Raw genomic sequence first — 72089 nt, 5'->3', positions numbered from 1 at the left:
TAAGAAAAATGGGCTTTGGGATGTGGAACTATGTTTAGAGTTATTATAAGCAAACTCTGCCGTAGGAAGGTAGTCCACCCAGTCATCCTGAAGATAACTCACGAAGCATCGAAGGTATTGCTCCAGAGTTTGATTGGTCCTCTCGGTCTGACCATTAGACTGCGGATGAAAAGCCGAGGACAGATTAACTGTTACACCCAAAGCTGAGCAAAAACTTCTCCAAAATTTTGAGGTAAACTGTACCCCTCTGTCAGACACCACATCATCAGGAATTCCATGAAGTTTAAAAACTTCTCTAACCATTACCTCAGCAGTATGTTCGGCGGAGGGTACCCCTTTAACTGGAATAAAATGAGCCATCTTAGTGAGACGGTCAACGACTACCAGAATGGTGGTCATCCCTTTTGAAAGAGGAAGGTCAACCACAAAGTCCATAGAAATTGACCCCCATGGTCTTGATGGAACAGGTAGTGGTAGAAGTAACCCCAGAGGAGAAGATCGAGGTGTCTTATTGCGAGCACAGGTTAGACATGAAGCCACATAACTCTTAACATCTTTCTTGTACCCAGGCCACCAAAAGGAACGTGATAAGAGTTCTTCTGTTTTAGAAACCCCAAAATGACCAGCAAGCTTAGAGTCATGTACCAACCTGAGGGCTTCTACCCGAACTGATTCAGGTACATAGAGGCAATGCGCTTGAGTCCAAAAACCATTGTTGTACTTGAGGTTAATGTCCTTAGGAGGATTATTAAGAAGTGGGTCATTCTCATACCCCTCCTTGAGAAGATTAAGAAATGTCTTTGAACTCATGGCCCCTAGAAAGTTCTTTTGAGGCAGGATTGTACATTCAGAGGTGCTTTCCTGGAGAGGCCCAGACAACATCCGTGATAGGGCATCAGCCTTACCATTCCTTGACCCAGGGCGGTATGAAATAACAAAATTAAACCTGGAAAAGAAAAGGGTCCAACGTGCTTGTCTAGATGACAACCTTTTAGCAGACCTAATAAATTCTAAATTTTTATGATCGGTGAGAACGGTTACAGGGTGCTTAGCTCCTTCCAACAGATGCCTCCACTCAGCAAAATTAGAAGCATCAACTTCTACGATGAAAGGTAGTTCTGGATCTGGATGTACCAGTATTGGTGCAGAAGTGAAGAGAGTTTTCAGTTTACTAAAGGCAGCCTGTGCCTCAGGTGACCACAAAAAGGGCACCCCTTTCTTTGTCAACTGTGTGATTGGAGCAATTACCCTAGAGAAATTCCTTATAAATCTTCTGTAAAAGTTGGCAAATCCAACAAATCGCTGTATCTCTTTAACATTCTTAGGAGCGGGCCAATCCACCACAGCTTTGATCTTATCGGGATCCATGCTTACCCCTTCAGAAGAGATTATGTATCCCAAGAACTGGATCTGAGTTTGTTCAAACTCGCATTTCTCTAATTTTATGTAAAGTTGATTTCGCCTTAATCTCTCGAAAACAATACAGACATGCTTGCGGTGTTCTTCCAAAGTATCAGAGAAAATGAGAATGTCATCCAAATATGCTATTACAAACTGATCAAGCAAATCTCGAAAAGCATCATTAATAAAATGTTGAAAGGTTGCAGGAGCATTGCAAAGCCCAAAGGGCATGACCAAAGACTCAAAATGTCCATATCTGGTTCTGAAAGCAGTTTTCCATTCATCACCAGAACGAATGCGGACAAGGTTGTATGCCCCCCGTAAATCTAATTTGGTAAAGAGCTTGGCAGAGCGGAGTCTCTCAAGCATTTCTGGAATCAGTGGGAGTGGATAGCGATTCTTAATTGTGATCTTATTTAAATCTCTGTAGTCAATACACGGACGCAGGGTGGAGTACTTTTTCGTCACGAAGAATAAGGCTGCGCTAGCAGGAGAGGTTGAGTGTCTGATAAAAGCCTTCTCAAGATTCTCATTAATCCACTCCCTGAGCACTTTCAGTTCAGGTTCTGATAAAGAATAAAGGCGACCAAATGGTATTTCTGCCCCTGGAAGCAATTCAATGGGACAATCATAAGAGCGATGAGGAGGCAGCTGATCTGCGTTCTTTTTATCACAAACGTCCCGAAACTCAAGATATTGTGGAGGTAGCTTGTCATATGACTGGATAGTTGCCAAAACTGCTTGTAAATCTTGGGTTGGTGGAGGGCTTATTTGATAAGATTCTTTGCAATGTTTCTTGCAATGGTCAGATGTAAAGCTTAAAGAACGTGTCTCCCAGTTGATGGAGGGATTATGGATAGAGAACCAAGGAATGCCCAGGATAATAGGGAACTTGGGTGATGTAATCAGCTCAAAGCTGATAGTCTCCTGATGGTCAGTTTCAATTAGGAGTTTAAGTGGGATTGTCTCGTGGGTAACAGGGCCTGAAGTCAAAGGTGAGCCATCCACAGTTTCCATATCAATTGGGGCAAGTTTATTTCTTATTTGAATGTTATTACTTTGGGCAAATTCGATGTCGATGAAGTTTCCCCCAGCCCCTGAGTCCAGCATAGCAGAGCAAGGTATTTCATTGCTTTCAACAATAAGCTTTATAGGGATGACAAAATGAGTTGATAAAGAATTAACTTTATTTGCTTCCTGAATCAAAGGAGAGATGGACTGAGAAATTGAGTTTATTTGTTCAGATACTGTAACATCCATTGCTGCAATTGTTCTTTTAAATTTATTGGGACAATTAACTGCGTAATGTCCAGAGTCTCCACAATAAAGACATAAGTTTTCTGAACGTCGTCTTTCTTTCTCCTGAGTAGTAATAGATCTTTTAATAGCATCCACCTGCATAGGTTCAGGAGTGTCAGAATCAGGAAAAACTCTTGGAACCTTAGGAGGATACTGAGTAGTAGAAAAACGCATGCCACCATTACTGCCTAGGATTCCCAGTCTCTCCTTTCTCCTTTCAGTAAGTCTCTGATCAATTCGAATACATAATTTAATAAAAGCTTCAAGGTCATCAGGACTTTCTACTCTGGCAAGCTCATCTTTTACTTGTTCCGAGAGTCCTTGACGGAACTGACTCTTCTGTGCTGCTGGATTCCAATTGGTATCTGAGATCCAACGTCGGAATTCAGTTGTGTACTCTGCAACAGAGCGTCTTCCCTGACGTAAATTGTGCAATTTTGCCTCAGCAGTAGCACAGCGGTTAGGATCATCGAAAACTTGGTTCATCGCAGTCACAAAAGAATCAAAATTATCCAGGATGACATCATCTTTCTCCACATAAGGGGAGGCCCAGGCTAAGGCTTCCTCAGTCAGGAGGTTGATAATAAACAGCACCTTTTTCCTGTCAAAAGTGAATGCAGCAGGTTGCATCTGAAAGTATATACGACATTGATTAAGGAATCCTCTATAATGGCGGCGGTCTCCGCTAAACTTGAGTGGTAGGGGCATTCGTGCATTAGTTTCTATGGCAGCAGTATCTCGGGCATGAAAATCCCGCAATTGTTTGTGTAGATCAAGGATTTCCTCTTGTAGACCTTTCATTTCAATTTGTAACTCAGAAAATTTTTCCTGGTAGTCAACACCAAATGCCTGTAACTCAGCGATTTGAACCCTGAGAGGAGCCACGGCAGCTGCTACAACGGCCTCCATGTTTTTGGCCAGAATATTCTGTCACGATCTGGAGTCAGGCTCAGAGACCAATAGCTATAGCAGCAGAGCAGATATTCACACAGGTCACCCTGGCTGATGGCACGGGTTCACCTGAGGTGCGGGGTCTAAGCACTAACCGGTATTCACCAGAGCTCCCAAAGGTGGAGATGGGCTTGGCTGCGTGTTAGTGCCAGGTCGCGGTCCTCAGGATAGCCCCACCAGGAGGTGAGCAAGCCGGGGGTCTGGTAGCAGATATAGCAGGTAGAGATCAAGCAGAAGCGTAGTTGAGAAACAAGCCAAAAGTCGGTAACCAATAGTTGCAGGTTGGGATTCAGCAGAAGCGTAGTCCAGGAGCAAGCCGGTACAAGCCGGTACAAGTCGGTAACGAAAGGTAGCAAGGATACGGTCGGCAGCAGGAGAGATAGAAGCAAGATATTGGCTGGTAAAGGCACAATATTCTGGCAAGGAGGAAGTGCAGAGACATGGCTTATATAGGAAGTTCATGGGAGGAGCAAAGGGTTCAAGGTTCAAGGCAAACAAGATTCAAGACATGATCACTAAAGGAATTGTCCAAGGAGCTGTCCAAGGAGCTGTCCAGCATTCCAGGTGGCTCAGCAAGCAGAGTCACTGCCAGACACACCAGAGGTCCCAGGTTCAAGCCCAGGTCCTAACAGCATGCTTGGCCAATCATGAGCCAGCAATGCCCTGCGATGACGCAGTGTGGGCCCATAACGTTCGGAATTCGCCGAACGGGCGAACAGCCGATGTTCGAGTCGAACGTATGTTCAACTCGAACACGAAGCTCATCCCTAATCATGATGTTTGCTTTATATTTTGATATTTTTGGTTTGGCAAAAATATGTTTTATTACAAAATGACAGTGTCAAAGCTACAAATTGATTTTTTACTCTTTTTTTTGCAATATTGAATTTTGTTGTGTGGTTCTTATGTAGATATTAGCCTACCTACTGAGCTAACCCTATTGTGTTTCTATAACTTCTTTGTGTATTTCTTGCATTCTTTAGGATTTAGTTTATTCCTTGGGTTTCCTTCTCTATTTTTTTGGATTCTGCTCAAGGGAGAAAGTGTCCAAGGGGGACAAAGCAGCAATAACTAACTATTTGTGAAACCACATTTAGCCATTCCATATGCAATACTCAGTTTGTTAAATAATTATGAAGTTGAAAACATTTTTAACTTCAATGTTAAAATTAAAGCCAGTGAAGAAGCCATTCCTGCAATGTTACTGTTCTGCATAAAAGTGAAAATGAGATATTGCAAAACATTTTTATGAATTTAAATAAGCTACTTAACAAATACAATTCTCACATATCATTTTAAATTTTCTTTTGCACCTCTAAGAAAAAGGAGCTAAAAATGTAGTCAGAAGTGCTATGTTTTCTTTCCAATTAAATTGTGATTTTAGTGTTTTAGTTTGAACTGAATGAAAATTTACTTCAATTTCTTCCTCTTCACAATTTACCATATTTTAAACAGGGTATTTTTTTAACTGTATAATGTGCAGCACTATTATCAAAGATGCAACCAAAAACGTGATATATAAATTAAACGCTTAAAAAACAAAATAAAGTAAGTCCAGTAATAAACAGTGCTAATGTGCACAACAAAGTCCACAAAAGTGTAGGAGGTGCTCCAAATACCCAAAAGACAAAAGTGAGGATGGATGCCCAATGACTCTCATGCTACTGAGAAGCCAATGACGCTTTAGGGAAAAATCCCAAACATATCCATGATGGGTGTTACAATCCAACTAATTCCTCAGGCTTTACTCTAGCACAACAGACAAACATAGGGAACATGTAAAATAGAAAAGCTCATATGTGCAATATGTCCTTAAAATACTGTTTATTAGATAAAAGTAGTGCACTCACATAACATTAGATGTAAACTGGCATTGATATACAATAAGGTGGAGCGCTTGTACCACCCACTGTGTGTTCCTTCCAGGCAGCGGCCGCTGTGCATAATGATATACACCACGTAAAGAATATAAATACAGGATAGGTGGAAGACGGATTCCCTCTACATCAGTGGCTGACAGGAAGTGGTTAGAAAAACGCTGGTAGTGACACCAAAAAATGTGCCATCTTGTGGGGAAAAATTATTTAGCACTTAATACTTTAGGTATTTTTTTAAATAGATGCTGTTCTATCAGTCTTGTTGGTCAACCCAAGTATCATCTAGCTGTCAGATATATTACACATGAGAATATGCTAGTGTACAATTATTTAAAAAATGACTTTAAAAATACTGTAACGTAAAATGTAAAACCCCCACTTGCTCAGGGGCTAGTCAGGGAAACTACAGATGAAAAAGAAAGACTGTTGGCTCACCTTTTCACTTTTTAGATTTGATGAAAACACTGAATCTATGCTTTTTGATGCAAAAAAGGCAGCAATTGTTATGGGGCAGAAAAGTCACAAAATATCATCACTGAAGCTCATAAAGGATAAACTAAGTGAACAAGTAACTTAACTATTCAAAACTATAATATTAGATAAAGGTAGACTGGATGTTTAATTAAACTTAGAATATACCATACACACTAAACAAATGTATATATGTGTGCTTCATGTGCACTAATGTATATGCACTCTCAAGTTTCAATTAAAAAATAAATAAAATAGAGCACACTTGACCCCACTGGCAGTGAGTATTGTATCATTTCTTTATAGATTTTTTTCTACAAAGAATCACTGTCAGTACATCCGAAATACAGAATGAGATGTCAAACTGAAGACTTGGTTCTATCAATTTCAATGGCTGTCAAGTTGGTGGAAAATCATGAGTTATCCTAAATGGAGATCTAAAATTAAAATGCTTGAATTAAAAAAAAACTAAAAACAAGACATTGGATAAAAAACAATTGAACTCAATATCAACATTAAGCCCCCCAGGCACTAAAGACCCCAATTGATATATCCATTTTGTCTCATTCTGCGATACCCTTATCTTTTTGCTATCAGCCCTCCAATGATCCTTAATTAAATCTATCCTGTAAAAATTCAAACCCGTGGGGTCACTTTGATGTATCTCCTTCAAATTCCTTGACAAATTATGTTTCAGGAAACACTTCTTTATATTATTAATGTGTTCTCTGATCCTTACACTAAGCGGTTTTGTGGTCCTGCCTATATACTGTAAGTGGCAGGGTCACTTAATGACATAAGTCACGTGAGTGCTACTGCATGTGATGAGTTCCCTAATTTGATATTCTTTGTTGTTGGTCCTATATTTAAATGATTCTTTCTTTTTTGGTTGTTTCTTGCTTACTCTGCAAGGTAGGCATTTTTGGCATTTAAAAAAACACTTTTAGAGAATACGTTTAAGGTTTTTGGAGGGTCAATGACATCATGGCCATCTTTATGGTTGGAAACATCTGCTATCCATGACGAATTGCAACTTTTGATATGCCAGTTTTTATTTTTCAAAATGTGAGTACCCTGGCTTTTTATATGAAACAAATTTACCTTGGTTTTAAATACTACACCATGAGGAGTTGCTTTCTTGTATTCTGTGCATGTACCTATGAATTACCATTGAGTGGGACTACAAGATCCAGCCTTCTATGATCCAATTGAAGTGGTTCTGTAGCGCTGTGGATATATCATGCTTGTTTGACCACCTGTAATTCAGTGGTTCATTTTCTTTGGTAAGAGGCCCGGTGTGTTGATGTTCAGTGGAGGATAATCTCTTTTTCACCTTATTGTATCTCTGTCTGCACTGTGGGTGGTTCCAGCATTTCCCCGGAACAAAGACTCTGTTTTAACGCTATGGACTCTTATTTTATAATGTGATGCTTCCATCGCTGCATATACTTCACCTTTATATTTATTGTTACTGTATTCCAAAGTAATTTTTTGGGGGGTCTTTTTGAACATGTGACCAGATAGCAGAGGACTAGAAGCTCCTCCTGCCTATGTTTCTCTGCACAGACAGACTGGAAAAGGTCTGGGTCATGTGATAGGTGTATATCGATTTGGAAAAAGGTATTAATTTTTTTTTATAATTACAGTGCCATCATCCACACACAGAAATAGAAGGGATACTGCAAATTAACCACTTCAGCCCCGGAAGGATTTGCCCCCTTCATGACCAGGCCATTTTTTGTGATACTGCATCGCTTTAACTGACAATTGCGCGGTCGTGCAATGCTGTACCCAAATAAAATCAACGTCCTTTTTTTCCCACAAATAGAGATTTCTTTTGGTGGTATTTGATCACCTCTGCATTTTTTTTTTTTTGCGCTATAAACAAAGAGCGACAATTTTGAAAATTTTTTTTTTTTTTTACTTTTTGCTATAATACATATCCAAAAAATAAAGTATTCATTAGTGTAGGCCAATATATATTCTTCTACATATTTTTGGTAAAAAAAACAAAAAAAAATGCAATAGGTGTATGTTGATTGGTTTGTGCAAAAGTTATTGTGTCTACAAACTATGGGATACATTTAGGGACTTTTTTATAATTTTTTACTAGCAATGACAGAGATCTGCTATTTTTAGCGGGATTGCGGTGGACATATCTAAACCAAAATGACACTTTTTGGGAACCAATGACATTATTACATTGATCACTGCTATAAAAGTGCGCTGATCAATGTAAAAATTACACTGGCAGGAAAGGGGTTAACACTAGGGGGCGATAAAGGGGTTAGGTGTGTTCCCTCAGAGTGTTCTAACTGTAGAGAGGATGGGCTCACTGGAACAAATAACAGAGATCACTGTTACTGATCACTGGGAACAGTAGATCTCTGACATGTCCCCTGTCAGAACCGGGGATCCGCATTGTTTACACTGGCAGATCCCCGTTCTGCCTCTCTACTAGAAAATCATGGGCATGCTCAACTGCACCTGCACAAGCTGCTGTACCGTTATGGCGATTTGGTCAGGAGGACAGACCTGCCTCAGTGTATCTGTGCTGGCTGATTGGCTAGTGGTTAAACAGTGTGTGTTTGGTATCACTTTAAAACTACCTCTTTAAATCCACCTCCGCTCTTATCCTCCATCAATGCAAATTTTATTTTAATTATACTTATCTTGCTCTCCTGCAAACAATGTTTGGCTCCATGTAAAGCAAGGAAGTAAAGAAGGGGGATCACATCATAGTGTTGCATTACATTTTATTAAAAATGCACTCGCTTACTGCATGAAAACAGTCAGCATAGGAAACATTTGGTACACAAGACTTGAAAGTGCCTCTTCACAGGCCAGATGTGATATCACTGGAACTGGAAGTATGGGCTCCATCCAACACGTTATGCTGTACCTGTGGGCATCTTCAGGAACAACCATTTCCGGTTATGTTTATTTCAGCTCCACCACCCCCTACATCCACTCCTACTTTCCCCACCACCCTACATTCTACCCCATTCCTGTAAACAAGCCCAGAATACTGGGTACATGTAGCTTCATGACATAATACTAGTGAATTGAGTGGCCATCCTACTACATCCACAGCCATATCAAATAGAATACAGATGACTATAATCAATCATTCTAAACAACTGTAATACAAATTATACCCAGTACCCAGTGATGATTGTGGGCTCTATAAGGACAAGATACTATATATATATATATATATATATATATATATATATATATATATATATATATATATATATCTGCTCCTTTCCTGACAATATGCCCTAGGGCACTAATCAAAGCATAAATACTAATTTTTATTAAAAAATGACTGTTAAAAAAAAATTCCATTATAAAAAAATCATAAAAACAATATTAAATAAATATGGTGTTAACCTATAAAACTGTCCTAATCATAGCTCCCCCTATAGATATACATATATATTAAGAAACAGTGAATGCCTAATCTGATGCCAGAAACAGAATTCTCTATATAATCCGCTGAATGTCCTCCCTATGTATTGGAGCCTGCATGGGCATTCTAAAAGGTAGGTAACAAACCTATTGCCACACGTAATACATTTTTTAATATTGTATATTTTGTTACGGGTGTTGGATTGGAAATGTGTGATTATTATTTTTTTCATCGTTCATAATTTTGCATGCTCTTCATGTGCTGCATCTGCTACATTAAAAAAAAACAACCAGATTGTGCCATAATAAGGGGTTTATGGAGTATATGGGAGTGATAGCATTGTATATATTATCTTTTGTGCAAAATGATCAACACTTTCAGAAGCAGCCTAATCCAACTATTCCAATAATTGTTATTATTATTGATATTATACAGGATTTATACAGCACCAACAGTTTGTACAGCACTTTATAAAATACAGTTATACATTACAGTTACAATACAATTTGGTACAAGAGGAATCAGAAGGCCCTGCTTGTTCGAGCTTACAATCTAAAAGGGAGGTTCAATTAATACAAAAGGTAATAACTGTGGGGGGTGAGCTGATGGTGAAAGTAAAAAACAGTGTATTAGAAGAAGGATAGGCTTCTTTAAAGAGAAGGATTTTCTAAAGATAGATGGATTAGGAGATCAGGAGTCAGATAAATTGGGATAGGGAGTTCCAACAGATGGGAGAAGCTCGGGAGAAATCCTAAAGGCGAGCATGGGAACAGGTGACAAGGGAGCTAGAGAGCCGGAGGTCTTGGGAGGACAGGTGCAGCCATCTTGGGAGGACAAAAGAGATAATTATACCAGATATAGCAAGATATTACTCAGAGTTTGGACTTGGCAAAGAGGAAAGTGAGAAATGCTGCAAGGAGGATCCTGTTTATATCAAAGGGGATAGAAAAGAAACATGACTTCCATAAGCCTTTTAGGAAAATGAAACTCAAAAAATGCAATTAATACAATGAGCACAAAATTGAGATTCAGCTCAGTACATCCAAATTCATTAAATTTGGTCTTTGTGCCCAGTATGTAAGATTATAAAATGGAACGCCTAGCTAGAAAACAGGTGCAGCCATATCTAAAATTGGAACATGGCAGGGAAAACACAGTTGTACTATTTGATGTATTTTTATTCATCCAGGTCCTGGGCAATTACTCAGAATTGCTTTTGACATTGCTTTTCTAAATTAAGATTTTTTTTTAGCTATTGATCTACTTCACACATGTATCCTGGAACTCCAGCTAATATCCAATTAAATACAGAGGTAATGAAGACAGACATATGGTATGACTTGGATAAGCCTTTCACTCTGGAATTCTGATTCATTAAACACTAATGTCTTGAATTTATCACCGTACACCTCCTACTGAAAGACGCCTACTTACTGGAAATCTTTCACTATTTTTGTTCTAAGTCCCTATAAAAAGTAGGCTACTTTTGTAGAAAATAGACTTGAGGGAGCACGCTGTGTTTATTATGTGTTAATTGGCCTTTAGCATGCTCGACAGGAATATCACACAAATGGGAAGCAATCCATCCATCTGTATCTATGGATCGTAAACATTATGATTTAAATTGTTTTGCTCAAAAAAAAAAGAAAAAAAAAAAGGAAAATTGTAGTCTCAGTTCTGACTTCCCATTCAGATGGTCTGGTGTTTTACATATCATCATTTCCGACAAGAGTAGACTGCAATTCTAAACACATATTTAAAACAAAAAAAAATAGAGGTTATTTATGTAGTATATATACTTACACACTGAGAAATATATAAAACGACATGTTCTTTAAATCATTTAATAAATTAATGATCTTTCTTACCTCACCTTCCAGGACGGCAACACATGAGAGATGAGAGGCCCCTTCTTACAGGAAACACAATCAGTTCACAGCTGTTTAAAAGGCCACACCTTACCCCTTGCCCCTCGTTTACCTACTATGGGGGGGGTGACACTAGATTAAGAAGTAATCCACCATGATCTCACCTCTGGGGATGAAGGCCTGCAGCCATGATACAGGGGGGCAGGAAGAGTGACTGTTGGTTGTTCCCTCTTCTCTTGCAGATTCCCCAAGCTGAATGCAGGAGCTCTCTGACAAACCACCTTCCTCATCCGCTAGCACTCGTATCAGTAAAAAGTGCGGTAACTGCGGGGAAAGGTTGTCTAAATCCCATACCAAGCCATATTGTAATAGGTGTATTAACAAACTGGCTAGAAAAGAGGCCTCAGGGTTAATGAAAGATTTTCTTAAATCTGTTCAAGAGGAAATATTGGCCACTATTCAATCTTTTCACACCCCTGTACCCACACCTCAGGCAGTAGACTCACAGCAACTCAGAAAAAAGTTTGGAGCCCAGAAGAGGTGTGTAGGCATGCTACTGGTGCAGTGCACACAGCCTAACTTGGCAGCTCCCGAGTGAAGACAGTAACTTGGAGGGGGTGGCCACTATCCTCTTCTCATGCGACCATAAGGAGATAAAAGCAAGCCCAGTGGTTGGGGCAAAGGGAAAGACAACAGTGGTGAGTACATCCCTTTTTTGCTTTGGGAGATTAGCAGCAGAATCCCTAATGGCAGCCTAGTGGTTTCTGGGTATTGAGATAGGACTCCCTCCCTCAATACCAGGGGTGCTACTATCCTGGCCTTGGGTCTGGGAAGAAATAGCACAGGAGCTTTAGCTAGACCAAAGTCCACAGCTCCCTTTTACCTTAGGAAATGTGGCTATTGCAACATTGAGTTTCAAGTCTCTCACTATAAATCCATCAATAAGGATAAATATAGTGAGGAGTTGAGACGTGTTAGACACAAATGGTCTCTTATAGGCCATTTCTGCCACTAAACAAGTTACACATTCCTAAAGGGTTAATTTAAGGGATGTCAAGTGGTCTACAACTTGTGATTCCAGGAGTAATAGCACAGATTTCTCCTGGTCAGCAATGCACACCACATAATCTGAATATATTAGGCCAGCTGCTATGAATCTGACATGTAGCTGCAAGAGGGTTCATTTAGAGGTTGTTGGCTTTTAAAAGTCTGCCGCCTAGTTTTCCCTCTCCTAACACTACAGTTATATCTGTAGGTGTGTAAGAGTTAATAGGACCTCTTGTGGTTCGGACTACAGTCCACCCCTTAGATGAATTAGAAGCATAAATTATTATCCTGCAACCCTTAATTGATGGGTTCTGGTGCAAACATCTATGCAAGAGCTACAAATACTAAGTTGTATCTAATGATTGCTTGTTAAGCCCTACAGGTGGCTGATTGCCTCCAGGCTAAGATTGTGACCACCTCTTCTTGAGGCTGGCTTAATTGATCTCTAGGTTTGTGCTTGTTAATTCCCCATACACACGATCAGAAAATTGTATGGAAAATACTGCTTTTGAAGCAATTGTATGATAATTGGATCGTTAGTATGGAGCTTTTGAGAGCCAATCATGACAGTTCATCCTATATTATTCTATCGGACATGTACAAAATATTTTTTCGGACGATGCCAGATCGTACAATTTTCACTTAATCAGTACAGCTACCATTTGAAAATGCGGTACAAATGCATTACAACACATGACATCACTTCTGAATTTTTTCTGTCATACGGGAATTTTTGTGAAGTTAGTAAACATGCAAAAAAATGGACGATCATTCATGTGTACTGGGCATAAGACCTTAGATGCTTGGGAGGCTTGGACTCTTTCACCTGTGTAATAAAAATGTGTGTGTGGCTATGGCTAACTACACCTACTCATACATTGACAGTGGTAGACCAACAGCTATTACTACTGTGGGATATTCACACACCTTATGCCGCGTACACACGATCGGAATTCCGTCCAGAAAAAGACCGATGAGAGCTTTTCATCGGAAAATGCGACCATGTGTATGCTCTATTGGAATTTAGCTGTCCAAATTTCCGCCAGCCAAAAATTTATAGCATGTTCTCAATTTTCCTGAAGGAAAAACTTTCTATCGGTAATTCCGATCGTGTGTATGCAATTCCGACACGCCAAAAATCACGCATGCTCAGATTCAACTACAAGACAGAAGCTATTGGCTACTGGCTATTGAACTTCCTTTTTCTAGTCACATCGTACGTGTTGTACGTCACAGCGTTACAAATGATCGGAATTTGATGTGACCGTGTGTAGGCAAGACAGCTTGAGCCAAATTCCGTCGGAATTCCGTCGGGAAAACCATCAGAGCTTTTTCCGACAAGAATTCCGATCGTGTGTACGCGGCATTAGACTTCCATTATTTGGAGCTACCCTGCTTCCCCTCTGGTGGTTGAAGGTTTAGTATATAGAGTCCATGCTATGGCTGTTGTAGATTTTGAACTTTGCTGGGCAGTTGAATATACCATGACTCTGACTTCATGCTTTGTCTGGTTGTGCATCAGAAACACACAATGTGGAAATTATTACTTTTTTTTTGTTGTCTTGCTGCTCATCAGAAATACAAAACAGTAAGTGATACTGTACTTTGTTGCTAATCAGAAAATGCATAGCATTAATTTTACTTTCATTGAAATTAATGGGAAGCGGAGCCGAAGTGCTGGCAAAGCGCCACTGCAGCAGCACTTTGTGGGAGCTTTGCTGGTGCTTTTAACCCTTTTTTGACTGCTAGTGGCCTAAAAGTTCCGCAAAAACTATGGTAAATTGCCGCTAAAAATAGCGGCACTTTACTGCCGATGGCTCCAATGCCCCAGTGTGAAAGTAGCCTAAGGTTAGCAACATTTATGTTGATCATAAAACTGAACCCTGTTGCTAACCAGATATGCACAGCATTGCAGGAGCTTGCAACATCTCTGTTGTTTATGGCTATACGCTGTTGCTAAGCACAAATGCACAGCATTTAAAGTTTGTTAGCGGCATTTCTGTCGATCATAAGACAACCTGTTGCTAATGAGAAATGCACAGCATTATAAGTTGCTAGTAACTTTTCTGTTATAGGACTGTACGTTGTTGCTAACAAAAAATGCACAGCATTTAAAGTCTTTAGCGACATTTCTATCGGTCTTAGGACTAGACCCTGTTGCTAATCAGCTGCCATAACCCTAGTATCCCAGTGCTCGGCCGGCAGTCGGCTACAAGATAAAAGTGGTCTCTGTGGTCTATTTGCTGCAAGATCACTTTTATCAGTGGTAGGAGAGGTCCCCCTTCTCCCGCCACGATCCGGTGTCCTCCACACCTGCCGACGGCTCCAGTAAGCGTCGGAGGGCACCGGATCATGGAGGTCATGTCCCCTCACTTGCTGTGCATGGAGACGAGTGAGGGTAAGATGGCCCCCACCCATCTCCATGACACAGCAGGGCGGAAGCGATTTCAAAATGTCACTTCCGCCCATACGTCTTAAAGGCACATTTTTTCAATGTCATTTTTATAAATTACATTTTTTTTTAATTCTTGTATCCAAGTCCAAATATGAGATCTAAGGACTTTTTGACCCCAGATCTCATATTTAAGAGGACCTGTCATGCTTTTTTCTATTACAAGAGATGTTTACATTCCCTGTAATAGGAATAAAAGTGACCCCAATTTTTTTTTTAAAAACTGTGTAAAAATAAATAAATAAGAAAAAAAACCTTTTTAAAACGCCCTGTCCCGCTGAGCTGGTGCGCAGAAGCGAACACATACATGAGTAGTGCCTACATATGAAAACCTTGATCAAACCACACATGTGAGGTATCGCCGCAGTCGTTATAGCAAGAGCAATAATTTTAGCCCTAGACCTCCTCTGTAACTCAAAACATGCAACCTGCAGAATTTTTTAAACGTCGCCTATGGAGATTTTTGAGGGTAAATGTTTGACGCCATTCCATGAGCGGGCGCAATTTTGAAGCGTGACATGTTGGGTATCAGTTTACTTGGCGTAAACATTATCTTTCACAATATAATAAAAATTGGGCTAACTTTACTGTTGTCTTATTTGTTTTTTCAAAAAAGTGAATTTATATATTCAAAAAGCGCAAATAAGGTGTGAAAAAAGTATTGCAATGACTGCCATTTTATTCTCTAGGGTGTTAGAAAAAAAAAACAAATATATATTGTTTTCTAGGAAAAAAAAATGTTTTAAACATGTCAACACCAAAATCTCAAAACAAGGCTGGTCCTTAAGTGCTTAAAGTTGTTATTGTCATTTCTTTTGGTCATATGACTATACTCGGTTGCTAATCAAAAAATGTATAGCATTTAAAGTCTGTTAGCAACATTTCTGGTGATCATCAGACTTTACCCTGTTGCTAATCAGAAACGCACAGCATTAAAGTTTGTCGTTGTCTTTTCTGTTATGACTGCACTGTGTTACTAATCAGAAAGGCACAACATTGAGAAGGTACTGTTTCTGTTTTATTTTTTTCTGTTATATTAGTTATACGACTGTACCTTGGCGAGCATCAGCAATACGCAGCACTGAAGTTTGTGTCCTTCTGTCCTTATATTGCTTTTCTTGCCACAATTCAGAAATACACAACACTAGAAGTGTCTGTGTCTTTTCTGTTTTTTACATTTGGCTGCACATCAGAATACGCAACAGTGAAGACTGTTTGTGTCTTTCCTATTTATATTTATTATTTAGTTATGCCTTGTTGCACGACTCTGAAGTTCATGTCGAGTCATTTCTTTGATGGTCCATCTAGCTAAACTTCAGAAATACACAACATTGTTGTCTATGGTTTTTATATTTGTGATATTAATTATACATGTATCGCTTTTATTTCAAACCTTATTTTCCTGTGAACACGGAAGGGGCCAGGAATTCTGGCTGCAGAAACTTCAGATGTCAGAAAATGCAGTCCCTTACATTCATGCATGCCTGAGGCATTCCCTGTGCTTGTAACCCGGTAGGGTTGTATGACACTGGAAGAAGGTTATAAAATCACCTTTTTTAGTAATAACTTTGGTTTGTAGGAATATTACCTGAAGAAGCAGTATCAAAAATGATCTGATCCATATACCTAACTCAATAGGTGTACAGTTCTATATGTATTCCTACATAGCAGAACTGGTCATAGCAGACCAACATGTGTGTTCTGCTCCTGCTAAAGACTTAACCTCTGTAGTTGCGTTCTGCTTAATGTATCCCTCAATAATACCAAAAGGCACCTAATGGTGTTGGAGTGGATTAATGGTTTCAGACATCAGATAGGGCACCTGATATTTACGAAATAGGTATAATCTGGTGTTTACTAAGATCCCTTCCACTTCATTTTAATTCATTTGCATGCAGGGGTATAGGGAGTCTGTGTATATAGAGCACTTTCACAGCTGACATGTCAGTATTCAGATGTGAATGAAGTCATAAGGTTGGTGTGCTTGGGCACATACCTGTCCAGCTTTCTAAGCCCATGGAATAACTTTTTCTTATTCTACTACCATTAACCTCCCTTGCGGTATGATTAGTTCTGATTTTAGGTGCTGAAAGCGGTACAATTATTCTGCATGGAAATTTGGCATTTTATATTGTAGGCCTGCAATTCTTAGGAATAACTCTTTTAAATCTGTCCAAACCAGAGTCTAGCAGACATCTCGGGTATGATAAAATTTATAATATAATAAATAATGATATAAATAATAATAAAAATGATTCAATAATGTAATCAAATCCAAAAACACTGAAATTTGCTCATTTGCAGAATTGTCACTGTCATTAGATTTAGTGTTTGATGACGAATTTCCCCACAAATCGCTATCGCTCAATTCTGCAAGTGATTATAATTTATTATCGCTGTTTTCTAGTTGGTCTAAAATCACTTTTGACATAAAGGGACAGTTTTTGGTTGCTATGGGCAATCTCCAAATTCCAGGCAGAAAAAAAACAGTATTTATAATATAAAAGTGCATGCAGGGCACTGCACAGACCACTAGGGACAAAGGGGATGTGTATTTTTTTATACAGTACTGTAATCTGTTAGATTACAGTATACTGTATGTTTTCTGTGTTTTAACTTTTTTGAATTTGGTGCCGATCTCCGCTCCCGTGCATCGTAACGTCGCAGGGAAACGGAGCTCAGCGGCACTCGGGCACTGTGTGAATCGAGAGGAGGACAGCTCGCTCACACAGCACGGAGGACATCGCTGGATCCAGGGGACAAGGTAAGTAACATCTCCCTATGTCCTCCCTGTATCCAACGATGCGATCCCGAGTCTGGCTCGGGGTTACCGCTCATGGTACTGAAATCCCAGCCCGAGCCAGACTCGGGATCACCGCTAGGGAGGTTAAGTGAGCTTTTCTTTACCCATCACTATGAAAAAGATATAACTGATCCATTTAAGGGGACCTGCAAGGTCAGTCTGTCAAGGAGTCCTTTTTAATTCATTCTACCGAACAGAGTTATGTTTAAGCCAGATCCTCTTTGTTGATCAAAGTTGTATCCTCGTTCCACAGAGGAAATCTTTGGTCCTTTTAGTGGTTCTGAGAAGTATTACAGACATGTTAGGCCACAATTACTAGATGTTTGAGACAGTTAAACTGTGTTAATCTACTAATTTTGCAGGTTTTCTGATTCCATCTTTAAAGAGCACTCCATATAGATCCTGCATCCGAAAAGGAGAAGACAGGGACATCGGTGGAGCAAACCTGCTGACCAGCCTCCGGATCCAGCTAAGATACCTTCATCAGTCATAATGAAGTGAAGGTAAAATGTGCTGCAGAACCTGGCATTTGGCAGGAAGATCTTGCAGCCAGTGGTCCCACCCTAGGGTAGGCCTGCAGATTACTTGATTATCCTCTCATGTTTTGTCGTCCTGGAAGGTGAGATGAGAAAACCAATTACCAATAACAGTGTTTCTACTAAATCTTCCAGGAAGGCAGGTCTACTTCCAGCCCTGTTAAGAGTGGAGGAGAATGTATACAATAGGTGGTAAGTGCCTAAGTGTCTAAAGACCCCTTATGAATCTGTTGGGAGAATTACTTTACGACAACTGTGGGACAATATGTAAGGTGGGGCTGTGAACTGAATGTGTCTCCTGTAGGGAGGAATCTCTCACGTGTTGCCGTCCTGGAAGGTTTCTTTGAAACACCGATATCGGTAAGTAACTGTCGGTTTTAAATGACATCTGTGCCTTGTTCATGCAGGAATGAAGAGGTTGGGGAACAAATGGGAGATATATAGTGAATGGAAGGGTATGTATGCTGAAGGGGTGGCACATTCAAGCAAACCTCTTTCTTTGCCCTGTATTGTAAAGCACAGGCTCACTTTGGTTGCTCAATTTGGGCTCCATTTATAAAACACTCTGCCCTAGCCAAAATGTAATGATCACGCCATTTAACCACTTAACCACTTCAATACTGGACACTTAAACACCTTCCTGCCCAGACCAATTTTGAGCTTTCAGCGCTGTCGCACTTTGAATGACAATTGCGCGGTCATGCTACACTGTACCCAAATAAATTTTTATCATTTTTTTTCCCACAAATAGAGCTTTCTTTTGGTGGTATTTGATCACCTCTGCGGTTTTTATTTTTTGCTAAACAAATAAAAAAATACCGAAAATTTTGAAAAAAAAATGTTTTTTTTGTTTCAGTTTCAAAACTTTGTAAATAAGTACGTTTTCTCCTTAAATGATGGGCACTGATGGGTTTACACTGATGGGCAATGATAAGGCGGCACTGATGGGCACTGATGAGGTGGCACAAATGAAGTAGCCCTGATGAGGTGGCATTGATGGACACTGATATGTGGCACTGATAGGCGACACTGATAGGCGGCACTGATGGGTGGCACTGATGGGCGACACGGATGGGCACTGATAGGTGGCACAAATTGGCACTGATAGCTGGCATTGGCTGGCACTGGATTGGCATGGATGGGCGGCATGGATAGGCGGCACAGGTGGGCATGGGTAGGCGGCACAGATGGGCATGGGTAGGCGGCACAGATGGGCATGGATGGGCACTGATAGGTGGCACAGATGGGAACTGATAGGCGGCATTGTATTAGAATATACTGTACTAATGGATGCCAATCAGTGCCAAACAATAATGCATGCCAATCAGTGATGCCCATTGTGGGCACTGATTGGCATCCATTATGGGCACTGATTGGCATCCATTGTGGCACTGACTGGAATCCCTGGTGGTCTAGGGTGGCATACCTTGTCCTGGGCATCCCTGGTGGTCTAGTGGCATCCCTGGTGGTCCAGTGTGGGCATCCTCGGGGGGGCTGCGTTGATAATCGATCAGCACAGACCCCCCCCTGTCAGAGGAGCAGCCGATCGGCTCTCCTCTACTCGCGTCTGACAGACGCGAGTGAGGAAAAGCCGATCGCCGGCTCTTCCTATTTACACTGTGATCAGCCGTGATTGGACACGTGGTGATTGGTCACGTGGTCACGTGGTAAAGAGTCTCCGTCGGAGACTCTTTACCAAGATCGTAGTTGCAGGGTGTCAGACTGACACCTCGCAACAACGATCAGGATTATGAAACCACTTTGCCACCGTCATTTTGTTATACACCCCCAGGGGACTCTTTCTACTTTTTTGTCATTTTGTTATAGGGCGGGCGGCAAGTGGTTAAGCCCCGGTCCATTTGGCTGGTCAATGACCAGAGGACTTTTTACAATTTGGCACTGCGCTGCTTTAACTGGTAATTGCACGGTCATGCAATGTTGTACCCAAACAAAATTTGTGTCCTTTTTTCCCACAAATAGAGCTTTCTTTTAAAGGTAGTTGATTGACTCTGCGATTTTTATTTTGTGCGATATAAATGTAAAAAGACCGAAAATTTAGAAAAAAAAATGATATTTTCTACTTTTTATTATTATAAAAATCCAATAAACTCAATTTTACTCATACATTTAGGCCAAAATTTATTCAGCCACATGTCTTTGGTAAAAAAAAAAAGTCAATAAGTGTATATTTATTGGTTTGCAAAAAAGTTGTCACGTCTACAAACTAATTTTCTGGAATTTACGCAGCTTTTAGTTTATGACTGCCTATCTCATTTCTTGAGGTGATAAAATGGCAGGGCAGTACAAACCCCCTCCAAATTACCCCATTTTGGAAAGTAGACACCCTAAGGAAATTGATAAGAGGCATGTTGAGCCCATTGAATATTTTATTTTTTTGCCCCAAGCGATTAAATAATGACAAAAAAGTTGTCACTAAATGATATATTGTTCACACGTGCCATGGTTATATGTGGAATTGTACCCCATAATACATTCTGCTGCTTCTCCTGAGTACGGGGATACCACATGTGGTCGACTTTTTGGGAGCCTAGCCGCGTACGGGGCCCCGAAAGCCAAGCACCGCATTCAGGATTTCTAAGGGCATACATTTTTAATTTCACTCCTCACTACCTATCACAGTTTTGAAGGCCATAAAATGCCAAGATGGCACAAAACCCCCACAAATGACCCCATTTTAGAAAGTAGACATCCCAAGCTATTTGCTGAGAGGCATGTTGAGTCCATGGAATATTTTATATTTTGCCCGAAGTTGCGGGAAAATTACAAACTTTTTTTTTTTCACAAAGTTGTCACTAAATGATATATTGCTCACACATGCCATGGGCATATGTGGAATTACACCCCAAAATAAATTCTGCTGCTTCTTCCGAGTATGGTGATACCTCATGTGTGGGACTTTTTGGGAGCCTAGCCACGTACTGGGCCCCAAAAATCTAGCACCGCCTTCAGGATTTCTAAGGGTGTAGAGTTTTGATTTCACTCCTCTACAGTTTTGAAGGCCATAAAATGCCAAGATGGTACAAAACCCCCCAAAATGACCCCATTTTGGAAAGTACGATGTGCTGACATCACCGCATGTGGTCTCGCTCCGTATTGCACGGGCAAACTGACTTTTTGAGCTGGCCGGCTACATTTTTAACATTTTTTAATCTTGGTATGTTTTACATTTTGAATGTTTTTGAATAAATCTCTCGGATTTTACCGATGTTGGCCCCCCCTTTGAATTTTTTTCTATATGGCCACAGAGTGCTGACTGCTTTATACATCTAACCATTCCTGCTGTTGAGCGCCACCTTTAGCCGCATAGAGGGAGATCTGTCTAGTGTAAACCATATCCCTGGAGTGGATGGACACCTGAGGATCTCAGATCGGGGGAGATATATCCCAGCCCACTTTCGGTGTGGTGAGGAGACAAGCCACTTGTGATTGGGAATCTGGTAAGCCTAATACATATAGGTGGTGGATGCACAAGATGGTGAAGCATATGAGGACCTAACACTGGGTGTTTTCCTTGTGGTGGTCTCGTCTTTCATGGATTGGACTTTTGTGCTCATTCCCAGTGTGGATTCATGAACTTTAGCTGTGCTTGAATTTGTGCACTTTGTGACACTTCTGTGTTTTATTTATACATTTTACTTGTGTGTAATTATTCACGTTGGTTTATTAGTAACAATTTTTACATTTCATATATACAAGTGGCCGCAATTAGTGATGGCCGAACGGTTCGCCCGGCGGTCGTTTCGCGGCGAATTTCCGACTTTCGCCGTCCGCGGGTTCGAACGCCTTTTTCCGTCGTTCGCCCCGGCGGACTTACGTGTTTAATGTATACAAGAACTTTAACCTTTCGTGACACGTTTATCATGTGTTACAGGACAACCAATTGAGACATGACAGCTCATGGACACTTGGACATTCCCCCTAACCTATAAATACACCCGATCCGGTGGCCATTTTACATTCTTTCTTCTGTCACTGTAGGGAAAGGATCCTGTGTGGAGTAGGGACAGAGAAAACGCTAGCTATTTGGTACACAAAAGTTCTTTTCAGGACTGGTATAGGTGTTAGGTCAGCAGCCTGAGTTTCTTTTGTCAGTTTAGATAAAGGGACAGAGCGCTGTATGCTGCTATTTTAGGGACAGCTCAGCCAGATTAGTCTTTCTTCATCATCATCATCATCATCATCATTAGCTGTTACTATCAGGTCCACAAAAGAGCTGTTCCAGCTAATCGTTCCAGCCTACTCTTTTTTGCCAATTTGTATAGGGACAGGCAGGAAGCAGTGTGTCAGGCAGTGAGGATAATTTTAAAGACTTGCTGTTACTATTAGTTCCACAAAGGTTCTTTTCAGGACTGGTATCAGTGGTACGGTAATAGGCTTGTACACGTATAATATTCTTTCTTCCAAATATAGAAAGAATATTATACTTGACTGCTGCCCTTCTGCTGCAGTCTGCTAATCATTCACAACTCACTTGTTCCACAAAGCTCTTTATCAGGACTGGTAACTTGGTCTGTCTAGGGTGCTACGGTACATAGGCTTGGGTGCGGTACAGTCTGCTGTTCTGTAAGGACCGCTATCGGTCCACAATACATAGGGTTGCCGTGCACTACTGCTGACCGCTGCCCTATACTGCAGCAGTCCTTCATTGGTATAGGGACTGACGTACAGTCTGCTAATCACTAACACACAACCTGCTTGGTCCACAAAAGTTCTTATAAGGACTGGTAACTTGGTATAGGGTGCTACGGTACATAGGCCTGAGTGCGTTACAGTCTGCTGTTCTGTAAGGACCGCTATCGGTCCACAATACATAGGGTTGCCGTGCACTACTGCTGACCGCTGCCCTATACTGCAGCAGTCCTTCAGCGGTATAGGGACTGACGCACAGTCTGCTAAACACTAACACACAACCTGCTTGGTCCACAAAAGTTTTTATAAGGACTGGTAACTTGGTATAGGGTGCTACGGTACATAGGCCTGAGTGCAGTACAGTCTGCTGTTCTGTAAGGACCGCTATCGGTCCACAATACATAGGGTTGCCGTGCACTACTGCTGACCGCTGCCCTATACTGCAGCAGTCCTTCATTGGTATAGGGACTGACGTACAGTCTGCTAATCACTAACACACAACCTGCTTGGTCCACAAAAGTTCTTATAAGGACTGGTAACTTGGTATAGGGTGCTACGGTACATAGGCCTGAGTGCGTTACAGTCTGCTGTTCTGTAAGGACCGCTATCGGTCCACAATACATAGGGTTGCCGTGCACTACTGCTGACCGCTGCCCTATACTGCAGCAGTCCTTCATTGGTATAGGGACTGACGTACAGTCTGCTAATCACTAACACACAACCTGCTTGGTCCACAAAAGTTCTTATAAGGACTGGTAACTTGGTATAGGGTGCTACGGTACATAGGCCTGAGTGCGTTACAGTCTGCTGTTCTGTAAGGACCGCTATCGGTCCACAATACATAGGGTTGCCGTGCACTACTGCTGACCGCTGCCCTATACTGCAGCAGTCCTTCAGCGGTATAGGGACTGACGCACAGTCTGCTAAACACTAACACACAACCTGCTTGGTCCACAAAAGTTTTTATAAGGACTGGTAACTTGGTATAGGGTGCTACGGTACATAGGCCTGAGTGCGTTACAGTCTGCTGTTCTGTAAGGACCGCTATCGGTCCACAATACATAGGGTTGCCGTGCACTACTGCTGACCGCTGCCCTATACTGCAGCAGTCCTTCATTGGTATAGGGACTGACGTACAGTCTGCTAATCACTAACACACAACCTGCTTGTTCCACAAAAGTTCTTATAAGGACTGGTAACTTGGTATAGGGTGCTACGGTACATAGGCCTGAGTGCGTTACAGTCTGCTGTTCTGTAAGGACCGCTATCGGTCCACAATACATAGGGTTGCCGTGCACTACTGCTGACCGCTGCCCTATACTGCAGCAGTCCTTCATTGGTATAGGGACTGACGTACAGTCTGCTAATCACTAACACACAACCTGCTTGTTCCACAAAAGTTCTTATAAGGACTGGTAACTTGGTATAGGGTGCTACGGTACATAGGCTTGAGTGCGGTACAGTCTGCTGTTCTGTAAGGACCGCTATCGGTCCACAATAGATAGGGTTGACGTGCACCACTGCTGACCGCTGCCCTATACTGCAGCAGTCCTTCAGCGGTATAGGGACTGACGTACAGTCTGCTAAACACTAATACACAACCTGCTTGGTCCACAAAAGTTCTTATAAGGACTGGTAACTTGGTATAGGGTGCTACGGTACATAGGCTTGAGTGCGGTACAGTCTGCTGTTCTGTAAGGACCGCTATCGGTCCACAATAGATAGGGTTGACGTGCACCACTGCTGACCGCTGCCCTATACTGCAGCAGTCCTTCAGCGGTATAGGGACTGACGCACAGTCTGCTAAACACTAACACACAACCTGCTTGGTCCACAAAAGTTTTTATAAGGACTGGTAACTTGGTATAGGGTGCTACGGTACATAGGCCTGAGTGCGTTACAGTCTGCTGTTCTGTAAGGACCGCTATCGGTCCACAATACATAGGGTTGCCGTGCACTACTGCTGACCGCTGCCCTATACTGCAGCAGTCCTTCATTGGTATAGGGACTGACGTACAGTCTGCTAATCACTAACACACAACCTGCTTGGTCCACAAAAGTTCTTATAAGGACTGGTAACTTGGTATAGGGTGCTACGGTACATAGGCCTGAGTGCGTTACAGTCTGCTGTTCTGTAAGGACCGCTATCGGTCCACAATACATAGGGTTGCCGTGCACTACTGCTGACCGCTGCCCTATACTGCAGCAGTCCTTCAGCGGTATAGGGACTGACGCACAGTCTGCTAAACACTAACACACAACCTGCTTGGTCCACAAAAGTTTTTATAAGGACTGGTAACTTGGTATAGGGTGCTACGGTACATAGGCCTGAGTGCGTTACAGTCTGCTGTTCTGTAAGGACCGCTATCGGTCCACAATACATAGGGTTGCCGTGCACTACTGCTGACCGCTGCCCTATACTGCAGCAGTCCTTCATTGGTATAGGGACTGACGTACAGTCTGCTAATCACTAACACACAACCTGCTTGTTCCACAAAAGTTCTTATAAGGACTGGTAACTTGGTATAGGGTGCTACGGTACATAGGCTTGAGTGCGGTACAGTCTGCTGTTCTGTAAGGACCGCTATCGGTCCACAATAGATAGGGTTGACGTGCACCACTGCTGACCGCTGCCCTATACTGCAGCAGTCCTTCAGCGGTATAGGGACTGACGTACAGTCTGCTAAACACTAATACACAACCTGCTTGGTCCACAAAAGTTCTTATAAGGACTGGTAACTTGGTATAGGGTGCTACGGTACATAGGCTTGAGTGCGGTACAGTCTGCTGTTCTGTAAGGACCGCTATCGGTCCACAATAGATAGGGTTGACGTGCACCACTGCTGACCGCTGCCCTATACTGCAGCAGTCCTTCAGCGGTATAGGGACTGACGCACAGTCTGCTAAACACTAACACACAACCTGCTTGGTCCACAAAAGTTTTTATAAGGACTGGTAACTTGGTATAGGGTGCTACGGTACATAGGCCTGAGTGCGTTACAGTCTGCTGTTCTGTAAGGACCGCTATCGGTCCACAATACATAGGGTTGCCGTGCACTACTGCTGACCGCTGCCCTATACTGCAGCAGTCCTTCATTGGTATAGGGACTGACGTACAGTCTGCTAATCACTAACACACAACCTGCTTGGTCCACAAAAGTTCTTATAAGGACTGGTAACTTGGTATAGGGTGCTACGGTACATAGGCCTGAGTGCGTTACAGTCTGCTGTTCTGTAAGGACCGCTATCGGTCCACAATACATAGGGTTGCCGTGCACTACTGCTGACCGCTGCCCTATACTGCAGCAGTCCTTCAGCGGTATAGGGACTGACGCACAGTCTGCTAAACACTAACACACAACCTGCTTGGTCCACAAAAGTTTTTATAAGGACTGGTAACTTGGTATAGGGTGCTACGGTACATAGGCCTGAGTGCAGTACAGTCTGCTGTTCTGTAAGGACCGCTATCGGTCCACAATACATAGGGTTGCCGTGCACTACTGCTGACCGCTGCCCTATACTGCAGCAGTCCTTCATTGGTATAGGGACTGACGTACAGTCTGCTAATCACTAACACACAACCTGCTTGTTCCACAAAAGTTCTTATAAGGACTGGTAACTTGGTATAGGGTGCTACGGTACATAGGCTTGAGTGCGGTACAGTCTGCTGTTCTGTAAGGACCGCTATCGGTCCACAATAGATAGGGTTGACGTGCACCACTGCTGACCGCTGCCCTATACTGCAGCAGTCCTTCAGCGGTATAGGGACTGACGTACAGTCTGCTAAACACTAATACACAACCTGCTTGGTCCACAAAAGTTCTTATAAGGACTGGTAACTTGGTATAGGGTGCTACGGTACATAGGCTTGAGTGCGGTACAGTCTGCTGTTCTGTAAGGACCGCTATCGGTCCACAATAGATAGGGTTGACGTGCACCACTGCTGACCGCTGCCCTATACTGCAGCAGTCCTTCAGCGGTATAGGGACTGACGCACAGTCTGCTAAACACTAACACACAACCTGCTTGGTCCACAAAAGTTTTTATAAGGACTGGTAACTTGGTATAGGGTGCTACGGTACATAGGCCTGAGTGCGTTACAGTCTGCTGTTCTGTAAGGACCGCTATCGGTCCACAATACATAGGGTTGCCGTGCACTACTGCTGACCGCTGCCCTATACTGCAGCAGTCCTTCATTGGTATAGGGACTGACGTACAGTCTGCTAATCACTAACACACAACCTGCTTGGTCCACAAAAGTTCTTATAAGGACTGGTAACTTGGTATAGGGTGCTACGGTACATAGGCCTGAGTGCGTTACAGTCTGCTGTTCTGTAAGGACCGCTATCGGTCCACAATACATAGGGTTGCCGTGCACTACTGCTGACCGCTGCCCTATACTGCAGCAGTCCTTCAGCGGTATAGGGACTGACGCACAGTCTGCTAAACACTAACACACAACCTGCTTGGTCCACAAAAGTTCTTATAAGGACTGGTAACTTGGTATAGGGTGCTACGGTACATAGGCTTGAGTGCGGTACAGTCTGCTGTTCTGTAAGGACCGCTATAGGTCCACAATAGATAGGGTTGACGTGCACCACTGCTGACCGCTCACCTATACTGCAGCAGTCCTTCAGCGGTATAGGGACTAAGAGTTTTGTCACAGGGTCATTTAAAAAATGACATGCAGAGGAAGAGGCAGGCCCTTCCGCAGGGGTGGTAGGGGTAGGGCAGGAGCAACAGGCTTGAGCCAAAGTGGGAAGTTGCAGAAGGTGCGTTCAATTACTTTAAAGGATGCACCAGACTTGGTTGAGTGGCTCGCTCAGCCTTACTCTTCTGCACCCTCCTCATCCTCTCGATCTGCACCCTCTTCTTCACTCTCTGCTATGTGCACCCCCAAAGACACTACCACCAACAACACGACCACCACCACCACCACCACATACCTTCCGCTTGAGTCACTGGAATTATTTTCCGATCCATATCAAGAGGACATTTCTGATGCGCAGCCACTCTTGGTATTGGATCAGGAAGAGGAGGTAGCAACAAGCGCTACTCAGCAGTCTGACGCCAGTACCCAGATCAGCCCAAGGAGGAGGTTGGTCCCCGGTGTTGCTGCCTACTCTACTTATAGCGGTGGGGAAGGTGACGTTGATGATGACGTGTCTAGTGATGTCACGTGGGTGCCCACAAGAGAGGAAGAGGAGGGGAGTTCAGAGGGAGATATGGACCAGCAGATAGGGAGGAGAAGCAGCAATGACTTACATTGCACAGCAGGGACAAAGCAGACTGCAAATGTATCAGGAGCGAGTCATCGACCATGTACGGTCACATCTGGCGCTCCCAGGACACCGGCACATGGCTCCGCAGTGTGGGCTTTTTTTAACGTGTCCGCTGCTGACAATAGCGTTGCCATCTGCAATCTTTGCAGTCAACGCGTTAGTCGCGGTAAGCCCAATACTCACCTAGGGACGACCGCCTTAAGAAGGCACATGAGCAGCCATCACCGAGCCCAGTGGGAGCAACGGAACACACAAAGCCACACTGCAGGCTCTCACCGTCCAGCCTCGTCTTCTACTTCTCCTTCTCCTCTCTCCTCACAATTGTCCTCCACTCCACCTTCCATCACGCCAAGCTCACATTTTTCTGCAAAAAGGCAGGCTTCCGTGGGCCTAATGTTTGAGCGTAAAAAAATGATGACGCCGGATAACCCTCTTGCCCAACGGTTGGCGGCTGGCTTGTCAGAACTCATAGCCCGCCAACTACTGCCATATAAACTGGTGGACTCGGAGGCCTTTCGCAAATTTGTGGCCATTGGAACACCACAATGGAAGGTCCCAGGAAGGAAGTATTTCTCAGAGAAGGGCATCCCAGAGCTATATGGCCATGTTCAGCGGCAAGTGAATGTATCTCTGGCACACAGTGTCGGTGCCAAGATACATCTGACCACAGACACGTGGTCTAGCAAACACGGGCAGGGAAGGTATATCAGTTTTACTGCCCACTGGGTGAACCTTCTGACGGCCGTCAAGCATGTAACCCGTGGCACCCGTGTAGATTTGGTTTTACCGCCACGGATTGCATGCAGGCCTGACTCTTCTTCTCCTCCTCCTACTCCATCCTCCTCCCTCTCCTCCTCAGCTGCCTCCTCCTTTTCCGCTGCTAGCGTCTCTTCCACTGCACCGCCCAAGCTCCCCAGAACCTATTCCACATGCCAGGTGAGACGTTGCCATGCCGTGCTGCGTCTGTTGTGCCTGGAAGCAAAGAGCCACACTGGCCCGGCACTCCTTTCAGCTTTGCGTTCACAGGCAGATGAGTGGCTAACACCGCTCAATTTGACAGTTGGTAAAGTGGTGTGTGACAACGGTGCCAATCTGCTTAGCGCATTGAAACAGGGCAAAATCACGCACGTGCCGTGCATGGCACACGTCTTAAACTTGGTCGTGCAGCGATTCCTTGTCAAATACCCTGGGGTCCAGGACATCTTGCGGCAGGCAAGGAAAATCTCGGCCCATTTCAGAAGATCTTACACGGCCATGGCTCGCCTTGCTGACATTCAGCGGCGACACCATCTGCCGGTCAGACGTCTTATTTGCGATTGCCCGACGCGATGGAACTCAACCTTCTATATGCTTGATAGGCTGCTCCAGCAGAAACGTGCAGTTAACGTCTACCTGTATGAACTCTGCGAAAGAAACGGTTCTGGGGAGCTGGGTTTTTTTTCACCGCGCCAGTGGCTGCTCATGCGCGACACATGCAGACTTCTGCGGCCATTTGAGGAGATCACCAAACTGGTCAGTCGCAGCCATGGCGCCATCAGTGACATGGTACCTTATGCCTTCTTTCTGGAGCGTGCATTGCGTCGTGTCATTGATCAGGCTGTGGAGGAGCAGGAGCGGGAAGATGAGGAAGTCGCAATGCTGGATGAATTCCCAGGGGGGGCTACTCTATCTGAGACAAGTCAACAACAGGAGTCTGATGAGGAGTCAGAGGAGGATGGTGCCGGGGCGGATGAGCAGGAGCAAGAAGAGCATGCTTTAAACCTTTCTGGGATCCCTGTTGTGCGAGGATGGGGAGAGGAGAATGAAGAGGACGACATTATCCTGGATGATGAGCAGGAGCCAGGCCACCACACCGCTTCCACTTTAGTGCAAATGGGGGCCTTCATGCTCCAGTGTTTTAATAGGGACCCCCGTATAAAAAGCATGAGGGTCAAGGACCAGTACTGGGTGGCAACGTACTTAGACCCCCGGTACAAACACAAAATGGCGGAAATGTTACCGCCGTCGCAGAGGGCTGTCAGAATGCAGCACTTCCAGGCCTTGCTTCGAGAAATGCTGCATTCTGCTTTTGCGTGCGCTGGCAGAGGAGCAATTCCCACTCCCAGAGAAGGATTTGCGGGTACCAATCCAACAGCGCCTGCAAGAAGAGGCCGGTTTGAAGATGTGTTGGTGACTTCGGATATGAGGTCATTCTTTCAGCCGACCCATCGACAGGTGTCATCCGGATCCAGCATCAGGGAACGCCTAGACCGTCAGGTGTCCGACTACATTGGGTTAACGGCCGATGTGGACGCTCTGAGGAGTGATGAACCCCTAGACTACTGGGTGGGCAGGCTTGACCTCTGGCCAGAGCTTGCCCAATTTGCAATCGAACTGTTGGCTTGCCCCTCATCCAGTGTCCTGTCCGAAAGGACGTTCAGCGCAGCAGGGGGGATTGTGACCGATAAGCGTACTCGCCTAGCTCACCACAGTGTTAACTACCTCACATTTCTAAAAATGAATGAGGCATGGATCTCGGAGGAATTCAACACATGTGATCAGTAGACCATGTATATGTCTATAAACAATTTTTGGAATCAAGCACACAGACCTTCTTAATTCATTTGGCTCACTTCCCTGACCCAAAAAAGCACACCGTACTATATGCCCCTACCCTCCTCTTTGAAGAGGTTGAGCGGTGTCATATTTCTACTGGGGCTGCTTATTATGAGGGGTTCCCACCATCCCTGTGCTGTGCTGACTTCCTCCTGGGTGTTCTTATTATGAGGGGCTCCCACCATCCCTGTGCTGTGCTGACTTCCTCCTGGGGGTTCTTATTATGAGGGGATCACACCATCCCTGTGCTGTGCTGACTTCCTCCTGGGGCTGCTTACGGTGCTGCTGTCAGCGCTGTATGTCACGGAGCTGCTGTCAGCGCTGTATGTCACGGAGCTGCTGTCAGCGCTGTATGTCACGGAGCTGCTGTCAGCGCTGTATGTCACGGAGCTGCTGTCAGCGCTGTATGTCACGGAGCTGCTGTCAGCGCTGTATGTCACGGAGCTGCTGTCAGCGCTGTATGTCACGGAGCTGCTGTCAGCGCTGTATGTCACGGAGCTGCTGTCAGCGCTGTATGTCACGGAGCTGCTGTCAGCGCTGTATGTCACGGAGCTGCTGTCAGCGCTGTATGTCACGGTGCTGCTGTCAGCGCTGTATGTCACGGAGCTGCTGTCAGCGCTGTATGTCACGGAGCTGCTGTCAGCGCTGTATGTCACGGAGCTGCTGTCAGCGCTGTATGTCACGGAGCTGCTGTCAGCGCTGTATGTCACGGAGCTGCTGTCAGCGCTGTATGTCACGGTGCTGCTGTCAGCGCTGTATGTCACGGAGCTGCTGTCAGCGCTGTATGTCACGGAGCTGCTGTCAGCGCTGTATGTCACGGAGCTGCTGTCAGCGCTGTATGTCACGGAGCTGCTGTCAGCGCTGTATGTCACGGAGCTGCTGTCAGCGCTGTATGTCACGGTGCTGATGTCAGTGCTCTGTATTACGGTGCTGCTGTCAGTGCTCTGTATCTCCTGCACCCTCTTGTTTGCCTACCCTGGTCCCTGACCTTCCCTCTCCTCCATTGCCTTCATTAGCTCCATAGTCCTGAATTGTCAGAACAATTTCCCAAATAAAAAAAAAATGCTTGTAGTTATCGATCCCAAATTCACCTCATACATGTATTATGCTATTGTCCAGGTGGTGGGACTACGTGCTACCCCCTAATAATTACCCCGTGGCCGCAAATTCGACCTAAAGGTTTGCGAAATTCGCCTCCCATTGAAGTCAATGGAGCCCGCGGCGAACGGTCGTTTTCGCGAACGTTTGTGTCCGTTCGCGTTTCGCGTTCGCGAAACGTCCCGTCGGAAGTTCGTCCATCACTAGCCGCAATATCACTTTTATTGTTTGTATCACTTTTTGCAGTGCAGCTTCATTTTTTTTATTTGTCTTTAGTGTTGTATACCACTTTGAGTGGCTGCTTTTTTAATATAAATTTATAGCGCGGTTTTTCTTTTTATATACCTATGTACATTTGTCTGATTGTTTTGTACTGTTGATGTACTGTTGTACTGTTGTACTGTTGATTTTAATCTAGATGGCATCATTTAACAAGACACAATAAAACTGATGTTTTTTTATGACGTAAGGGTTTTTTGTATATATTATTTGGTTTCTCACTTGCTTGGCACATTTAAAGTCCCTTTCCCAGTGGAGGAATAGCCTCGTATCCGGTTGGATCCTGGCCTTCCTTCATTAGGGTAATTTACATTGCATGGCATTTGATACTATTAATACAGTATATCTTTGTTGCAGAAAAGAAAAAGTGTTCTTTATAATCTAGGACAGGCAAAATCTCAGCATCCAGTTTGTTTATAGAAAACACCATTACTTCATGGTATATATCCAGGGATATGAGACATCAAATCTGTTAAGAGTCAGAGGCTAGTTTAGCAGCTGACCTTATTTCCATACACCCTGCACCTGCCCTCCCACTCCAGAAGATTGCTCCACTCTGCAGTTACATACTTTTCCATTGCAATCATTGTCAGTAAGCACCGTTCTCATTGAATACACAGCCAGTGTTTTCCTCTACTGATTGATTGTTTTGTACTCTTTTCTTTCTTCTTGCATAGATCGTTCATGTGCAAGAGCTGAGCAATCACATAGCAGCCTATGTGGAGCAAAGCTGTAGCATTGAAAACAGGAGAAGTGTGTCCCTGGACGTCTGTAATGCTCACCATACACTATACAGTCTGATTGTACAATCCTCTTTCGATCTACCATCAGCTCTGTAGTGCAAGGGCCTGTCTGATTGGCTTCAGAGTGATTAGATAGATAAGTGTGTCCTCCTATTATATAGTTTTGGTAAATCCAAAGGAGAATATAGAGAGATTGTACAATCACAGTGTAATGGAAGCAAAATGCATTTTTCTGTGTGCAAAAATGTGCAACAAACTTGGCAAAATGCATGGTAAAAAATGTTGCAATTGTTGCACGTAGGGCAGCCCATTGAAACCAACAGACTGGTTTATGCATGTCACAGGAGAAAGGCAATAAAAACATGCGCTCCTACTACACTAGATGTGAACGGGGCCTAAAAGATAAACTGGCATGTTTGCACAACAATTACAGCTGAGTGTCTCCATTCACTCCTTCCCCTGTATTTCTAGAAAGTTGACCATACACTATGTAATCTGATTTTTACAGTCATTGCATAATTTCCTTACTAGAACCATGGAATAGGATAACCCACCTTAACAATCCATTCAATTTGTATTAAATAAGGCAGGTCCCATTGCAGATTGCACAATTAGATTGTAAAGTGTATGGCCAACTTAAATGGAGAAGTAGGAAAGTGTGTGGAAATAAAAAAGAGGTGGTGTAGTAATGAGGGAGGTATGGTCCAGAAAAGCAAAAAAATCCTAGACAGTTGCCCTAGGAACAGGTTTCCCAATATATTATTTTCCCTCTACCCCAGTTCGGAAATTTTGGATTTTCCATTGTTTTCTTTCTTAGCGACAATTATCACCAATGCAGATAGAAAGGAAGAATCTTCCTAGTGGGGCCATAGACAGCAATAAAAGTATTTATGAGCAGTGGGTACCCTCTTTTCTGCTATATTTTGAAAAGAAAACAGGGATACACATACACAGTTGCCCTTTTCCAGTAGACAGCAGCATTGTATGCAATGTAGAAGAAATTCTGTTGCTAAAGATAGATCACCTGGAACTCACTACCATTCTTCTGGGATGTTGAGTCCCATTCTGCAACCCCCCCCTCCCATTATTTACATTGAGAATCTGACAGGAGAGAATCACTGGTTAAGGTCATCTTGTTGGTAAGCTGACAGGGTTGTTTATCATGACTAATAATGGATCTACTTTGCTAGACAAAGAAATCATTTTTCAACAGCGTGTGTTTTATTTACTATTTACACTTATTTGTGGGTGAGGGCAGGATATTTGGAGGCCTCCTATTTTATTTTTCTGATAAGTCCCCATGCAGAAAATGGAGGACCGCAAAGGGCAGTGGCGAGTTTCTGTAACATAGCAGACCAAATGATCCCAACATGAAGAGTGTACCTTGCCAGGGGGGCTTCTCCTGGCAAGGCACTTTGTTGCCATATTTCTTTTCATAACTTCTTTATTTAGATTTTCAAGTATCCAAAAACTGAAAGAAGATGGGGGAGGGGCATGGGGTTAGTAAATAAAACTAGGAATGAGTGGGATATAGGAGAGAGAGGAATGGTAGTAAATTATTTCTGTTACATAAATGTACCAAAAGATACACAAAGATATATGTCATAATGTTTATACTGAATTATTAAAAGTATTGTATTTATGAAATTATGCAAAAATCTGTGTTTTAGGAGATTTTTAAATTTTTCTGCAAAACAAACAAATTGATTTAAGTTTGTTTATCCATGCTAGTTTGAAGACAAGAGTGAGTACAATGATGTGCTAAAAATATATATTTATTAACTAAAAAAATGTAAATTATATCACATATATTTGGTGATAATACAAAAATTTATATAACTTCAAATATTAAATATATATTTGATACAGATGATGATTGATACAGATGAAAATAAGATTTACCACAAGCTCTTGTTACAACATATCATATTTTAACACTTAGTAAACTTATACTTAGTAACACTTCGTAAATAGCTTTATGTGGCTCTACTGACTTATGTAAACAAGCCAGCTGTTGACTTTAACTCTTGTGATTCTTCTCAAAACAAATAGAACTTCAAGCTTAAACCTCTTTACAGTATATGGACAATTTTGTTAACCATAAACAAACCTGGTAATTTAACCAAGATTCATTTTTAGAATGAATCTACGGTTCTACTCATACTATAACTCATCCAATCATAATACCTTGAAGTCAGCTTTGTTAAGATATAACAAAATATGTATTTCTCTTGGTTTAACCGCTTCAATACTGGCCACTTCCCCCCCCCCCCCCCCCCTTCCTGCCCAAGCCAATTTTCAGCTTTCAGCACTGTTGCTGTTTAAATTACAACATGCTACACTGTACCCAAACACAATTTTTATCATTTTCTTCCCATAAATAGAGTTTTTTTATGGTGGTATTTGATCACATCTGTGGTTTTTATTTTTTGCTAAACAAATAAAAAAAATGTAAAAAATATTTTTCTTAATTTCTGTTATAAAATTTTGTAAATAAGTATGTTTTCTCCTTCACTGATGGGCACTGATGAGGCTGCACTGCTGGGCACTGATGAGCACAGATGAGGTAGCACTAATGAGGTGGCATTGATGGGCACTGATATGCGACACTGATTGGCACTGATAGGTGGCACTGATGGGCACTGATAGGTGGCATTACTATGCAGCACTGATGGGCACAGATGGTCACTCATAGGTGGCACAGATGGGCACTCATAGGTGGCACAGATGGGCACCGAAAGGCTGCACTGATGGGTACTTATGGGTGGTACTGATGGGCACTGATAGGTGGGCACTGATGGGCATTGATAGGTGGCACTGATGGATACAGGTGAGTGGCACTGATTGACACTGATAGATGCCACTTATTGGCATCACTGGTTAGGAGGCACTGGCAGGTATTGCTAGTGGGCACTGATTGGCATTATGTGTGGGCACATATTGGCATCATGTGTGGGCACGCATTGCCATCCATGGCCACCAAGGATGCCATTCCTGGTGGCCATTGGTGGTGGCCATCCCTGGAGGTCCTATGGCATCCCTGGTGGTCCTGGGTGGGCATCCAAGGGGAGGAAGCGCAGACCTCCCTGTCAGAGGAGCAGCCAATCGGCTTTCCTCTACTCACATCTGTCAGATGCGAGTGAGGAAAAGCCGATAAATGGTTCTTCCTGTTTACATTGTAATCAGCTGTGATTGGACACAGCTCTGTCAGAGACTCTTTACCTAGATAGGAGTTGCAGTGTGTCAGACTGACGTGCCGCAACAACGATCACCGTGATGCGCGCCCCCGGGGGCGCTCAGCAGCTTGTTGTCCTGACCATGTCATATGAGGTCCAGTCAGGATATTGCAACCGCTTTGCCAACATCCTTTTGCTATATGGTGGGCAGCAAGTGGTTAAAAGTGAAACAAATTCATACTGCAGTTAGAATTCAATCCACTCCAAAACTGAACTACCAACCTTGATTAGTTTAGTTAAGCATTTAGTTAAGCTTGTGCTCAAAAACTTCAATTATCTGAAAGGTAAAACTCCTTCCTAGATCTCTCCATCTCAAGATCTTTCAGACTCTCATCCCTCCATCCCAAAACTCAAGATTACTTCCATCTATAATGCTCTTAGAACATGGTTGTGGAAATGCCTTTCACGTCATGAGAGATGTCAAGACACACGTCATTTCTTGTACAACCCTTCCAGGGAAATTGTAGTGTCCTTACACATAGTTTCCAGTAGGAGCAGTATAGGATTAGAAATTGATATTGTTAAATGTTATTTTTCATGTCAATCCAATTTATGAATGACTCTTGAAATATCTAGAGCTGTGGCCTGGATCTGATCCGAGATGGACGCTTAGAACTGGAGCTCCCATCCTTGAGGCCAGCTACTTCACAGTTTAAAGCATAATCTTGCCATGCCATGGTGAGGACACCCAGAGGTACCTCCCCTTCATAGTCTCGATCGCCCAGAGGCTCAGACGAATCCTCTGCTAAACAAATACACAAGATATTCCGAGCGCGGCCCTCAGGTAGGATGCAGGCCTCACAGGCAGCAGCGCGTGATCCCAGATCCCCGAGCACCAGTCCTAACCGACCTGAGGCATCATACTCCGCAACCCCCCGGTTCTGACCAGCATCATGGCCACACAGCAGTGGTGAGCATAGATGACCTCTGCAGCATTGCGGCGGACATCAAAATCACCCTAATGGCCGCGATCTCAGACATGAGGTCTGACATACAAGCCATGACCCTACGAGTGGAAGAGGTGGAACAAGTGCAAGCATGACAGGACATTGCCCTATGTCACGTTCAACAGATAACGGAATCCCACGCTATACACCTCAGGGATATAAATCGGCACCTGGAGGATTTGGATAACCGCGGAAGACGCCGCAATCTCCGGGTAAGATGAATCCCGGAGGCCATAGAACCCTCCCAGCTTTCTCAAACAGTCACCACTTTGTTTAATGAGATACTTGAACGACCTCCTGCTGTGCAGATAGCATTTGAGAGACTACACAGAGCGCTGTGTCCTAGATCGAGAGAGATAGATCCCCCAAGGGATGTTGTATGTTACCTTATGGACTTTCAGCTTAAGGAGAGGATCCTACATGCGGCTAGAACACATAATCAGGCCTCAGTACAGGGTGCTACGGTCAAAATCTACCAAGACCTCTCTGGCATCACCTTGCAAAGGAGAAGGGAACTACGCCCTCTATTGGAATCACTGAGAGCCAGATCAATCGTTTATAGATGGAAGTTCCCTTTTGGCCTAGCAGCCTCTCACCATGGCAAAACAGCAACTCTCAGAGTGCCTGAAGACCTGGATCACTTTTTCTCTACACTAGACATGCCACCAGTAGAACTACCCGACTGGTACAGCGATTTTCGCCAATCAACACTTACCCGGGCCACTTCCATGGACGGCTTTGCAGAAGTGGGTAATTTCAGCATCGGGCGCTGCCGCCCTCATCCCCTGCCTCCTCACTCACCACCGCATGACCTCGGTGTACCAAGAAATGGCAGCCCCACAGCTTCCCCGGTGCACCGCAGGGCCCGGATATCCTGATTCTGTCACCACAGCTCCAGCTTTAGCTCCCGTCTGACTATAAGGTACTGTTGTTCATTTTCTACTCCCCGTCACAGGTTTGACTCTCCCCGTTCCGAGTTCCGTGCAATACCCTGACACTGTCTCTGTAGGCCAATCCCTTTATTTGCTCGGCTTGTGGATTGTGTTTTACCCTGCTCAGCCTGAACACTCAGCAGACCCTCAGGTCGGATCTCAATTTAATTGGACCGGTTCCACTCTCCCAGGGATAGCACAAGGTCCCTCTCACATGCATCCTGCTCATCTTTTCCCTCCCTCTCCCCCCCTATCCCCCTCCCCTCTTTCCCCCCCCCTCCCCCCCATGGTGGGCCCATGGTGTAAAAACTTTTGATTCAACTGTAATTTACACTACTAAACACGGGACCCTCCGGATGGACGCTTATGGATCAAAGTCGGATCCCATCATCAATGTCTTCTGATACCTTCTACGGAGTACCGCAGAACTACATCCATCTCGCTGGTTTGATTCAGTCTATTACCTGTTAGCAGTATCTTGTTAAGTGCAATAGGCTTTGCTTTGAGCTCTATACCTGCCCCCACACCTCCGTATTCCTGTTCTACTCCCCCCTCTTTCATCCTTCCCCAACTGCACTTCCCTTCTTCCTACCCTTCTATCTCCCTCTCCCCCTCACTTCCTGCTACCTTCCTCGCAGAAGCTTTCTGGGTAACGCACTGGCTTGTCCTGATTAGTCTTCCCTTGGTCCCTTCTATAGCCCAAGGCACTTTCCAGATAAAAGGGAGCAATGTCGAAATATTAGTTTAAGTTGTCTGCATCGAGGGGGTCATGCTCAAGAAGGGGTTTCTTTGCTTTAATAGTACCTAATAGTAATTAAGGGCCTGGGCCAAGTTTGGCCCCTAAAAGGAAGAATAGGCAACGCAGCACCCCCTGCCTCCTCTGGAGGGAATGCATATCCTAGCCTACTAACATTTGTGGGACCCAGATCTGAGCATGACCCCTTTCACTCCATAATAGGGTCTACTTATATGGCGCAGCACCACCAGGGGTGAGAACCAGCTTAGGTGCCAGCAAGGGCCTCATACTTAACAGGAAAAGAAAAGGTATTGTCAAAAAAATAAAAGTAAAGGTTATGCGGACAAACATGCTTTTGCGTTAACTAATGTAAGTTATGTTCAATGTTAAAATGAACCAGGTGTGTCAGACGGGAAGCAATCGTTTAAATTTGTTTTTCTTTTTAATTTCCTATCTCATAGGCCTTAATAAACACTGGTCTCTGATTGCAGGACATACACGGTGATCCATTTAAAACACATCCCTTCCCCATCAAGCCGTCTGGTCTAGAACTCTCGCTCCCTAATCCCCACAACCTTTAGAGAGACGGACCTTCTTCAAAAGCTTGCCCCTTCACCCCTCTCCTGAGCACTAGGTTTAACAATAGCCCTCCACAAATGAGTTTATGTCGCTCAGATGGCGATCGAATCACCAACAACACCTCACCATGGTCGACTTTAAATTATATGCAGGTAGGCGGGTCTTGGGGGGAGCTTATGCCCCACCCGGGTCCACGTCTAATTGCATTTCCACCTGATCCCTTAGCTTCGGAGCCTCGACAGGACGTAGTGCCCCCCTCTCGGTCCGTACCCAACCCTCCACCCCACACACAGGGGACTCTGGTAGTCTTGACTGACCTTTTCCAGTTAACCCCCCTACAAGGCGTGGGATTGCAGGACAACCCCTTCAACCGGTTATCTCCTTACCCCCCTCTAGGGACTTATAGTGCCCCTTACCCCCCTTTGATCTCCCCGCCCCTCTCTCCCTATCTACTTTAATCCACAAGCTTCCCCTCTCTCTACTCCCTAACCCCCTTCCTTACCCAGCGTCCCTCATGCTTGCCCCTGTCTCTGGCTTCCTCCCTTCTCCTCTCCCTTACTTCCCCACTGCCCCTCTGACCATGTGCCACGTCACGCAACCAATCCAATATGGGCCATCTCACACTCAAAATTCTTTCTCTGAACATAAGGGGCCTAAATACCCCAGAAAAGCGTTCCCGATTGCTGACCTACGCGAGACAGTTTAAAGCAGATCTGGTTTTTCTCCAAGAGACCCACTTCTGTTCTAATCATACACCGAAACTGGCAAATCCTCAATTTCCCCATAGCTATCACGCCACCTCCCCCATTACAAAATCTAAAGGAGTTTCCATCCTCCTCTCCAAAAACACGCCAATCAAAATTGTGGACTCTCTCCTGAATGACCAAGGGAGATATGTTTTCCTCAAAGGATCCTTTAGAAATAGACCCATCACCCTGGCAAACATATATAGCCCCAACTCGTCACAAGTCCCTTTCTTCCGTGCAATGTCTCAGCAACTGCTCTCTTTTCAAGAGGGAATACTGATACTGGGGGGGATCTCAATCTACCCCTCGATCCCCTTTTGGACACCTCATCAGGCAAGTCACATCTTACTTATAGGGCAATTAGACAAATCAGGCGTTGCCTTCATGAGCTCTCTTTGCATGACACATGGCACACCTTACACCCCAAAGACAAAGACTTCACCCACTTCTCTGCCCCACACAACAAATACTCTCACATTGACTACCTTTTCTTATCGCAACAAGACCTATCGCTCTTACAGACCGCTACCATAGAACCTATGTCCCTATCTGATCAACACCCCATCTCCCTGACACTCAGCTTTCCCGATGTCATCGACCGAAAATTTATTTGGAAAATGGATCCCACTATCCTGACTGACAAGACTATAGAACATGACCTAAACAAATGTCTGACTGATTACTTCTCAGAAAATTATTCCCCAGAAACCTCCAAATGACTCAGGGGGAAGCGCACAAATGTGTCATTCGAGGCAAAATGATATCTATTTCAGCTAAGATCAGGAAAAACAGTAAGGCTAAGCTTGAGGAATTGTTTACTAGATTAAGGAAACTAGAAGCACTTCACAAACTCACACTGGCACAACATACCCTAGCAGAACTAACCGATACTCGAATCCTAATTAATGAGACCCTAAATCTTAACCTTAAAAAAAATTACATTCTGTCACAAAATCTCTTTCACGAGCACGGCAATAAAAGCAGTCGCCTTCTTGCCCAAGCCCTCCGAAAGAAAAAAAAACACAATACACCACCTGCGCTCCCCCTCGGGTAATACACTCGTGAATAATAAGGATTTTGCCAAAGAGTTCGAGAACTATTATTCCTCACTATATAATCTTAACAAATCTGCCCGTACATCAGGCAAACAACCAGCGAACAACAATGCTATTTCCTCCTTCCTCACCCAGTTTGCCCCAGCCAAGCTTCCTTCCGGGGTAACGGAGAGCTTGGACTCCCTGATATCCCCCTTAGAATGGAATTTAGCACATAAGAACATGAAACCCCTTGAAAAGTCCGGGCCCGGATGGTTTGCCAGCGGTCTACAACAAAACCTTTTCAGACTCATTGCGAAATCCTTTCCTCAAAGCTTTTAACTCTATTTCTCCCTCCTCCCCCATCTCACAAAGGATGCTCGAAGCCCATATCGTTGTCATCCCTAAAGAAGAGAAAGACCCATCCCAACCCAGCAACTACAGACCCATCTTCCTTCTCAATTCGGATATTAAACTCTTTTCTAAAATTATAGCAAACAGGTTGCTCCCTTTTCTCCCATCCCTCGTATCACAAGACCAGACAGGATTCATCCCTGGTCGTGAGACAAGGGACAACACTATCAAGGCCATAAACCTGCACCTTTTTATGTCAAGCACAAACCAGAAAGGATTTTTCCTATCTCTGGATGTGGAAAAGGCGTTCGACAGAGTGTCCTGGAACTACATGAAGGCAGTGCTCCAGGCGGTAGGCTTGGGGCCCTATCTGATCAATCTAATCATGTCCTTATATGACAACCCGACTGCGACAGTTTGAGTCAACCACACTCTGTCGAACGCCTTTCCCATCCGCAACGGAACGCGACAGGGATGCCCCCTATCACCTATCCTCTTTGTCCTGACGCTTGAGCCCTTCCTTCGCAAACTAGGAGCAAATCCCGACATTCAAGGTATCAGGTTGTCCCATAAAGAATATAAATATGCTGCATTCGCAGACGACATCTTGTTATTCCTCTCGAACCCATTGATCACCCTTCTGGTAGTGCTCTCAGAATTCCAACAGTTTCAACACCTGTCGAACCTTAAAATCAATCTGTCTAAATCTTTCGCCCTCAACATCTCTCTACCCCAAAAAATTGTCGACTAATGCAAAACAAACTTCCCCTTTCAATGGAAAAATGACTCTATCACATATTTGAGCATTCAGATCCCCTCTAAATTGTCCGATCTATATGCAAAAAACTTTCTCCCCCTCCTGAATCAATTGACCAAAGACCTCAAAGGCTGGGACAAACCTCTATTTTCATGGTTCGGTAGAGCGGCCATTCTGAAAATGAATGCCCTCCCAAGAATGCTTTACTTGCTTCAAACGATTCCCATCCAAATCCCCCAGCTCCTTTTTTAAAAGTTACAAATAACTCTGTTCTAAGTTTCTCTGGAGTAATCGTAAACACAGAATAAACTATGACCAACTATCACGCCCAAAGAATCTGGGGGGAATCGGACTGCCAAAAAGTACTATGCTGCAACACACCTAGCCAGAATAGTAGACTGGAATGTACGCGCCACACGTAAAGACTGGATACCCCTAGAAGCCTCATTCACAGAACTGCCCTTATCATCCTCCCCGTGGATTCCTCTTCGACTTATTCCAACGAGCCTGCTTCAACACCCTCTCATAGGCCCTACATTAAGATGCTTCCATCACATCTGCAAACACACGAACATTTCAACCTCTCCGGGCCCCTTAACCCCACTAAAACTTAATCCCGACTTCCCATCAGGTATGAAACATGATTACCTAGCAGACTGCTGGTCCTCAGACCACATCAGAGCTCACCAATTTTTCCACCATGGAAAATTACAAACCAGAGCCCAGATTGCGACCCAGACAGGGGGAACCCCTATTCCTCCCTGGTCCTACCTCATGCTGGCCTCGTACTTTCTGAACCTAGACAAAAATTCCTGCTGCTCTCGACAACTCTCCCCTTTTGAAACGCTTTGCACTAGAATGTCCCCCCAAACACATCTCATCCCTTACACACCCAATCTGCTCTTCGCGCACCTCAGAGAAAATGACACACCAGCCTGCAAAAAATGGAAAAGAGATTTGACCATCTCACTTTCGGAAGACCAATGGGAACAAATACATATAAACTTACATAAAAGGTACTCTAATGTGACCACCCAAGAGAATGGATTTAAGATCCAATCCAGATGGTATCACACACCGGTAGTAGTTCAAACCCAACATACCTGAGGCCTGCTGGAGATGTCATCAAGACAGGGGATCTCTACTCCACATATGGTGGTCCTGCCCATCAATCCAGCGTTTTTGGACAGAAGTACACCGTATCACAGAAAAAATTACCTCTTACACACTAGAATTCACTCCAGCCCAATTCCTCTTGCACCATTCCAGCCTCCCACACAATACATACCACAAATCGCTGATGATGCACCTGATCAATGCGGCTAAGCAATGCATACCAATTTACTGTCAATCTACCCAAGTCCCTACCATCAAAGACTGGTTCCTCAGACTACAAAAAGTTGCTGAAATGGAGAAGCTTATTAACATTTCCCGAGACACCCCAACCAAATACAATAGGAAGTGGGCCTGCTGAACTCACTTCCAGACCTCTCAGGATTATTTGACACATATGGCAATTCATACTTAGCGATGAGTTCAGTCCCTAATTTTTGCTACACCCCTCCTCTACGCCTTGATGTGGGGAAGCCAGAGACCCCTCCCTTCTCCCCCTTGCCAGGCCATACCCTATCCATCCCCTCCCTCCCATCCCCCTACTCCCCCTACGACCCCCCTCCCCCGCCTTCTTTCTTTTTCTTTGGATTCATTTCTCCCTACCTTACCCCACACTGATCAACATCTAAAGACCCCACACCCTCTGATACTCACCTTCGCAACACTAGTACACCATACATCATGCGCCATACCACCGTGATCAGCGCACCCTACAAGGGGTTAAAAACCCTGAAGAGATCAAAATTCCCCATGAACTCAAGTGACCCTCACTAATCCCCAGACTTAAACACTCCCTACATTCCACGCAATTGCGGGCCTACCTAAATCACAACCCCTCTGGCTATGCGGGAGCATGTCCCGGTAACTCATTTATGGCCACATATAGAGAGGGTAGATAACAGGTGCCAATCAGGGACTGGGAGGGTTTCTTATTCAGATATCCATATGACAGGTGCTTCTCCTGTCGATCTCCCAACTTATATATGGGGACAGAATCCTGTTGAACAAACTGGCCCACTATTGTCGGTTTCACGTGCTACTTGCAACCTAGTGTAGTAAAGATAAATCCTTATGTTGTTATGGAATTCAAGGTTGAGTTATGTAACCTGTTATATGTGTATGTCACACGCTCTTTGTAACTCTGCTGTTTTATATTATTAAAACTATTTGAAACAAAAAAAAAATATCTAGAGCTGACACTTATGTGTCAAATTTGGTAGACTTTGCGTCTAAAACAAGGATATATAGTTATGAGACTATTTGGATAAGATCATTGACTTAACTTCTTGCATACCTTGAAAGTTAAGTCATGGTACAAGAAATATCCAGATTATTCAAAATACAAGGATTATTACACCAGTATAATTTCTATACTCTTAAACTTTTCATAGGATTCTATATTTGTAACCATTATCATAATAATATGTATGCATTAATGGTTTGTAGGAATATCGAAACAATACATTATGAAAATATTATGAAAGAAAAATATTATAAAATACATAAAACAATATATGTAAAATGATTCATGTAATCATGCATATAACTACTCCAATATAATTTACTAATCATATTGGTAACTTATGTTAATATTATTATTTATGCAGTAAATAATACAATATGTTTCATTTGTGAATAAGCCCTATCTTATTCCTCAATCCTGGAAACAAAATTTAGGTTTATGAGCTCATTTGAAATATGAGTCTCTAGTCCTAACACTATCCACGGGTCCTCTTCTTATCTTTAAGTGCAAAGGCTCTTAGTTTACAACCTGGGATAACACAAGGGCCTTAGAATCTATTACAAAAAAAAATCTCTTCTCTAAATTTAGTGAAATTATTTTGAACTTTAGAGAGAGGGGAAAAATGGCCTCTGAGTTGTTCATAAAATATGTATGAAAAATATATGATATAAAAGACCTTAGGAATTAATCCTTTTTTAACCCCAATAGTCCTGACATTTACAATCTGTCAATGAATACTAAAACAGGTAGATTTAGTACAGACAGGTCCCCCACAGAACGGTAACGAATGACTGAGGTACATATATACGGGATGGCAGGTGATGGGTCTGCTTAGTTGGATGGATTTAGCAACAGGCTCTAAAATAAGAATTACAATTGGATTCCGCAATGCATCAGGATGCATCACGATTACTGCACACGGTTTTCATTTAAAAAATTCAAGCAGTCAAGAGAACTCCATTTTCTTATTTAATATGTTCTTTAAAAAAAGACAACACTCCCTGCATGCAGCAAAGTCTAAACACAGCAGACAACAACTTAGAGGAGCTCCAGCCCCCCCCCCCCCCAAATACTAGAGGAGATGGTCAGAGACTGCGGACATGATACGAGAGATGATCAGAGACTGCAGACATGATACAAGAGATGATCAGAGACTGCAGAAATGATGCAAGAGATGATCAGGGACTGCCAACATAGTACAGGAGATGATCAGGCACTGCAGACATAGTATAGGAGATGATCAGAGACTGCAGACATAATGCAAGAGATGATCAGAGACTGCAGACATGATACAGGAGATGTTTAGAGACTACAAATATAATACAGGAGATGACCAAAGACGTCGGACATGATACAGGAGATGGTCAGCGACTGCAGACATGATACAGGAGATGATCAGAGACTTCAGACATGATACCGGAGATGATCAGAGACTGTGGACATGATACAGGAGATGATCAGAGACTTCAGACATGATACTGGAGATGATCAGAGACTGCAGACATTTTTATTTTAATATCACTAACAAACCATTGAGTCTTTTGGCAGCAACTTGGATTGTAAACAGGTCAACATCAATGCAAAAAATAAATATGCTGCCTGCAGATCAGTGGATGTTTCCAAAGGGGAGAGATGATAGGAAAATCTCAGGAATAAATTAGACAGAAAAAGAGTGTGCACTGTGCAGCCCCCAATGTGAGTCAGTGCTCAATGGGTTAAGACCAGAATGAAGTAATTCCATCAGTGGCAGTAATAAAGAAAAACAACGTTTATTTGATTTAAAAAAACATGAAGGGACTGCACTAGATGACCAGTACATGTTTACATGTAATATGAATGATTAAAAAGAGCCTACGGTATCACAGGAGGTTTTTTTGCATGTCACTTTTTCAACTTGGTGTTCAGCTTCACTGGGTTCAGTTTACATCTATTCAATTGTCTATTCATCTCTCATCATTGCATGATCTGCAGTTTAGCACTGGTGAAACATTTTTTTCAGCCCCCAATGTATTAGGCACACAGTACACACACACACACACTGGATAGGTGTAGCAGTAGCCTCCCCCCGCACATATATCAAACATGACAGGCTGATCTCTCACCTCCGGAGCACTCCTACCACCCCCCCTCCTCTCCTCGCAGCTCATTTCCTGAAGACAACTCTATGCCTTATCCCACAGATGTGATGACAGCTACAGTGATCTGTGTCTTAGGAGCCAAAATTACTTCTTGCATAATCGATTACGATGGATACCGCATCAATGCCGAATCGGGAAGGGCAGAATCGTGATGCATCGATGCCCCGATCATTTTCAACACCTCTAGTATCCATAGAATTTAGTGCAGCACTTTCCCATTGCACCTAGTACATACAATTTTTGGGGTTAAACTCTTTTAAAACAATATAAATTAATGTTAACCCATGATGGTCAAAGATTAACTGTGAGCACCCAATATTATAACATTATGATATTGTCCAGACACATACTGTATGTTACAAAAAACCTCACTTACACAAACTGACTTGGAAGCTATATCATATTAAACATGGAATAAACCTTATCTTTTAATAAGACAATGTTGTACTTTAATGTGATTCAGTCACAAGATCCATATTTTGTACAGCTGACTGAAACAACTAATCTAAAAAATTATTTTTGCCTTTTAAATTTTTGATGCCATTGTCAGGTGATCAGCAGTAGAAAATTGGTGGTTTTCGACATGTTCTACATTTCTAACATTACATCACATTTCTAACATCAGAATCAATATTGCTGTATTGCAAAACTGCATAAACTCCTAACAGTGGTTGGTGGCATCACAGTACATCACAGGAAATAATTCAAAATGGCTGTCCTTAGACTGAATAACATGATTATCGCGTACTATGAACCTACTGTAGACACTAACAGTCCTAGAGATTGGTTTACCTGGTTAGTTTTTTTCTTCACATCTAAGCACTCTTTCCATTCCTTTCCTTTGAAGATATCACTAGGATTTGTAGGAAAAAAAAATGTCAGGCATGTATAAACGGGAGCCTTGTATCGCAGTCTAAATATTTATTAGCAGGTTGTTTCTTTTTCTTTTCTCTTTAGTGGAATATTTAGGGAAGTGGTGTAACATAATAGATCCATTAGAAAATTAAGCTTACTTATGCTCAAATTCATGTATAAATTTATATGAACATGTTCTCTCTGTACTTTGACATTTGTGCAGCTTCTAAATTAGCCTATTAGATACAGAACCATGAACAATCTATTTGAAGAAGGGCAATCGGCAGGAATAATTATTGTAGAAAGAGATATTAGGGATTTAGTATGGAGACCCTTTCCTGTTTTATGACATAGAACCTTTCATTCCACCAGAGACAGCTACTGTTTTGAGAAAGTCTAATACAGACTGGTGATGCATTACGGAAAGCAAAGTACAAAACTTCACGTAAAACTCCAGGCAAAGGTTTTCTATTTCCTTTTGGATGAAGAGAAATGTTGTCGTAGGTCAAAAAGGCAGACAGAAATACACTTTAAACATTGTCAATAATTAAAATACTTGCACATTTTTTACAAATAAATATGTGAAAAACGTGGCATGCGTTTGTATTTAGCCCCCCCGAGTCAATACTTTCTAGAAGAACCTTTTGTTGCAATTACAGCTGCAAGTCTTTTTGGGTATGTCTCTTCCAGCATTGCACACAGGGCCGACGCTACCATTAGGCAAAGTAGGCAGCTGCCTAGGGTGCACTACCACCTAGAGCGCAACCATGACCTCTGTCCTGTGTGAGCTCAGCTCTCCTCTCCTGAACGCTCGCCCTGTTCAGTGTCGAACACATCCGTTATGTGCCACCACCAATCCCCCATGTGTCCTGCTGAGCGCCCCTCTGCGCTGTCTCATCTCCTCAGTCCTCACACAGGTATATGTCACAGCGCTGCACCAGAGGGACAGGCTGGATAATGGCCAGATTTGTGGAGTACATGACTAATAGTTGTCCTATGGACAGATTCTCCCACCTGAGCTGTGGATCTCAGAAACTCCTCCAGAGTTACCATGGGCCTCTTGGCTGCTTCTCTAATTAATGCTCTCCTTGGCAGGCCTGTCAGTCTAGGTGGATGGCCAGGCCTTAGTAGGTTTGCAGTTGTGCCATTCTCTTTCTATTTTCAGATGATGATTGAACAGTGCTCCACGAGATGTTCAAAGCTAAATCTAATCCAGATTTAAACTTCTCCACAACTTTATCAATGACCTGTCTGGTGTGTTCATTGGCCTTCATGGTGCTGTTTGTTCACTAAGGTTTTCTAATAAACCTCTGAGGGCCTCACAGAACAGCTGTATTTTTACTGAGATTAAATTACACACATGTGGACTCTATTTACAAATTAGGTGACTTATGAAGGCAATTGGTTCCACAGTGGTCTTTGATCGCTCAGTGCTTGGTCTTAGATGCAGCAAGATGCAACATTGCATCAATGCTACATTCACCTAGATAAGTATGATTTAAAAATAAAAATAATTTCTTTTAAAGGAAAATAAAATCCCCCTCTAAAATTAAAAAAGGTGTAGCGCTAGAAATGCAGCTAGTGCAATATTAAAATAGTCCCAAGGTCCAGGTGTGCCAGTAGGCAAAGTTATGCAGTTATATTTGTGACACTGATACATTCCTTTAATGTCTAAAAAGGTGGGGGTGGGTCTAGAGGTTGCTTTGTGGGATTTGAGTTTACTAGGAGCAATTTTCCCCTTTGTGTTATTGGCCTTCATGTTTGATATTATAAGTTTGATGCTGAGGGACTTTTGGAGGTGAGGATCTTCCTGTAGTATGCACCAATGTTTGCAAAAGATATATTCCATCTTTTTGTGTTGTGTTATGAATCTGGTGGCATGTGGAGGTGTGGGGTGATTGAGGTTGAGTCTAGACTTTTCACTGAGGAATTGGGTGTACACACCCTCAACTAGCTGGGTGGGGTATCCTTTGTTTGAAAAGGTATCCCTGTGTGGCGTAATCCTCTGGGCGGGTGCAATTATGTTTTAGATGGCAGAATTGACTCTTAGGTATATTGGATATCCTAGGGTGATGACAGCTGCGATAATGGAGATAAGAGTTTCCTGCAGTAAGTTTGGTATAATATTTGGCGTGTTTTGTTGTGTCTGTGTGTCCCAATTCTAGATCAAGAAAGGCCAATGTGTCAGAGTCACACACAGATGTGAAGGACAGACCAAGGTTGTTTGTGTTACAATAGGGGACAAAATCATCTGCCTGGGACTAAGTACTAGTGATGGACGAACTTCTGACGGGACCTTTCGCAAACATGAACTGCAAACGCGGCCAAAAGTTTACAAACCGCAAGGTTTGCGGCGGACCCCATTGACTTTAATGGCAGGTGAACCTTAAAAATCTCCAGGTCATATTTTCAGCCACAAAATACTTACTATCTGTGCACACATAGTCCCACAACATGGACACTGACATAACAAAAGTATTAAGTGAATCTGGGATCAACAACGACAAGCATTCTTTTTTTATCTGTGAAATTTTGACAATTCAGGAGCGCATGAAGGCCATGGAGGAGAGGCAAGGTCAGGCCAGGCTATGAAGGGGGTGTAGGAGATGATCAGTGCCACAGTCAGGGCAGCGCAGTCCTGTGCCAGTGTCCCAGTGTGTCAACCTGTGCTTGAGACCCTCCCTCTGCCCGGCCCTTACCCCCACCTATACAGGGCTCCACTGCGTTGGTCCGGAGGTGCCAGTCCAGTGCTGATCCTCAGCCATGGTGCTGGCACTGCCTGCTGATTGGCTTCTCCACTGCTATCTCCCTCACGGACACCAGCACTGAGATAGAACACTGACACCAGCACCGCGATAGAGACTGAGCACTGACACCAGCACTGAGATAGAGAGCACTGACACCAGCACCGTGATATAGAGCACTGACACCACACCAGCACCGTGATAGAGAGCACTGACACCAGCACCGTGATAGAGAGCACTGACACCAGCACCGAGATAGAGATCACTGAGACCACACCAGCACCGAGATAGAGAGCACTGACACCACACCAGCACCCAGATAGAGAGAGGGCACTGACACAAGCACCGAGATAGAGAGCACTGACACCAGCACCGAGATAGAGAGAGAGCACTGACACCAGCACCGAGATAGAGAGCACTGACACCACACCAGCACCGTGATAGAGTGTATACAGAATATACTTTGTAATACTTTGAAAGAAAGTATATTATACGTGTACAACCCTATATACTTTACACCTATACCAGTCCTTAAAAGGACCTTTGTGGACCTAGTAGCTAGTGATTTGCAGACTGTCCCTGCTCAGAACACCAAACTGTCCCTCAGTCCCTACACTGATAAAAGACAGCTACAGAATCGGTCAGCACGCAGCAGCACAGCAGTCAGCAGTGCACCATAATATACTTCGTATATTTGAAAGAAAGTATATTATACGTGTACAACCCTAGATACTGTACACCTATACCAGTCCTTAAAAGGACCTTTGTGGACCTAATAGTAATAGCTAGTGATTAAACCGACTGTTCCTGCTCCACACAGCGTCCTGTCCCTACACTGACAAAAGACAGCTGCAGAATTGGTCAGCAGTGCACTCAGCAATCAGCAGCACAGCAATCAGCAGCAGTGCACCAGAACTTCTGGGGGGACCTCCTCTTCAACTGTATATAAGACTGTATTCTTGGTCTAATAAACAGTTCAACCAAATGAGTATTGTCTTGTTTATGGTTGTCAGTGATTGGAATATCCGATACCTATAATCAGACTGGAGGGAAGTGGTGTATGATGAAAGCTCTCAAGTGGAATGTGGGATGTTTTGTTACATTGGTGGCAAGCAGTGGGATGCTTCATGTAGTCTGGGACATCCAAACCGCCACCTGGATCCAAGGTCTGGATAACAGGAGAGGAGAGGTACGGATACCAGCCGCCATGGAAGAGGAATTAGGAAGGAGGTTGCGAGAGATGCAGATACAGCACAGAGGACCAGTATCAGAGCAGGTCCTGCTGGGATGGTATGATTCTATCTGCTACGAACTCTGGAAGGAAACGGTAGCCCGTGAGCAGCACCACCAGGGAAAAGTTCTCCCCTCCATCCAGAAAAGGTACTGGTTGCAGTATGGATTGCTGGTGCTGTTTTTGGGAGAAAAAATGCACAAGAAGCAGACAGCTGAGTCTGGACAGAGATGCAACTGGATGAAAGCTACAGAGCCCTCCAGTGGCATGTATCCCAAGCATGCCCTTGGATAGCGGATGACAGCCCAATGGAAGGCTTTGGCTACGGCGGCCTGGGACTGTTATATGTGAAGCTGACGGGGACCCTAACTTTGGGAGTGATTTGGAGTGGCGGTTGGACAAAATCATGGATTTCAGAGAAGAGATACTAAATGTCTCGGAAGTGCACTGGGCACTGGAAGAAATAGAGTTTCTATCTTTTCAGGAATGGGAGCTGGAGATCACCTACAGATGGCTGCTAGATTCTGCTCAGCGCTAGGGCTGGGCTCCTTTTGCCTGGGACTATCAGGAAGTACCAGCAGACAGCTCTGAAATCTCGGCTGAAGTGTCAGCAATGGATTTAATTGACTTTTCATCAGAGGATGGTATCGATGATAAGTCACCTGCCAAAGTGTTGGCACTGGACCCAAGGGCCACCAGCCCATGCCCTGGACTTTTAGCAATTCCAGAGACTGGGGATTTAATAGACATTTCTGTAGAGAAGGAACCACCTAGCAAACCCTGAGCAGAAGTGCTGGCAGCAGGACTGTCAGGAAAATGGTAGACGAATGGGCAATCCTGCCAGTACCCATCATGGTTGCGTTAGACATATCCCCCACGCAGATGCTTATGTGCGCTGTACAAATGCTGGTGCCCTCCTGGTCTAATTAAACCTGCCACTGACACATCCTATGATAATCTTTAATCTACTGTGTGAAGCTCTGTGACAACAAGTCTGACCTGTGGTGAAATCCTGATTAATCACAACAATGGCCAGGTGGGCATGGAGTCCCCTTGGATGCTTTAAGGGACTAGTTAATTAGCTCATGTTAATTTATGTTTCCGGTTACAGGTGAATTGTTAGAGTAAAATAAGTATATAAAACTGTATATAAAACTGTATTCTTGTTCTAATAAACAGTTCATGGTGAGCAATCAAATGAGTATGGTCTTGCTTGTGGTAGTCAGTGGTTGGAATATCGGATACCTATATTCAGACTGGAAGGAAGCAGTGTATGACGAAAGCACTCAAGAGGAGTATGGGACAATTCGTTACAAAACTCAACGCCAAATTTAAAAAATAAATTGGCAGATCCCCCCCAAGTCCATATCAGGCCCTCTGAGTCTGGATGGATTTTAAGGGGAACTTAACACCAAATAGAAAAAATTGCCATAGAGTCCCTCCAAGAACAATGCCAGGCCCTTATCTGAATATGCAGCCTGTAGGTCAGGGTGTGGGGGAGGATAAGTGAGCCCCCCTTCTTGAGCTGTACCAGGCCACATGCCCTGGGAGGGTGATTTGGGATCCCCTCGAAGCACCTTGTCCCCATGTTGAAGGGGACAAAAGCCTCTTCCTGACAACCCTGGCCATTGGTTGTTGGGGTCTGCGGGTGGGGGGCTTGTCAGAATCTGGAAGCCTCCTTTAATAAGGGGGCCCCCAGATCCTGGCCCCCCATGTGAATGGATATCGGGTACATCGTACACCTACCCATTCACCAAAAAAAACAGTAAAATGTAAAAAAAATACAAGAGCCGGGTTTGGACAAGTCCTTTATTGTACAATAGCGCTCAGTAGGGATGAGCTTCGAGTTCGAGTCAAACTCATGTTCGACTCGAACATTGCCTGTTCGCCCGTTTGCTGAACAGCAAACAATTTGGGGTGTTTGTGGAAAATTCGAAAAGCCATGGAACACCCTGTAAGTGCTAATTTTAAAGGCTTATATGCAAGTTATTGTGATAAAAAGTGTTTAGGGACCTGGGTCCTGCCCCAGGGGACATGTATCAATGCAAAAAAAAAGATAATGCTTAAAGTGAAACAATAAAAGTGTAATATTCTTGTGTATAGTATGCCTGTAAAGGGGCGCATGTTTCCCGTGCTTAGAACTGTCCCTGCACAAAGTGTAATTTCTGTAGGAAAAAAAGTAATTTAAAAGCACGGCTATGATGAATTGTCGGCTCCCCATAATACAAAAAACAGTCATTGAAAGTCATTGATGAAAAAAAAGCATGGGGTCCCCCAAATTCAATTACCAGGCCCTTCAGGTCTGGTATGGATATTAAGGGGAACCCCACATCAAATAAAAAAAAAAAATGATGTGGCGCCCCCCCAAATATCCATGTCTGGTATGGATTTTAAGGGGAACTCGACGCCAAATAAAAAAAATGGCATGGAGTTTCCCCCAAAAATCCATACCAGACCCTTTATCCAAGCACGCAACCTGGCAGGCTGCAGGAAAAAAGGGGGGGACGAGAGAGCGCCCCCCCTCCTGAACCGTACCAGGCCACATGCCCTCAACATTGGGAGGGTGCTTTGGGGGTCTGTGACTTTAAATTTGGCATGGAGTTCCCCTTAAAATCCATACCAGACCTGAAGGGTCTGGTATGGATATTTGGGGGGAACCCCACATAATTTAAAAAAAATATATTTGACACAGGGTTCCCCTTAATATCCATGCAAGACCTGAAGGGCCTGGTAATTGAATTCGGGGTAACCCTAGGCTTTTTTTTTTATCAATGACTTTCAATGACTGTTCTCTGTATTATGGGGAGCCGACAATTCATTATAGCCACAAGTGCTTTTAAATTACTTTTTTTCCTGCAGAAATTACACTTTGTGCAGGGACAGTTCTAAGCACGGGAAACATATGCCCCTTTACAGGCATACTATACACACACCCCAGGTACGAAATTTAAAGGAATATTACACTTTTATTGTTTCACTTTAAGCATTATTAAAATCACTGCTCCTGAAAAAACTTCTGTTTTTAAAACTTTTTTTGCATTGATACATGTCCCCTGGGGCAGGACCCAGGTCCCCAAACACTTTTTAGGACAATAACTTGCATATTAGCCTTTAAAATTAGCACTTTTGATTTTGAACGTTGGAGTCCCATAGACTTTAACAGGGTTCTAAAGTTCACACGAATTTTAGGTCTGTTCGCAGGATTTGGTGTTCGCCTCATTCTTAGCTCTTAGCCGTCTTCTACCCTAGCCATGTCTCCCGTTGCCATCTTCTCCTGGTGTCTCTTTCCCCGCTATTTTCTGGTGCTGTTTTCTCCTGGTGCTGTCACTCCAGCTGCCATCATGTCCTGCTGCCATCTCCTCCTGCTGCTGTGTTCTTCCTCCCTGCCAGTTACCCGCTAGTATAAAAAAAGGGGCAGGCTTTATAGGTAACGTCATCGGATATCCACGTCCCATGGTTATGTAAGAGCCGCTAGACAGCGGGTGACAACACAAAGGAGGAAGACAGTGGTGAGGAAGAACACATCAGTGGGAGAAGTAGGCGGTGGAAGCAGTGACTTCGGCTCGGGCGTACATGTCATATATAACTATATGGGGTGTAGCCACCGGATGGTGTCATCCAGAGACCCTGCCCCCTTGGGACATCACGGACCCATCATGCCCCAGGCGGTGACGTCACAAGGGGTAGGTTCTCTAAATAACGTCATTGCATCATTGGAGGAGGTTTTTTTTTTTAATCTTCAGTGGGTCGACGATGGCAACGGAGGTGAAGGAAGAAGGAGAAGACCAGAGGATGAAGAAGCGGGGAAGGAGAAGCCAGAGGAATACCGGAGGAAGAAGCGGGGGAAGAAGAAGACATTTTTCATAAAGCACTTGTCAAAGACTGGCTAGTGTCTTTTGTCACATTATACTACTTTTTTGATGAGTGGGTAGGGGTGCGATGTACCAAGATCTGATAAGCCCCCCGCTGGCAGACCCCGACAACCAATGGCCAGGGTTGTCGGAAAGAGGCTCTTCTCCCCATCAACATGGGGACAAGGTGGTTTGGGGGGACCCATGTTGAGGGCATGTGGCCTGGTATAGTTTAGGAAGGGGGGCGCTCACCCCCCCTATCCTGGCCTGCAGGCTGCATGCTTGGATAAGGGTCTAGTATGGATTTTGGGGGGACCCTACGTTAATTTGTTTTAACATTTTGGATGTTTTGACTTGGGGTACCTCACACTTTTTTTTTATTTTTTTAATTTATATTGTCAGGAGCTGGCAGTACATTACAGCCGTGAGCAAATTTAAATGACATTATTTCCTTGAGAAATCTCATTATTGCTGTGGCACTGTTCTACACATCGCACAGAAGTGCCACTTTACAAGCCTAAGGGAACCCCCAGGCACGATATTTAAAGGAATATTTCATCATTTATTTGGATAATTTTAAGTATTATTAAAATCAATGCTCCTGAAAAAACAATTATTTTAAAAACTTTTTTTGCATTGATACATGTCCCCTAAGGCAGTACCCAGGACTTTGGATTTTGCAGGTCTGAGCCCCATTGACTTCAACAATTCCTGCATATGCCGATTTGACAGGCATGTTTGCAGACAGTAGCGTGATTTTCCATTTGCATGTCCGCCCAGTTGAATTCTTAATTGGCTTAATTGGGTGCTATTTTCATGTACCATAGGATCGCATATTCACGTTATAGTAAATGACCCCCTATGTGTCTTAAAAAATTACATGAAATTCATTTGGGTACAGTGTTGCATGACTAAATAATTGTCAAAGTGTGAAAGTGCTGAAATCTGAAAAATGGCTGGTTAAATAAAACACTAATATGTATAATCTTTCTTGTGCCACTGCCCCTGTACATTCCAGCATGGTCTGAAGCATCTCTAGTTTTTGAAACTTCCAGTAAAAAAATAAGGTGGTACAAGCAGTGGCTCTAAAACGTTACATTACACTCTTCAACTTTTCATTAAACTACACAAAACTAATTTTTGATTTCCTTTTTTTTTTTTTTTTAACAAAAAAAAATTACAAAATAAAATAATTACCAAATGTACTGATGATAACTAAGTTATATACATACTGTACCATCAGAAGTTTTGAAATGTCAATAATCCTTGTTATATGGTGATTACTAAATAGATATTAAATGTACATTTGAAAAAGAGTTTAATATAAAAATAAGAACCTTTCAACCCTTAGATTCATTTTGCCTTTTATGCCAGAAGCATATTCGGCTGGTCTGTTAATTGGATACATCTGCAGCCCTCTTTTGCTCATTTGCAGAGATGAGTGACTAATTAGGTTGTTAGAGGATGTCAGGCGATTTTTATGATTACCAATTAAATGTAATCAAAATATGACCAAAATATAAAAACAAACTAAAAGTGGCTCTAAAGGCAAACTTTTTTTTATGCATTCTGTGCAATAAGGTAAAAAAAAACCTTTTAAATACCTATCCGAGCCTAATATCGATCCAGTGCTGTGACCTTCTCTGCTCTCTCACAGGAGGCTCAGCAGCAGAGAGAGAGCCATTGGCTCATGCTGTTGTCAATCAAATCTTGTAAGGATGGTGCAGGTGCATTGTTTGGAATTGCACCCACAGGCTTGTTCCTATAGCAAGCAGCTTGCTATGGTTGCACACTCAGAAGAGAAGGTGTCTGGAGCACCAGCAGAGGACCCCAGAGGAGAAGATTTGGGGCTGCTCTGTGAAATTCCAATTGCATACCATGTGTACCATGTTTGTTATTTTAATAAAAAATAAAAAAAAGTACCTTTGCAATCACTTTAACGTTCAGACCCTTATTATGTAAGCAAGTTAGTGGTTAACTGTAGTAAATAATTGTGTTCCATTGCTACTACATAAGATATATAACCTTCAAACAAATGTGTGGTACAGTGAAATTAAAACACCATTGTGAAACAGATATGTAAATAAAAATAAATTCCAATGTATCTAAATAAGTCCTTTCAGATAAACTTACCCAATCACCACAACGTCTCCACTTTGATCCTCGCCTCGTGCATTAGAAAAATATGGCGGCTGGGCGGCGTGGCTACCGCGCAACTGAATGGCAGCGTGATTCCCCAGCTCCGCTCCAGACACGGGAACCGAAGGCTCTAATGGCGACACAGACACATCCAGCCGGCCCAGACAGCGCCCGCAAACATCGCCGCAGCTGTGAGATGGCCCTCAAATGGAAGGGAACGGCGCAGTTAAACAAACTGCAAGATTTCTTTTCCCCAAAAGGCCGTGATCCCATCCAAGATGGCGCCGGCTCCGGGAGCAGCTCCCCTTCCTCCACGGGAAGCCCGCAATCGGCGGCATTCAGCCCAAGTCTGCAGCACGGCCCTGACCATGTTGCCCTGGAGGCCTCCACTCCTATCTCCCACAGCCCTGCAAAATCGAAGCCTCGCCTGGAGGATGCCACAAAGCAGGACCACTCGCCCCAGGACAGCATGGAGGACATGAGGGAGCTGGTGGACCCCTTCACGGCCTTTCCTACAATGGGTAAGCCTGTTTCTGATACCACCCTTAAGGTCATGCTAGTCTCCCTCCGCAGCTCTATGCACACAGATATGCTGCAGTGTTTCACTAATTTTAAGACTGAGCTGGGAGCGATGGGGGGAAGAGTATCCCATATAGAGAAGAAAATGGGAGAATTTGCTGAATCCCATATCACTTTAATAGATGCCCACAATGACCATGATGAGGAGTTGGAATGGCTTAGGTCAAAGGTTGCTGACCTTGAAGATAGGTCAAGACGTAACAATGTTAAGATCAGGGGTGTCCCAGAGACTGTCCAGCCTGCACAACTTCAACAATACGCTCTTGATCTATTCAGAGCGTTCCTACCCTCCACGGCAGATTCAGACCTACACGTATCCATAGATTGCCGAAGCCGTCACACTTGCCCGACAACATCCCCAGGGATGTTCTGATGCGGGTTCATTTTTATTAAACAAAGGAGCAACTTATGGCTGCGTTTCGTAAAACACAGCAGCCCCCGGAGAGATTTGTGTATATCCAACTATTTGCAGATCTATCTCAGTATACAATGCAAAAACGCAAGTCTCTCCTGCCAATAACTAAAGCCTTACGGAACCATAACATACTATACCGGTGGGGCTACCTGGTCAAACTGATAGTTACTCATGAGGGCACGACCTCGGTTGTTTCAGATGTGGAATCAGGTCTGGCATTGCTCAGATCCCTGGACATCCTGCCTGAGCACCCACCTTCAGCTGCCCCCCTTTCAACCAACCCGGGCGACAACTTTGGCTGGCAAACGGTGTCGCGGAAGAAACACGACAGTCAGCGCAAAAGCTAAGCTACTCATGCCTATTTCGGTTCCTCAGTTCTGGATTTCTCAGTTGTAAATTTTTGCACCCCTTTACAAAATGGGCAGAAGCTCTGCCCTCAAGTTCAAATTCGTGTATGACTATATACTACGGTATTTGTTTTTTTATAGACTAAACCTAACCCCTTTTCCTTCTTCAACCTTGTTCCCACTTGCCTGGTCCGGCTACCATCTAAACAGCACTACTAACATCAAAGCGGATTCCACTGACCCTCACCTTCTCAACTTGCAACACCTGCACCTGCTGTCCTGGCAAACAAAGTCTGAGACAAGGTATGACTCTCGTTTTTTGACACCCTGTACACATGGCAGTTAAAATAGTATCATTTAATGTGAACGGACTCAACCATCCAACTAAGAGGTCAGCAGTGTGGAAGGAAGCACTCAAACTGCAAGCAGATGTTTTATGTCTGCAGGAGACCCCCTTTCTGTCTGGTAGTGCCCCAAGATTCCAACATAGGAACTTTCCCCATGTCTTCGCAGCCTCAGCCCCATCCAAGCGCAAAAGAGTCCTTATAGCTGTCAGAGACTCTGTGACTTTTGTCATTACTGAAACTCTCACTGATCCTGAGGGTAGATTTTTAATATTACTTGGAGAAATAAACAACAAGCCTTTCACCATTGTCAATTTGTATGCCCCCAATTCGCATCAACTCAGATTTCTGAGGAGACTTTACAACAAAGTATCCTTGATTAAGAAGGGCTCGCTGATAATTTGTGGAGACCACAATGTCACAGTTGATCATACCATGGATACTACCTCCAGGGCCAGGAGGCCTCTACCTACTCTCCAACCTCTTTTGAATTCCGAGGACATCTACGACATCTGGAGATGCCAACATGCAGATGAAAAAGATTATTCCTATCACTCGGCCAGACATAACTCTTACTCTAGAATTGATCTGATCTTGGTAGACAAATCACTCTTGCAGGCAGTGTCCTCCTTCACCATTCATGACATTACATGGTCTGACCATGCCCCTGTTTCGGTTACGGTGGTGGAGGGGCACACGCCAAGCCCTGCCTACATTTGGAGAGAGAACTCTCGAATATTTCACAATCCCTCCCATGTGAAGAATCTGGAAAAAAACTTATCTGATTTTTTTGCTGTCAACACTGACTCTGTGTCCGACCCCAATATTCTTTGGTGTGCCCATAAGGCTTTTATTAGGGGCCTGCTCCTACAACTATGCACGAGGGAGAAAATGCGGAGGACACAAAGACTAGACTTACTTATCAAAGAAATTAAAGCATTAGAGACACACAACAAAACCAATTCTAACGCTCAAATGGCCCAAAGGCTGTCACAGCTGCGTTTTGATCTCAGGCTCCTACTTATACAACAATGCGACAAGCATATACAATATCTGAAACTGTCCCATTACTCTTCTGGTAACCGTGCAGGTAAATTTCTAGCGCAAAGACTTAAATCTGCCAGAACCAAATTGCTTACCTTATGCATCCCTCGGGGAGAGGCAAAATCTTTCATCCTAAAGAAATAGCGAACTCATTCGCCAACTATTACTCCTCATTGTATAACCTAGCTAATGATAGGGACACCCCCCAACCGACTGAACAGAGCATACAAACCTTCCTAGCTAAAATCAATCTTCCCTCCCAATCACAGGCACAACTTGAAACCCTTAATGCTCCTATTTCGGAGCCTGAGATCGAAAGGGCAGTACATAATCTCCCTTTGGGTAAATCCCCAGACCCAGATGCTCTGCCCAACGATTACTATAAAACATTTCAATCTAACTTAACTCCAACCCTACAAAAGGTCTACTCTGCTGCGATGTCCTCCACCTCGTTTCCCCCGAAATGCTGAAGACCTTTGTGGTGACCATCCCGAAACCGGGCAAGGAACCCACGACTCCTTCCAACTTTAGACCGATATCTCTGCTCAACACTGACGTCAAAGTGTATGCAAAAATTATAGCCCATAGGTTGCTTCCTATTCTTCCTTCTCTCATAGGACCCGACCAATCTGGCTTTATGCCAGGGAGACAGGCCTCAGACGCCACCAGAAGAGTCCTCAATATTATGCAGTATGCACAGACCTGTCGGACGCCTTCTCTGCTCCTCTCTTTGGATGCGGAGAAGGCGTTCGATAGGATTTACTGGGGCTACATGAGACAGGCCCTGTTGAAGTTTGGCTTTTCTGGACCCATTCTGTCAGCCATCTTGGCCCTGTATTCATCTCCCTGTGCTCAGGTCTTCACATCTAATACCCTCTCTGATACCTTCACCATATCTAACGGTACACGGCAGGGCTGCCCCCTCTCCCCCTCGATTTTCAATCTACTGATTGAACCCTTGACAGAGAATTAGATCCCATCCCAATATTATGGGGTTCTCGGTACAGGGACAATCCCATGGCATAAATCTCTTCGTGGACTATATTATTCTCTTCTTGACATCACCCCAGAACTCCCTACATGACTCCCGCCCATGAAACACTCACTGAATTAAGCAGAATTTCCTTTTATAAGGTAAACTTTACAAAATCTACTATCTTAGAGATGAGAATCCCACCCTTGGCTAAATTACATCTACAAAACTCATTCCCTTATTCGTGGAGTAGTAATAGCATCACATACCTAGGTATAAAACTAACTAAGAATCTCCAACATTTAGCGGAAGCCAACTACTTACCCTTAATCGATAAACTCTCCAAAGAAATTAAAAGGCTAGCCAATATTGAACTCACGTGGACAGGCCTCATTTAAAATGCTGTTGTTGCCGCAAATTCTATACATTTTCAGAACACTAACAATACCAGTACACAAAACATACATCAGGGCGTTAAACGCCCTCATGACCACATACATATCGAAAGCCAAAATACCTAGATGTTTGAAAACTCTTTTAGTTAAACATAGGCTGGCGGGAGGGATGGGACTGGTTGACATTGAGGACTATTTTTGAGCAACTACTTTTGCGCAGCTTACGAGATTGTTCGACCCCTCCTCTGAATCCCTATGGTGTAACATTGAACAATCTCTATGTTCTACCAACAAGCTGAGCGAACTACTATTTTTCGATACCTGGAGACCGGTGCCCCTGCGGGGTCTTCCTCTCTCCATCCGGGCCTCGTTACTGGAATGGAGGGAGATGGGCAAAATTCCAGCCCATACTTCTGACCAAATAGATCTCCCTTTCCCACTAAAGATCTTAACATATGTCATTCCAAATCTAAGCATTACAGAGTGGTGTGACAAGGGCATGAAAACACTAGATGATCTATACTTAAATAGGGAAATCGTACCCTTTGCTAACCTTCAATTGCGTTTCAAGCTACTGACTGCTGATCATTACAAATATATGCAAATAGCCCACTTTCTCAGATCCATTAAGACAAGCAGCATCTCCATCCCGAAGGAGGTGTGGCGATTCTTTACTGCAAAACCAACTCCCCCAAGGGCATTTCACTGTTCTATAATCTTTTCCAAAACAAAATGGCCTTTACAAAAACACCCCCCTAGAAGAAATGGGAATCTGACCTAGGCACTACCTTCACAAACAAACAATGGCAATATTCACTGTGCTCAATTTATAGAGCCTCCAAATGCGTGAATCATTGGGAGCTGTCCTAAAAAATAGTGCTCAGATGGTACCTCACCCCCTACAGACTGTCCAAATTTGTTTACAAACGTTTTTTATTAGAAAGTATAAAGACAAGTACAAGAGAAAGGTCAACGAGTACAAATGTTTCCATAGAGAATAGCATACAAAGGAACATCAGTAAAACCGTTAATGCACAGATAAGTTATAATTTTGATATGCTAAACCCAACCTGGTGATAGCAAAAGAAGATTCTGGTGAGCAAAAGTACATCATTGAGGGAAAGAAAAAAAAACAAAAGAAAGTAGTGAGTAGGAAAATAAAAGAAAAACCAAAAGATAACAAAAATGCCACCACAAGTGAGTGCTATCAAAAGTGTTCACATACCCTGCCATTAGACACTGTGCCCAGCCAAACTGTCAGGCCTAGGGGCTATCCATTGCAGAGACGACCAAACTGCCCATTTACGATCAAAAATATGCATGGAGTCTTGAAAAGTGTGGTGTAAACGCTCCATGAGTTTGATCGACTCCATGCGTTGCAGTACTTGTTCCCAGGGGACAACCGGGGATCTCCAGTGTAACGCCACAGTCCAATGGACCGCATTGACAAGCGTATGAGCTAATTTCTGAGCCGGGGGAGTCAGTCCCGGCATGTCAGCAAACAAAAGGCCAATCCGGCACGTGATATCAATATTGGAACCCGTAACCTGGAGTAATTTATCAGCGACCCGCTGCCAAATGGGCTGTAGTACTCCACAGCTCCAAAAGATATGGGAGAAGGAACCAGCTTCCGGACATCCACGAAAGCAACTCCCCGGGACCAGTGGGCTAAACCTATGCAGCCTAGCAGGGGTGTAGTACCATCTTGTGTGTGGTTTTAATGCAGTTTCCCTGACTGCCAACGATTTTGTGCATTTACGCATGTTTGCAATCATATCTTCCCACTCCTCAGGGGTCATTTCGAAACCAACTTCCCTCTCCCAACCCAGCATGGCATGTGATTTAGCCGGTAGCTGCACCTCTCCAAGAGACCGGTACAACCAGGAGATATTGCCACGATCCCTGGATGAGGACCTACAGATCCTTTCAAAGGCATTAGGAGGGGGAAGTCTCCTCTGCAAGTAATGAGAGGTGTAGAAGTGCCGGACCTGTAAATATTTATAAAAATCTTCTCTAGGCAACCCAAACTGTTCTTGGAGATAAGCAAAGGTGCAAAAGGGTGGTTCTTGGGAAAGGGCCTCAAGGGTAACCAGGTCTCTCTGAGACCAACCCTCAAAACTCTCCGGTGATGAAAAAGCCGGTGGGAATCTGGGGTCCCCCAAAAAAGAGGCCAGGCCAGGGCAGGATGGACACAGGGCATATAGTTTTTTATATAAAGACCAAAGTTGAAGGGATTGTGCCACCACTCCATTCAAAGTGGCTAATTGTTTGGGGCGAACCCCATCAGTCCACAGGAGGCCCGGGAGGTAAAATGGACTCACCGAGGATCTCTCAAATTGGATCCATGGGACCGTACCTGGGGGATAATGCCACTGCGCCAGCTGCACCAGCCTAGCAGCTAGGTAATATAACCACAGATGAGGGAGCCCCAGACCCCCACGGTCCGCTGGCCTGAAAAGTAGCGTCTTGTGCAATCTAGGTTTTTTGTTCTGCCAAACGAACCGATTGATCTCTTTCTGTATACCATCGATCGTGTTACGGGAGACATATAGGGGAAGTGCTCTAAAAAAAAATAAAAGCTTCGGAAGGATAGTCATTTTGATAGCCTGGATTCTGCCTAAAAAGGAAATCCGATAACTGTCCCATGACCGCAACAATTGTGTAATGTGTGTAAAGGCTTTGGGATAATTCGCATAATAAAGTTTTGGGAGGGAGGTGGCCAACTTAATACCCAAGTAAGGCAGTGAGTCGCTGCATAATGTAAAACCAAAGCTCGCCTGTATGCCTGCAAGAGTGGCGTTGGGAATATTAATAGGTAGGGCCGCACATTTAGCCAGGTTGACACCCAGACCAGACATGCCATGGAAAGAGTTCAACAAAGGGATCAAGTTCGGCAGTGAGACTACAGGGTCAGATAAAAATAAAAGCACATCGTCAGCATACATACTCAATGTGAAAACCTGATCCCCCCTAGCATATCCCTTGATGTCTGGGTGTAGACAAATCGCCCTGGCAAGCGGCTCCACCGCCAGGGCGAATAGCAGGGGAGAAAGAGGGTATCCCTGCCTGGTCCCCCTACCAAGCGGAAAATACTCCGAGGAACACCCTGGGAGTTTAATTCGGGTGCGGGGGCAATGGTACAGAGCCCTAAAGCCGTGCACAAAAGCCCCCCCGAACCCAAATCTAGACAGGACGGATTCCAGGTAAGGCCAGGTGACGCTATCAAACGCCTTGTGAATATCTAAGCTTAACAGTAATACCTTTTTAGAGAATAGATTGGCGTCCTGAATAATATTGGTGGTTAGACGGATATTGTCTGTAATTTGGCGAGAAGGGATAAATCCTGTCTGGTCTGGGGATATCAGAGTGGGGATAATATTAGAAAGTCTATTTGCCAATAGGCGACCGAATAATTTCAAATCATTATTAATAACCGAAATTGGTCTATAATTTTGGGGGAGGGAGTGGTCTTTGTTCTGTTTAGGGATCAAGGACATGTTTGCGAGAAGCATGTCCTCGGGGAAAGTGTGGCCTTTTAAAACATAGTTGAACAATTTCGCTAAATAGGGAAGTAGTTGGGGTGAAAATTGTATTGAATCCGTCCGATCCTGGGGCCTTAGAGGGTTTCAGTGAAGAAATTATTGTCTGGAGCTCCTCTGTACTGCAAGGGGCATTCAAAGACAAAGATTGCTCCACCGTTAGGGAGGGGAGGGGAAGGCTATCCAGCCAATCCTTAATGGATGGACCTGGTGAGGGGGTCGGAGCCGCCAACAAGTCTCGGTAAAATTTAGAAAACATTCCCAAAACCTCAGCAGGATGGGTGACCAATTCTCCCCTACCATTTCTAAGTTTGTATGTGTGAGGCGGTCTCATAGTAGCATTCAACTTCCTGGCAAACATCGCAGAAGCCGAGTTACTGTGCAATAGAAATTTGGCCCTTGACCACCTTAATGCCTTCTCCGTCTGCTCAGAGAGAAGTGTGTCTAGTTCCGCTCGTTTAGTCAGGATCTGTGCAAATATGTCTGGGGAATGGGAGAGGCCATGCGTGTGATAAAGTTTCGCCAATTCCTCAGTGAGTCTGGAGATATCATGTAGCCTCTGTTTTTTCTGCGTGGCCGCCATAGAGATCAGACGACCCCTGAGGACCACCTTATGGGCGGCCCAAAGGGTAGAGGGGGAGACGTCATCAGTGTCGTTTAATGAAAAATATTCAGCAGTGTGTTCGGCAATCTCCGTCACCAGGGCTGGGTCAGAAAGCATGGAGTCGTTAAGGCGCCAGGAGGCCTGGGATGGAGCAATACCAATGTATGCTATCGAGAACGACACCACCTGGTGATCCGACCAGGGGCATGGGATAATACAAGCCTTAGATGAATTAGCTAACAGTACCGGGGTACTGAATATATAGTCTAGTCTGGAATAGCTGTCATGAGGATGGGAGTAGAACGTATAGTCTCTGGCTCCCACATTATGGGCGCGCCATGTGTCAAGTAGTTGATGGGAACTGAGCAGACGGACAAGGGATCTCGGAAAGGCATTAGCAGTACTCACCACTCGGCTTCTGTCCAGCTTAGAATGTGCCACCAAGTTGAAGTCGCCACCTACCAACAAATGGGGAGAAAGGTACCTGTCCAAAATCTGGAAAAAAGAAATAAAAAAAGAAGCCTGCGAGGTGTTGGGAGCATAAACATTCGCCAAAGTGATCCCCTTACCATTCAGCAAACCCTGAAGGATGATAAACCTACTAGAGGGATCCTTATAGAAGTGTTTAACCTCAAACTGCACCGAATTTCTTATAAATATAGCCACCCCCCTAGATTTAGAACTAAAAGTAGTGAAATAATGTTGCCTATAATGTCGGTCAAAGAAGCGTGGGTGATTGGCTTCAGAAAAGTGCGTTTCCTGTAGAAACAATATATCCCCCCCCACATGTCTATAATGCCTAAATGCTTTCCTGCGTTTTTGGGGAGCATTAAAGCCCTCCACATTGTGGGAGATTATTTTGAGTCCCATGGCAGGAGAAAGAATAACGCTAGTATAAGATAAAAACCATTACCTAAGTGCGAAATAGTTAATATGGCCCACCAGGGGAGAACATGCAAGCAAGGACCCCCCTACTGGGTTACACACATATCCCATAATGCAGGCATTTGACACTAAGCAAGATAAGGGCATGCTGCTATACATTCCAGGATGGCAGGGCACCCAATACCAAACAGAACACATATTCGCTTGTGGTAAAAGATAAAATAAACTAAAAAAAAAACCTGAAGAAAAAGAAAAACGAAGCAATAGTAAAATACCATGGCTTCGGGGGTATACCAGAAACCAAACTAAACTCGTTGGTACCCCCGACAAAAAAACAAACAGTCATCAGTCAAATGGACTCTAAAGTCCAATGCTCTATTCATGAAGCACTGTCTAACTAAGAAGCAGTGCGATCCCAGTACCAAGGGTCCAAGATCCGGAACCCGAGTCCTGAAAACGGTAGAGACTGGGGCCACCAGTCACTAATAATGTAGAGCAGGGGGACACTCAAGCGGGAGCAGTGAGAACAGTTCTGGCGAACATGGCGCCGACCACATGAAACTAAATGAAAAAGTGATTAGAATATATAAAAAAGAGAGAAAAAAAATAATCATGAAATCGTGGGAAAACCTGTAATAAAACTGGTAGGACCACAAAGAAGTCGCAGAAGAGGGAGCTCATTCCTCCGGGAGATCTTCAAAGATGTTCACATTTGTAGGTCACGGAGCTCTTGACGCTGTCGTCTACGGTCCCTCTGCGGTGACGGAGTAGCCCAAATAGGCGAAGGACGAGGGGTGGACGGAAGCCTCTGAGGTTGTTCTGGAGCCAAGAGGCCGAGTTTGATAAGCAACTCCTTTCCCCCTTGCAAAGTGGTGACTGTGTGGGTCGTTCCGTTATGAGGGACTTGCAATTTGAAAGGAAATCCCCAGCGGTACCTGATTCTCGCCGTTTGCAGGGCAGAGGTAACTTCCTTGAGGTTCCTCCGTTTTTCCAGGGTTGCTGGGGACAGGTCAGGGAAGATTTGAATTCTAACTCCATCTAGTTGAATGTTAGGGGTATTGCGGGATGCACGTAGAATTTCCTCCTTAATGAGAAAGTCCTTAAGGCACAATACAATGTCTCTGGGCGGCTTGTCATCAGGGGGTTTAGGCCTCAAAGCCCTGTGAATCCTGTCGCAGGCAAATGCGGTGTCCGGGGAGTCCGGTAAAAGGGACATAAAAAGCCTCTTAATGGTTGGAAGCAGATCCGTGTTCTGCTCCGGGACCCCTCTCACCCTGAGGTTATTGCGCCTATTTCTGTTGTCCAAATCTTCGAGATTAGACTGTAACTGAGTAACTGTGTCTGAAATGGAGTCATAATCCCTGCGTAGGTCTGAATATGCCAGGTGCAGCTCATCGTGCTTAGCTTCCAATAAATCTGTCCTCCCTCCCAGCGCTGCCAGTTCCTGTGTCAGAGTGTTAGTTGATTTATGGAGTTCAACTTGGAACTTATTGGCCAGCTTTTCATACATGGCAGAGAGGCTAGCATCCAGCTCTGCCTTAGTGAGGTGCACAGCGTACTCACTTGATGGTGTTGTGGACGCCGGAGGGAGACTTGGGCCTGGCGTGGCTGCTGGAGCTTGCGGAGGCTGGGCGCCATTTTGCGACATCCCGCTCTGTTCCCTCGTCCGGAGAAGGTAAGTAGTTAGGGACTTCTGTGTAGCTTTCCCACGGCGGGCTTTGTGTGTCGGCATGCACCTCTGAGTCCCCAAGGGGTATAGGCTGCAAAGGATCGGAATTGCGGGCTGAGATCCCCTCGGGGAGTGATATTATTCTCACCGGTTCACGGAGCTCTCACTCCATGCGTCCTCTCCTCACCGCGCCGCGCATGCGCCCCAGACTGTCCAAGTTTGGACAACAAAACACACAACTGTGCTGGAGAGGATGTGGAGCAACAGGTAATTTGCTCCACATGTTCTGGGCCTGTAAACATCTGACCAGTTACTGGAATTCTGTTTTCTGCTCCATCTCAACCATCACGGGCATCCTGACCAAACCTAACCCTGGCCTTGTGATATTGAACCTAGGCATTGAATCCTTCCCTGCTGAATTTAGAATGGTGATTACTCATATCCTTCTGGTTGCAAGAACCCTAATCGTCAGTCACTGGAAAGATTATAGAGCCCCAAATGCCTCAGAGGTCCTCACTAAAACCTAAGTTCACTATGCCTATGAATCTCTGCTGGCAGGCAGAAATGGTAACAATAAACAATTTGACAAGCACTGGAAAATTTGGGTATTGTGGCTTCACAGTAACGAATGAAGTAAATGTTTATCTGGCATCAATGCTTTCTTTCTGTTCTAACTGACCTTCATCCAAGATGTTAGTCGGACCATACCCCCACCTATCCCCCTCCCCTACCCCCCCTTCCTTTCTCCCCCCCTTACTATAATTTTAAAATGCTTTCCTCTTTTACTTTTTTCAGAATTGTTTAACAGTATCGTGCATTATCTCACACTGATAACGAGATGTGTAAGTATCTTATGTTGTAGTGTAATTTCTCCCCTCCCGCCGCCTTCTGCTGCTCTTACCGGGCCTCCTGTCCCACCGGGAGACCCCAATGCTTGATCCACCACTTCCGGCGGCTAGAGACAGACTGGCAAGAAGCCAGAACTGGCTTCGTTCCAGTCTTCTCTCTGTAAACACGGAAGTGACGTCACAATGTCACTTTTGGTTTACTTAGCTGCCAAAGGTGCCGGTTTTTAAAAAATATACAGTATTCAGAATTACCGTTTTTGACGATTTGAATACTTTGAAGTGCAAAGGAGGGATTTCATTTTTTATTTTTATTTTTAAAAACACATGTAATAAAATAAAAATGAATGAAATAAAAAAATTTTTTTTTTGGTAAAGCACCCTCGTCCTCGCGAGCTCCCGCAGCAAAGATAATGCATAAGGAAGTCCCACTCGCATATGTAAACAGTATAAAAATCACACATGTGAGGTATCGCCGCCATCGACAGAGCGAGAGCAATAATTCTAGCACTAGAACTCCTCTGTAACTCTAACTTTGTAACCGTTATTTTTTTAAAACATCGCCTATGAAGATTTTTAGGTACCATTGTTTTCCTCCATTCCACAAGTGTGCGCAATTTTAAAGCGTGACATCTATTTACTCGACGTAACATCAGCTTTCACATTTTACAAAAAATTGGGCTAACTTTACTGTTTTGTTTTTTAAAATTCATGAAAGTGTCTTTTTCCCCAAAAAGTTGCGTTTAAAAGACCGCTGCACAAATACAGTGTGACATAAAATATTGCAGCAATCACCATTTTATTCTCTGCTAAAAAAATATACCTAATGTTTGGGGGTTTTAAGTAATTTTCTAGCAAAAAATACAGATTTTATCTTGTAAACACCAAATGTCAGAAATAGGCTTAGTCATGAAAGGGATAAAGGGATAGTAGTGGTAAAAAAAAAAGCACTTGGTTGAACGGAAAAAAATTGACAGCTCCGGTTGGAGCCGCAGTACTAGCAGTCCGATGTTAGTACAGCAATCTCCTCCACTGAGCTGTTGTGTTCTGACAGCGAAACAGCCCCCCCCTGGAACACTTCTGCCAGCGCTATCAGCCATTGGCTGAGAGCACTGATGCAGAGGCAGTCGGCTGCTGGTTTTCCAGCATGCTCGTCCAACAGAAGTTGGCCAAAGTGTTGTTGATTTTACAGGAAAGCAGAACACAAAATACTTGTAAGAGACACTTACTGCATTGACAATGAGGGGTGGGGGGTCCTAACAGTTCCAAAAAATGGCACTATCTCCGATATTGTAATATTGTAACTATTGAAGCATTTTATAACCCACATGCACCCTCAATAGACAAGGGGAAATGAGAATAGGGATTTTAGTGTACACAAAATGCTGCAAAAAAAAACACAAAAAATACATAGAAAATCAACTTTATTGTTATATTAAAAATATTTTTCCCTCATAATTATAAAAAGAATGTTCAGCAGCTAACCGGATAAATATACATTTGAATACGTAGAAGTGAAGAAAAGATGGATTGACACGTTTCACCCAATGAGGGCTTTCTCAAGATCCATTTTATCGTTTAATCTTCGCAACAATCCAGCCAGCCAAAAATATTTTTTTTTCCTTTTTTAAGAATGCATGAAGAAACAGACACAGCCGGAAGTTAACAACATTAGGGCAGTCTCATGATCATGGAAATATCCGCCTTAGCCACAGAGGTAGCTAACCAGAAAAGATTATCATGGATTAATCCCAGCAGTTTAACCCACAAATCATAACCCCAAAAAATAAAAGGAGGATGGTGGTGACATAAAGTCTGCCTCCATCTACCACGATGGTAGGGTGACACACAAAAATATATGGTGGTAGCCCACACAATGAGACTGACCAACCGGGAATGTCCTTCATTAAGAGATCGCACAATGGTGGCAGCCATTGTGTTGCAAAGCTTAAAAGACAAAGTGGATCCAGAGAAAGCATTCAGGCAGCCAGGAAGATTTCAGGGACACTGGGGACACAGACATCACACTGCAAGGCACTAGAAGACACTTGCAAACACTTGGACCAAAGGGAATCCAGGCGGCAGGAACATTAGGAATATTGGGGTCACAAGGAGTCTAAAAAACATAGAACCTTAGATGTCACTCAGGATCTTCTCAGGAAGCCAGGTACACTAAGAACCTTCTTGGAAATCACTAATGAAGCCAGTGCTAGGAAAACTAGCTGTTGCTCAGGCAAAGCCTGGGGGAATGAGCCAAGCTTAAATAGCAAAAGATGGCCTGGCTGGGCCTATAGCTAATTGAACCAACAGCAGTGGTTAATCAGTTTAAGCCCTTGTACACATGATCGGAGATAATGACAGAATGTGTCCGATCAGAGCGTTTTGTCGGATATTCCGACTGTGTGCGGTCTGCATCGGACTGTTTCTGTCGGAATATCTGTCGGACCAAATTTTCCAACTTGCCGGAAATATTTTCCGACAAAATGCTCCGATCGGACATACTCCGATCATGTGTAGAGAATTCCGATCGGACAAAGTGCCACCCATGCTCAGATCAAATTCCTACATCAAAGCTATTGGCTACTAGCCTGAACATAGTCCCGTCGTAAGGAAATAACGTCATCATGTTCTGAATGATCGGATTTTCCGACAACTTCGTCCGACCGTGTGTATACAACAGTTTCAGACAAAATCCGACGGATTTGGTTGTCGGAATCTCTGACCGTGTGTACAAGGGCTAAGTCTTGTTGGATAGCAGGTAACAGCAGAACCTTGCAAGTTATAGCTATGGAATTACATGTAGCAGCATGCCAGCTGGTCTTTGGGAATAGAGGAGACAGATTGAAGTTGCAGATATGTGACAAATGCAGAAAAAATAGACCAGTGAATGCTGAACACAGTGATGCTTTTTAAAGCCACGTACACGCGGGCGGACTGTCTGGCCAACTTAGTCCGTCGAAACACATTTCAGCGGACAGTCCGCTCGTGTGTGGGCTTCAGCGGACTTTTACAGCGTGCAGTCTGGCGTACTAAGTATTTCGGAATTTC

Source organism: Lithobates pipiens, unplaced genomic scaffold (genome assembly GCF_037356315.1).
Source record: "Lithobates pipiens isolate NorthernLeopardFrog02 unplaced genomic scaffold, aLitPip1_a1.2 Scaffold_8, whole genome shotgun sequence".
NCBI classification, from domain to species: Eukaryota; Metazoa; Chordata; class Amphibia; order Anura; family Ranidae; genus Lithobates; species Lithobates pipiens.
This window is presented reverse-complemented; position numbering follows the sequence as displayed.